At 55.2% G+C, this 69,522-nt stretch overlaps 2 protein-coding genes across 4 annotated transcripts; one reads left to right on the forward strand and one right to left on the reverse strand.

Annotated features, from left to right (window-relative positions):
• The first annotated feature begins 14,877 nt into the window (after positions 1-14,877).
• Positions 14,878-24,540, forward strand: CSNK1G2 (casein kinase 1 gamma 2). Of its 3 annotated transcripts, none has more exons than XM_065874782.1 (11): positions 14,878-15,061; positions 21,712-21,752; positions 21,897-21,966; positions 22,046-22,194; positions 22,293-22,527; positions 22,593-22,678; positions 22,757-22,841; positions 22,943-23,091; positions 23,253-23,336; positions 23,421-23,527; positions 23,647-24,540. In XM_065874782.1, exons 1-11 carry the CDS (start codon positions 14,878-14,880, stop codon positions 23,699-23,701), a joined length of 1,245 nt encoding a protein of 414 aa, XP_065730854.1. In that variant the 3' UTR covers positions 23,702-24,540. The 3 variants fall into 3 exon arrangements, with proteins under 3 accessions (XP_065730854.1, XP_065730853.1, XP_065730852.1); XM_065874781.1 differs by having other exon boundaries at positions 23,253-23,312; positions 23,382-23,527; positions 23,647-23,701; XM_065874780.1 differs by having other exon boundaries at positions 23,253-23,527; positions 23,647-23,701.
• A 13,567-nt stretch (positions 24,541-38,107) lies between these two features.
• Positions 38,108-59,560, reverse strand: BTBD2 (BTB domain containing 2). Its single transcript, XM_065874454.1, has 9 exons — positions 59,157-59,560; positions 47,812-47,931; positions 43,978-44,134; positions 42,804-42,909; positions 42,522-42,719; positions 39,297-39,489; positions 39,068-39,155; positions 38,610-38,756; positions 38,108-38,269 (listed from the first exon to the last, which is right to left on the reverse strand). The coding sequence occupies exons 1-9, from the start codon at positions 59,549-59,551 to the stop codon at positions 38,108-38,110; spliced, it is 1,566 nt and encodes a 521-aa protein (XP_065730526.1). The 5' UTR covers positions 59,552-59,560.
• Positions 59,561-69,522: the final 9,962 nt, after the last annotated feature.

Genomic DNA, 69,522 nt, shown 5'->3' on the forward strand with positions numbered 1-69,522 from the left:
AATGGGGGCCTTGCTGTCGTGATCTAGGCAGTGGGGTGTGCTCGGGAGAGCTCTGGCCGTCGGGTCAGGAATCTTTCCGCCGTGGAGGAAGGGTCCGCCAGGCCCAAGGCCTGGTAGGTGCGGAAGGCCCTACCTCGGGCAGCTCCGTGTCTGCCCATCCCCGTCTGGGAGCTTTGGGGGGCCTGTGCTGGGCGATGGCCCAAGTGCCCATCCTACAGATGAGGAGGTGAGGCCTGAGTGACCTCCAGTAGGAAGACCTATGCTCCCTGGGCTCCTCTGGCCCACAGGGGCTGCGAGTACCCATCTCCTCTCCTGGCCTCAGCCCCTCCCTCCTGCCCTATCTTCCACAGGAGCTTCTGGTCCAGGCTGAGCCCACGCCGCCTTTGTAGTGCGGGGCTCCATGCAGAGGGTCGGTGGGACTCTCCAGGAGAGTGGCTGGTAGCAGCACTTCCTTCTCCGAACCCCATGCGTCCCCTGGTACCCGGCACGGTCCACGGCCCGCCCTGCTGTCACGCAGCCCTTCCTGTAAGCCCTTTCAGTGAGCGGCAGAAGCCAGGTTGCTCGGGACAGACCTTAAATTCCAGAGGGCGAGCCCCTCCCCTCACCGCGGAGACCCAGCCTGCAGAGCCCGTGCAGAGTGCGTGCGGGGCGCCAGGAGGTCCCAGCAAGTGCAGATGTCGCAGTGCCTGAGCACCCCTGGTGCGGGACTGCTCTCCCCCGGTGCCCCCGCCAGCAGCCCGTCCTTTGGAGAACGGAGAGCTGCCCACCGCCCTCCCGCTGCTCGGAGCCTCTCCTGCCAGTGGCGGGCAGGGGCACCCATGTGCTGGATCTGGTCCCGGGTCATCCTGGGTCATGGTAGGATCGCTATTTAAAGGTAGAAATAGGGGCTTCTCTGGTGGTGCAGTGGTTGAGAGTCCGCCTGCCGATGCAGGGGACACAGGTTTGTGCCCCGGTCCGGGAAGATCCCATATGCCATGGAGCGGCTGGGCCCGTGAGCCATGGCCTCTGAGCCTGCGTGTCCGGAGCCTGTGCTCCGCAACGGGAGAGACCACAGCAGTGAGAGACCCGCATACCGCCAAAAAACAAAGGTAGAAATAGATATACGGTATGTATCACAACTTCATGTCAGTCTGTGATGCACCTCAGTCTTAAAAAGTTGTTCTTGGGGACTTCCCTGGTGGCGCAGTGGTTAAGAATCCACCTGCCAATGCAGGGGACACGGGTTCGAGTCCTGGTCCGGGAAGATCCCACATGCCGCAGAGCAACTGAGCCCGTGCTCTAGAGCCCGCGTGCCACAACTACTGAAGTGCGTGTGCCACAACTACTGAAGCCCGTGAGCCTAGAGCCCGTGCTCTGCAACAAAGAGGAGCTACCGCAACGAGAAACCCGCGCACCACAACGAAGGCCTAATGCAGCCAAAAGTGGAACTTCCGCCCTCTTGAATGAGGGGACAGCCCTGCCTGGTGTTGGGGGCCAGGCCGCTCCCCCGCCAGCCCCCTGCAGGACGTAGGGTTGCAGGGCAACGTTGCTCATTGTGGGGCCTTGGTGAGTGTTTGCGGTGCCCCCTCGCGGCCGCGCCCGTCATGGGGGGCTCTGCTCGCTGTGGTTCCAGGGCTTGGCTGGTAGGCACGTGGCAGAGCTCTGCTGGGCGCCCAGTGGGTGACCCAGCCGGGACCACGGGGCAGCTGGCTGGGGAGTAGGCTGAGATTAAGAATCCCAGGCAGAGAAATCCAGAAAGACCAGGGGCTTTCGTGGGGGGACGGTGGGGTGGTGAGGGCTGAGGTTGGGGGAGGTGCTTGGGGACATGTGCAGGCTCCCTTCCTCGTTGCTTCTAGAACAGGCCTTGGGTGTCATTTCAGGGGGCCACGTTGGGAGACAGGTGTCTTTACAGAAACTTGACCATGCTGTGTGCCAGGCCGCACCGTCTCGGGGCTCACCCACATGGACGGGCTGGCCTTGAAGCCAGCCGCTCGCGTAGCTTAACCCGAGCGGGCCGGGAAGGCCCAGGTCAGTGTCGATAGCTCCCAGGACCCCTCGTGCCACCCTGTGTGCCTGTCGCCCCACCAGTGCCCCACCTCCACCTTTGCTCTCACGCTTGCACGGGGGCGGTTTGGGGAGCTCCCGCCCTGGCCTGGGCCCTCCCTCGGACTGCCGGCCCTCAGTCATGAGCTGCTTGTTTCCTGAAGCTGCAGCCATGGGTCTAGCGGGAACCTGCATGAGGGACTCTTTCTAGAACCAGGTCTCTCCCCTTGGCACTGTGGGCGTTGGGGCCGGGTCATTCTCTAGGGCAGCCCCGTTGTGACAGCCGCAAACATCCCAGGCGCTGTGCGGTGTTAGGGCGGCAGGGTCAGCCCGACGAGCGCCCCAGCTGGGTGTTTCCTGCACCCCACAGCCTGCCGTGAGGGCCCGGTGGGTGCCCATTTCAGGTCCTCCCTGAGTGCGTCTCTGGGCCTCCACAGGCCCACCTTTGCCCCCAGGAACTGGAAGTCTGTGGAAGCAGGTGGGGAGGGGACCGGCAGAGGGGAGGCCCGGAGGGATGCGGCTCATGTGGCCTGGACGTGGTGGCCGGCCAAGGTCCCCCCATGGGGCAGTGTCTGCCCCCTCACCTCGGGCCGCCCTGCTGCTCGTTCGAGGGTGACCCTCATCCTCCCTCCTGGTTTCGCCCCTGGCCTCCAGGCTGCTGCCTGGGGAGTTGGAGCTTCCTCTGTGGCCAGATGAAGGGGGCAGAGCCAATCAGGAGACCGTCTCCCCTGGACGCTCCACTGCCTTCCCTCCAAAGCTGGGGCTCCAGCCCGGCCAGTCCCCATGCACCCCTGGGTAGTGCCCCTCACCCAGGCAGGCTGCAGGGCGCGCCCGGCGCCTCTCACACCCCAGCCTAGGCTTCCCCGTCTGAAATGGTCATGACAGTACCCAGCTTGCGGGCGGTGCAGAGTATTTTGGAGGCCCAGGTATCTATCAGGGTCCCCAGCCCTGGTCCGCAAGACAGACAGGACGTAAGCCATGTGGATGGTGGACAGTGTGCTGGTACCTGGTTGAAAAGTAGAAAGCAACAGGTGACGCTCCATTTATGTCATTTAATTTTGTTTTCTGAGGTATGATCATTGAAACGTTAATTGGTATGAGAAGTTACTGTTGAGGCGGTTTATGTCCTTCCTATTTGGGTATATATCCATACTCGTGGCTCATCACCATTTGGAAGCTAAGTTTTCATCGGAAACGCTTGATTTTAACAAATACACGGACTTGAGTAGAAAACATCAGTGCCTTTGGCAATGTGAATCCTGGCAGAGGCTGTCTGCGCTGCTGTCAGTCATGGCCACGTGTAGCTGATAACAGTGCTGGGCGCCCAGTGAAATTTTAGTTTCAGACAAACCACCGAAAATTGCTTAGTATAAATAGGCCTCAAATAGCGCATTGGACATACTTACAGAAGTTATTAGCTGCTTATCTAAATTTCCGTGTCAGCTGGGCGCCCTGTGTTTTTATCTGTGTCTGGCTACCCCGGGTTGGTGGCAGCCTTCCATCTGGGGCTCGGGGCTGTGTTGGCCTCAGTGGGTTGGGGCCGGTGGCCGGCCTTGAGGTGTGGAGGGGGACCTTTGCAATGAGGAGATGGTGCTCCCAGGCGGCTGCAGGCCCCGCCCCGGCCTCCGCATCTGGGGGTGGGCTGGGCATCTGGTGACTGATGCAGCCTCTGGGCAGTGGAGGCTGCTCCAGCTCGCGGCCAATCTGGGGGACCAAAGTCAGGGTGCTGCTTGCTCGCTGAGCGGGGCCAGAGGCCAGCGGGGCAGTTCTGGGGCGAGAAGGGAGCTCCTGAGTGTGCCCAGGTGAGCGTGAGCCCGTCCTGGGCCATCGTGGGGACACCTCTGCACCCCTGGGGCCTTGTCCTGGGCTGCTGGGAAGGACCGAGGCCGTGAGTCAGCCCTTCCTCCTCTCCCCACCTTCTCGCCGGTGTCTGCGTTTCTTACTTCCTGTGGGCACGAACCCCTTGTCCTCTGAAGGATTTATTGCGTGTCTGTCACAGAAGCTGCTTCAACTGGTGGGAGGGGGAGGCGTGGCTCTGGCAGCTGCACGTGCGTCGGACTTTGATCTGCGCTGGACAAGCCCTGTTCTCTGGGCTGCCTGCCAAGCCTCACGCCCTGTGCCCCTCCAGACAGCTTTGTGGAGATGCCACACACGCCCCCGGTTTTAGCTGAGGTACGACTCCCAGACCATGAAGTTCGCTGGCGAGTACACCTTGGTGGTTTTAGTGTATTCGCAAGTTGTGCAGCCGTCACTAAAATCATTTCCAGAACATTCCATCACCCCCAAAAGAACCATGTCCCCATGAGCAGTCACTCCCCAGCCCATGACAGCTGCTCACCACTCTCTGTGTCTGTGGATCTGCCTGTTCTGAATGTTTCCCATCAATGGAATCACACCCTGTGTCTCCTGTGTCTGGCTTCTCTCACTGAACGTCGTGGTCTCACGGTCCATCCACGTGGTAGCGAGTGTCAGGGCTTCACCCCTTTTCGTGGCTGAGTGGTGTTCCGGTGTGTGGAGGGACCACTTTATTTACTCACTTCTCAGTTGATGGACATGTGGGTCATGTGTACCTCTTGGCCATCATGAGTCATGCTGCTGTGGATGTGCAGACACAGGTGTGCGTGGACGTGTTCTCAGTTGCCTCAGGTGGACACGGAGTAGGTCGAGTGGGGACTGCGTGTTTAACTTTTGAGGAACCACTGCTTGTTTTCCATGGCGGCTGCACCACCTTCTGCCCCACCCACCATGGGTGAGGGTCCCGTTTGTCCACATCCCCGCCAACTTCCTCTCCAGGTTCTGTGTCCTGGCCTCTCCCAGCATCTCTCCTGTCCTGGGTTGGGGTCTGTCCTTTGTGGTGGTGTCTGTCTCCTCAGAGCCTGGGAACCCTGGCCGGTTTTTGGAAGACCATTCTCCCACTGCCCTGCACTTTCCAGAATGCCAGCCCTTTGGAGCATGTGGGCGCTGGGGCTGGTCCTGCCCTTTGACATCACAGACAACGGGCTGGCCCGTGGACTTCGGTCCTGGCGCCCTCGGCTGCTCTCCTCTGAGCAGGCGTGTCCAGTGCCTGGAGTGACCGGCAGGCCCCACAGGGCCAGGTGGCCCCCCCAGTTGTGATACCACAAAACCACTGTCCTCTCGTTGGTGTTTTCAGTAGCAAAAGCCACACGCACATTGAGGAGAATGGCTGTTATGACAAAGCGCGGGAATGTCTTAAGAACTCGCTCAGAATCTAGGAGGTGGGCACCAGCCACGCGTTGGTGAAGTCCTTCCAGACCGCTGAACAACACGGGCGTGTTTGTAAGCGGGTCCAGTGACACGCTGTGGACGGACCCGTCGGGATTGGCTGCGGGTTTCCTCCGTGTGGGGGAGAGAGACCGTCTCAGGCTGCGCCACGGGAAACGAAGCCCTGTGGGCCTCAGGCAAGCTCCTGGTGCACCAGGTCCAGGTGGGGGTTGGGGAGGGAGGACTATGGAGGCTCCAGCCTGCATGCAGGAGCCCGGCCCATTGGGCAGGCGCTGGACCTCCTTCCCAGAGGCAGCTGCCTCGTGATGCCCCCGGCCCTGAGGGGAGGGCCCGGGTCTTTGTCCCTGACTCCTCACCTGGTTGGGGGCTGGCCGGACGGGTGGGCTGGTGGGTGTGGTTTTCTGGCGAGTTTGCAGGTGCTCTGGGGGCCCCTTAATGTCCTCCCTCGTGTGTCTCTCCGGCCCCTGCGTCTGCGTGTCACCCCCCCGCCCCGCAACCCCGCTTCCGTGCCCAGCCGGGGCTCCGCGTGAGGCTCCGTGCTGAGAACCCTCTTCCCCACCCTTTTTCCCCCCTGCTCCTGAGCTCAGGAAAGTTTGCACGTGCCGGCAGGGGCAGGGAAGGCACAGAGGAGCCCCTGGGCTGCAGTCTGGCTTCCTTGCTGTGGAAGCGCGGAGGCCGCTTCTGAGGGCCCTGACGTGTCTCTCCCAGCACCTGGCCTGGGAGCCCAGGTTTCCATCGTTTCCATCGGCGCACGTGTCCCTGCCCCACGCTCTGCCCCGCAGAGGCCTTCGCGTTACTTCCCTGCTCTGCCCCTTGTGCTCTCGGACCCCTTTCAGCAAGTAGCCGCCATGTTCCCCCCGGGACCTGCTGTGTCCCTGGGGAGCGCGTTGGGTGGATGGGCTGCCGTCGATGGCGGTGAGCGCCGTGATGCTCTTCGAGGGGCTGGGTGGGTGACATTGGAGTGAGGACTGGAGTGGGTGCTGGGTGGGTACTGGGGGAGCTGCTAGAGGATGCGGAGCACAGGCTCCGGATGCGCAGGCTCGGCGGCCATGGCTCACGGGCCCAGCCTCTCCGCGGCATGTGGGATCTTCCCGGACCGGGGCACGAGCCCGTGTCCCCTGCATCGGCAGGCGGACTCCCAACCACTGCGCCACCAGGGAAGCCACAAGGTTGTTTTTTAAATAGACTTTATTTTTTTAAAGTTATTTATTTTGGCTGCGTTGGGCCTTAGTTGTGGCACGCGGGATCTTTCCTTGCGGCGCGGGCTTCTCTCTTAGTTGTGGCGCATGGGCTCCAGAGTGTGTGGGCTCAGTAGGGATCGAACCCGCATCCCCTGCATCGGTAAGGCAGACTCTTACCCACTGGACCACCAGGGACGTCCCTAAACAGACTTTGTTTTAGAACAGTTTTAGATTCACAGAGAGGCTGTGAATCAGTTCAGAGGGTCCCCGTGTGCCCACGACCAGCCCCTCAGCACCTCCCGCAACCCAGCTGATGGGCCCGTGTTCATACGTCATCCTCAGCCAGAGTCCATGCTGCCCCACGTCCTCTCTACCCCACGTCTTCTCTGCCCCAGGCCCCCGGGCTCTGCTGGTGTCGCCCGCTCTCCTGGGGTGGGGGGCATGGCCGTCTCCCTGTCTCTGTCTCCTCTCCTCACAGGGCACCCGTCACAGCTTCAGGCCCACCCTCATTTGCAGATAAGGTCACAGTCCCAGACTCCAGGGGTGGGACGTGTCTTTGGGGGACACAGCTCAGCCCCCTCCTGGGACCGATATGGGGCTGCAGTGCAGGCACAACTGACCTGAGCACCCAGGACGAGGGGTCACGCAAGGCCTGTCATGTGGGCTGGGATGGTGCTGCCCTCTCCACGGGCGGCTAGCTCACTGCGAAGGTGTGGACAAGGCCTTGGCGGAGGGGCTGCAGGGAGAGGCCAGCCTCCGCGGTGATGGAAGGTTCCAGACCTGCTCTTCCAGGACAGTGTGCGGCAGCCCCGGCAGTGCTGAGCTCCTGGCACGTGCCTGGTGCCACCGAGTGCACTTCTGTGTGTTTGCCTTCTGTTAATGCGTGGCCCGTGTGCTGGGGCAGGACGGTCAGTTGTGCCCGTGTGGCCGGCCCGGCCCTGTCTCTGCGCCTCCAGTTGTCTTGTGTTCCACCTGGCATCGTGTGGGGTTTGGACGCCCGCCGTCCCCGTGATCGGACTCCTTCTGTGTCCCTTCCCGCCCTCCCCGATCCCCTCCTGTTCTCCTTTTGGCTCTCTGTCGGGAGACTTTTAAACGTGCCCAGACGTAGCAAGAACAGTGCAGTAAGCCCGTGGCCCGGGCCCACCCGTTCCCAGCATTGCGAACGATGCAGCACCTCAGCTCGTCCCAGGTGCTGTGTCCAGGGGTCACTGCCGAGCACTCCTCCGGTAGGTTCTCGAGTCGCCCCTGCGCAGAAGCGCCCGGTGACTTCTGGGCTGAGGCTCTGGGGTCTGTCGTGAGAACGTTTCAAGTCTGTGGAGAGGTTTGAAGGAAAGCGCTGTCAGTTCCCCAGTCCTCCTGGGCTCGCCTGTAACTTGGCTGCACCTGTGCGTCTCTGCCCACACCTGCTCTTCATGACCCCGAGCCTGCGGCTGCCCCCGAGCGTGAAGTCTGGCCCCCTTCCACACCTATCTCCAGGGGGCGCAGCGTCTGGGCAGCAGCCCTGCGCATCCTGTCGGGGCCGCGGGCCGGCTTGTGCCGCACACGGACTTTTCCTCGTGGCTGCTAAGAAGGTGATGCCGGGCTGTGGCCTCGGCGTGCGCCAGCATTGCTGGTGGCGGTTACCTGCAGCCTCCGCCAGGTGGGGTGCCCCTTCCTCTCCCGTCTACTCAGGGTTGTGTTCCATTGTCTGTAAATCAGTGTGTTGTGACCCATTTCTGCCTAATTCATTTAGGTGTCGACCTCGTCCCGGGGGCTGGTCACTGTTTTAGGACCGCTTCCTAGCTCTGTGCTGTAACTCCATGTTGCGGTGACCTCAAGCTTCTAGGCTGCGGCCCCAGGGCTGGCGCGTCTCCAGGGTCCGGGTCCCTCTTGGGGAGCAGTGCATAGGCACCAAGACCTGACGCTCGGGGTGCTCACGGCTGCTGGGGTGCCAACCCCGGCTCTGGGTGACCCTGGGGAGGAGGCCCTCCCTACACGTGTCACCAAGGCCCCGTGGGACGGAAACGGGCTCAGCCTGATGGAGGGACACGTGTGTCCGGAGGTGCCTCAAGGGGGCCGCAGCCACGATCTCACCAGAGTCCCGGCACTTCCCAGGCGGCACCCACCAGGGCCTGCCGTGTGCGGTGGAGCCAGGCAGCCTCCGAGGGGCCGCCCCCAGGAGGGAGGCTGCCCATCTCCGCCCCAGACTGGCCCTGCCTCTGGGCCAGGGCTGTGCCTGTGATGTCGGCCAGGGACTGTGACATCACTGGGTGGAGGCGCTCAGACAAGGGGGTTCCCGGGGCCTCCGCGAAGGGGACCTGGCCCGGGCCCTGACGAGATGGAGGACCCCCCAAAGAACACGGCAGGTAACTCACCTGAGCTGGAAGGCAGGCCAGGGGCCGCCTGGGGACTGGCCTGGGGGGCGAGGGGGGGTCGTCGGTGCTCGGCGGGGCCTGTGGAATTTAAGTTGGCCATGGGGGCCTGAGCAGAGCCCACACCCCTGGAGGGCCTTCCCTGCATGGGGGGAGAGTCCAGGTGCCCCTGGGAGGACCTGAGGGCCATGTTGGTTGGATCGAGACTGGCTTTGTTTTAGGGTTGGGTCAAGGACTGGGTACACCCCCCCCCATGATGAGTTTTAGCTTCGGCGCTTGCACCGGGGCTGGCATCACACACACCTGCCTCCCGGTCCCCCAGGTGTGCCGGGGGGCACCTGCGGACGCCCAGGCTCCTGGCAACGTTTGGCTCTGGTTTTAGCCCTGTGTCCACTCTCTGTTACCCCTGCTCCCCCCAGGTCAGTGGGGGACTCGCTCTTGCCATCCCCCCTCAGGCCCCAGGAGGGGACCCAGGATAACCATCCTGTGGATGGTGGGGCGACCCCTCCATGCGCGCTGCGGGTGGCCACTCTCGTTTGCGGGGTGAGCAGGGCTGGCGTCCTGTCCCTGGGAGGCTCAGGGTCTAGGACTCCTCCCCCGCCTCCCCGCGGTGGCCACACGCCTGCCTGTTGTCAGGAGGTGGATGGGGGGGCCGTAGGCCTGCCCTGCTGCTGTCGGCCCGGCTGGGTGAGCTGCGGTGGGGCCTCTGGCGTCGCGTGTGGGCTGCGGGCCAGGGTGGGGAGTACACACGCCAGAGTCTCTGATTTTGTCCTTGGCTCCCTGCCGGGAGCCCCGTGGACATCGGGGCGTGGGGGCCAACACGGTGCGCCTAGCACCGCAGCCCCTGTCGACACGGGCTGTGCCCTGGCTCTCGGCTCACACAGGGCTCCTTCCCTGCTGTGCCCGGTCATGCCCGTCTCTGCACGGCGCTTCCCGGACTCTTGGCCCACCGGCTGCCACAGGTGCTTGCGAACGTGCCTCTCCGCGCTGGCTGGAGGGCCCCCTGCTGGACAGTGTGACCGGGAGAACAGGCCTGCTGCTGGGGGTTGTGGCCGGGAACCCACTGCTGCCCGAGCCCTGGGCGCGGAGTAAGCGCTCACCTAACACAAGCCATCCTGGGAGGCGGCAGAGGAGAAGGGTCTGCCGAGGGGAGTGTCGCCGGACCCTGAGGCTTGCGTCCTGCAGGGTCTGGGAGCGAGGGCCTGGGAGTGAGCACCTGGGGGTAGGGGCGCTTCTGAACAAGCCCGAGGGGGCGTGTCTTGTGGCTTTGGGGCCGTCAGAGGTTCTGTGAGCTCGGAAGGGTTTGCACCTGGGGACGTGAGGCCAGGCGGAGGCGAAGGCCGTGCCTCTGTGGATCTTGGGCTGGGGCCGAGAGCACGTCCCGCCTGGCCTGAAAGCGGGGGTCGCGGCCCGGAAAGGAGGCCTGCTAGGGAGCCAGGTGCCGGCGGCCAGGCACGGGCTCCCAGGCGGGTGGGCTTGGAGTACAGAGGAGTGGGGCCCTGGGAGGGGTTCCTTGTGTGTGCTGTGGGGCTGGGCGGTGTTGGGGCGCCTCGCCCCATAAAAGCTGCTTGCACAAAGCGGGACCCAGACACGAATCCCTGCCCGCGGGGGTGCGTGGGTTGCGGCGGCGGGACGCGGGACGGCAAGGCGCCCGCCCCGCACTGGCGCAGACGCGCCCAGTCCTCCTGGCCTCGTCTGCGTGGAAACCACCCTCAGAGGTTCCTTAAGAACCTCCGCGCTCGTCCCCTCCCGCTTGTGTGTGCGTCCCCATGAGCTCACGGCCCCGTGGTGGCCTGCTGCTGGCGTCTGCCTGCCCTGCACCCTGGCTGCTTCTGCCGCTTGCAGGCGGGAGTGCCTGGCGGGAGCGCGCGGGGCATCCTGGGGGAGTGGAGCCGAGGAGCTGGGAGATCGCAGGGCTCAGCCTTTAATCTTTGAAATTCCCGTGGGTTTTACATCCACCTCTGGTGTGCCTGCGTGTGTGTGCACAGGCGTGTGGTGGTTTGTTTTTTTGTTGTTGTTTTTTTGATTTATTTTTGGCTGCATTGGGCTTTCTCTAGTTGCGGCGAGTGGGGGCTACTCTTCACTGTGGTGTGCAGGCTTCTCACTGCAGTGGCTTCTCTTGTTGCGGAGCAAGGGCTCCAGGTGTGTGGGCTTCAGTACTTGTGGCACGCAGGCTCAGTAGTTGTGTCTCGCAGGCTCTAGAGCACAGGCTCAGTAGTTGTGGCACAGGGGCTTATTTGCTCCACGGCATGTGGGATCTTCCCGGACCAGGGCTCGAACCTGTGCCCCCTGCATTGGCAGGAGGATTCTTAACCACCGCGCCACGAGGGAAGTCCCCAGGCATGTGTTTTTAATTTCTTTCTGACAGGAAAGAAAATCCGGCTGGAAACCACCCTTAAGTATCCATCAGCAGGGTGGCCTGTAGATTTTGGTGTTCCCTCTCTATGGAATCTGGGAGGACTTCAGCAGAATGACTGAGGGTAGCGTGTCCAGGCGTGTGGTCCGGGCACAAGGTGCCCAGGGTGTACAGGGCACGGGTTCGCTGCGTGTGTGCAGGTCTTGAAACAGCAGACGCAGGGGGCCGGGCACCAGGGGCAGTGGCCTCAGTTTTCTGCAGGAATCCCACGCCGGCTGGTTCCCATCTCAGGGAGTGTTTGCCTCCTGCCCGGTTCTGCTCCATCTGGCCTCCCGGCGGCTCCAGAAATGAGTCGTGTGCAGTCTCCTGTGTGGTCAGGCGTCTGGCCGCTCTGAGCCTGGCTCCACCTGGTCCCTGTGCACACCTCCCCCACTGCTGGGTGCCTTTTCCACAGGCACCCGTGAGATGAGCGCGTGTCCGGCGCTGGCACGGGCTCTGGGGGCAACGTGTGCCCGGAGGTGAAGCAGGACCCCCAGGCCCCGGGCAGCTGTCCTAAAGCTGGGCGGCGGCAGCAATGCCGGGGGATGCGGAGGGCGTGGGCGGGCGCGGGAGGGGGGCAGCTCCTCTGGCAATTAAAATAGGACTTCCACCTGACCCAGCAGTTGCAGCCTAGGAGGTCCGAGCCAGGAGACGGCACTCGCCTCCTGGGGGCTGCACACAAACGCCCCGGCCGTACCGTTCACCGCAGCCAGCCCAGGTGTCCTCCTGTGGGTGAGCGTGCCCTCCACACGTAGCAGCATCACTCCGCCACGGGGAGGACAGAAGCCCTGACACTCGTGGACGGACCCTGAGAACACGATGCTCAGTGAGAGAAGCCAGACACAGAAGGACCCACGGTGTCCGATTCCACTGATGGCAAACGTCCAGGACAGGCAGCTCCACAGACACAGGGAGTGGGTCCGTGGTTGTCAGGGGCTGGGGAGGGGGGGAGGAGGTGACTGCTGACGGGGACGGGGCTTCTTGTTGAGGTGATGGAATGTGCTGGAATTTGAGGTGATTGTAGCACAACTCTGCAAGCATAAGCTGTGGTTCAGTAAGAACCGTTGAACTGTCCACTTTATTTATTTTGGCCTTGCCGCGCGACATGTGGGATCTAGTTCCCTGACCAGGGATCGAACCTGGAGCCCCTGCACTGGGGAGCATGGAGTCTTAGCTACTGGACCAGCGGGGAGGTCCCACTATTTCCTTTGTTGTTAATGTAGTTATTTCCTTGTAAGTTTGTAACAGCTGTTCCCAGTTGACTCCCAAATTCCTGATGGTGAATGGCTGTCCACCCGCCCACCCCCCACAGGGAACTAACCGCTTACAGGTGGGGAGCGGCCTGGCCCGTGGCCTCGGAACCCCTGAGACGCTGAGGGTGTGGGGAGTGGCCTGCTCTGTTAAGGGCCCGGATTCTGGGCCACGCCCCTCCCTGCCTGCCTTTGGGCCTGCAGTGCCCCCGTGGCGTCCCCTTGGCTCAGATCCATCTCCTGCGAGTGCAGCCGGTGAAGGTGGAGACAGGCGGGTGGCCGCCCGAGCAGGGGCACCGCTTGGTCAGCGACCAGTGTGTCGTCCACAGGCGCGGACAGCGCTGCTCAGGTGGGGGCGCGCGGCCCCGGGCCGGCCCCTTGCTCGGGTGGCATGGCTGCGGTGCTGGGGTGTCGGCTGGTGGGAACCCCAGGCAGCGGTGGAGCTGGGCGCACGGTTCTTGTTGGGGTCGCATCGTCCACACACACCGTCCATGTGGTTGGGAAGCTGCCGGCCTTAAATGGTGAGGTTTGTCCTGAAGCCTGGGCCCCTGCCTGTCTGGGCATCTCCTGGGCTCCCAGGCTCTGGCCGCTCCGGCCCTGCACGCCCCCCCAGGCAGCGATGACCAGCATGGGTGCCGACACGGACTGGAGTGTGCACGCATGTGTGAGCATCCCCCCACCCTGGCCTGCCGGCTGCGGGCCTGCCTCTAGGCGCATGGCCAGAGGCCCCCTCATTTGGGCCCGTCCTCGGCCTGCGACTCTTGGCACCTGTGCCGTCGGTGACACACGGTTGCTGGCTGGCCCTTCCGTCCGTCAGGCCCTCGGTGGTAGGTGGGGGCGCTGGGGGCCATGTGGGAGGCCAGTTGGGGGCTCAGGCACCCACGGGGGTGGGAGGCGACCCCCTCATCGCACCCCCAGGGCACGGGCCTCAGTGCTGGTCCTGCCACAGCCCGCCGGGGGCTCCCCCGGGTGCCTTCATGGGTTGTGGATGAGCTACAGCTGGGCCGCCTACCTGGCGTCAGGGCCCTCACCTGGCCTCACCTCCCCCCACCCCTGCAGACATTCAGGGGGCGTGGCCTCCACCAGGTGTCAGCCCTTGAGTGCTTGGTGGGGAGGGGAGCACAGGTGTGAGCCTCGCAGTGGCCAATCTGGGCCCGAGGGGAGCTTGGGCAGGCAGAGGGCGTGGGGAGGTGTCATAGGAGCAGGTTAGTGTTTTCTTTCTAAAGCGATTCCTGTGGCTTTGGCGTGAGAATTGGCCAGAGGGGACAGGAGGAGGCGAGGGCCTGTACGAGGGCCTGTGACCCTCGTGAGAGGAGGGGGTGGCTTGAGAGGCTAGGCCAGCTGGCAGGGGAGAGCCCCGTCCGTCTGAGCTGCAGGGTGACTGGTCCACACGGGGGTGGGAGGAGGGAGAAACCGGCACCACAGACAGACCTTGGGAGTGTATCCCCACCCCCCAGCTCGGGTGGCCAGCCCCTCCCTGTAACCTGGAGGGCTATCGGGGTGCCCACCGTTCCCTCCACAGCCCCAGCTTTCTGCTGGAGAGGCCAGGCCGGACTCGCCTTGGGGGCGCGTGTCCAGCCAGCCCCGTCAGGCTCACAGCTCATCTGCCCGCACTTGGGGCCCTTGCAGCCCCTCCTGCCCTCTCACTGTCCCGCAGCAGCAGCCGGTCACCCACCTGTCCACAGGGTCACGGGCTCCTGGAACGAGGCCCAGGGACGTTGATGTCACCTGGATATTGGGCAGGGGTGGGGTGAGGGAGAGGCAGCTCGGAGGCCCCCCAGGTCTGTGGCAGAGGCCTGTCTCCTAGCCTCGGGCACTTTCTGCTCTGCACCTGTCCTCTTCTGAGGAGCAGTGCTGGGGCCTCTGTTGCTCAACTAGGCGTCTCCTCTCCCAGCACAGCCGTCCTCTAGCCTGGGGTGGGCTGGCAGGCGGCACATGGAATTCTCGGAGGCCCGAGCCTCCCTCCCCTCTGCCCCAGAAGGTCACAGGTTGCACGAGCCTCCCTCCCCTCTGCCCCTAGAAGGTCACAGGTCGCACCCGCATGTCAGAGATCTTTCCAGAACGCGGTCCCCCCACCACTTAACGCCCAGTCCCGGGTCCCCTGCCAGGCTGTGCTCTGGGCCCCGGGGCGCGTGGCGGGCGGGCGCATCGCGGCCTTCTAACCCGTGCCTCTGTTTCTCCTGCAGCCGAGAGCCACGAGATTTGAGCTCCCGGGACCCGTCAGCAGCATGTGTCCTCCCCCCATGCGTGACCCCGAGGCCACCGAGAAGAGCGCTGCGGCCGGGCCCTCGCGAGCGCCCGCGTCTCACTAGCAGGAGCCCGCCGGGCGCCATGGGGTGCTAGCCCTGAAGAGCCGCCGCGACCACAGGTCTCCGTGGAGCCGGGATTTGCACGGCAGCAGAGTCACCGTGGAGAGGCCAGGGTACCACAAACTTATGGATTTTGACAAGAAAGGAGGGAAAGGGGAGTCGGAGGAGGGCCGGAGAATGTCCAAGGCCGCCGGCCGGAGCAGCCACGGCGTCCGGAGCTCGGGGACCAGCTCGGGGGTCCTGATGGTGGGCCCCAACTTCCGAGTCGGGAAGAAGATAGGCTGTGGCAACTTCGGGGAGCTCCGGCTAGGTGAGCCCCGCTCGTTCACTTCTGGGTACGCGGGGGCGGGGGGGGGAACGTGAGGGCTGGGAACGCAGGTAAGCGCGTGTGGGTTTCTGTCCCCCGCCCCTGGAGGAGGCTCTGCAGAGGGCTGGACCCCAACAGCTGTGGGGCGGTTGTGCCGGGGGCCCCAGGCCCACAGAGCTCAGGAGGCTGGTGATGCGGAGCTGGGGGTCCAGGGGCATCTCCTGCACAGCACTTAGTGGTTGGAGCTTAGTGGTGGGCGACCCCCAGCCCCCGTCCAGTGGTCCGTGTCTGTCTGTCGGCTGGTGTTGCTGGTGTCTGACATGCCCAGCGGCCTGCGAGGCTGGGAGAGGCCTGTCCTGAGCCTGAACCTTGGCCGTGCCAGAGGCGCTGGGATGGGATCAGCAGCGGGCCCTCACTGCCCTGGGCTCTGGGTCTGAGCCAGTGGACTGCCAGCAGCGGGGGCCCAAACTGCTCATGGGAGGGGCGGAGGTGTGGGAGAGACAGGCCCCTCCCCCGGGTGCGGGGCCCCGCGTGGATCTGTGCTGCATGGTGGCCGACTCTTCAGCTTCCCCGACGGGGCTTCCGCGGCCCAACCCTGCTGCCCCATTAGCGTGTGCACGTATGTGTGCTCACACGCACACTGGCTGGCACACGCACACTCACGTCCCCCGGCCCAGGCCTGTCCTATAGCCTGGGGGTGCCCCTTGTGGCTTTGGGGACCCAGATGGCTGTCCTGGGTTCTGGCCTTGGCATTGGGAGCCACAGCCTAAACAGCACAGGTCTGGGTAAACAGATGGTGGAGCTTGCGTTGGGGACTACGGGGGTAGTGGCTTTTGGCTTAAAACGCTTTGAAGGATCAAGTAGGCGAAACCCGCGGTACAGGGGGCTCACTATGCTGGTTGTGCTGTGGGGTTTTATGTCAGGGGCTGGAGCAGCTGCAGATTTCGGTATCCTCTGGGGCTCCTGGAAGCATTCCCCTGGAGGCCGAGGGGCAACTGTGTTCTTTCCTGCCAGGCTCCTCCGGCTCAGTGCCTGTGCTTTTCTGGGCCTGCAGTCAGTCGCTGTTTGTTACTCTGTCCGTCTGTATGACTGCACCCCATTTTGTTCGTGCGTTCTCCTGCTCAGGGACCTTTGGCTGTGCCCAGATTTGGGGTGTTGTGAATAAAATTGCCCTGAGCACCTTTCTTCAAGTCTCGTGTATGAGTGTTTTCATCGAAGTGCTGGGTCACGTGTGCTTATGAGAAACCGCCAGGCTGGTTTCCAAAGCAGTCGTACCCCTTTGAACTCCCGCGGGCAGCGTGTGAAGGTTCTCAGTATCCCACATCCTCATCAGCACTTGGAGTTGTCGGGCTTTTCCACTTGGAGCGTGCTAGCGGGTGTGAAGTGGTGCCTCACTGTGGACTTTATTTGCATTTCCCTGATGACTACTGTTGACCACTGTTCTCCCGTATATAGTATGTCTTGTCTTGTGCCTGTTGCAAAGATTTTTTCATCTCTGGGTTCAGATGTTGATTCGGCCTTAATTTAGGTGTGTTTTTTTTTTTCTGTTTATCCTGCTTTGGGTTCATTGCGCTTCTAGGGTATGTATATTAACTCTCTTTTGTTAAATTTGGAAAAACTTTGCCATCATCACCTCAAATGTTCTTTCTGCCTCTGTTTAGTCTCCTCTCGTTCTCATACTCCAGTCACACATTAGGAGTGTTTGATGCTGTCCCACAGGTCCCTCAGGTTCCTCTCAAGTTTTTTTTCAGTCTTTTTTCTTTCTTCAGCCTGGATAGTTTTTACTGCCTTATTGTAAGTTCACCCTTCTTTTTCTTCTGCAGCGTCCAATATATTATTTGATACATCCACTGAATTTTTCATTTGATACATGGTATTTTTCACTTCCATTTGATTCCCTTATTTTTCTGTTGAGATTTCCCATCTGCCTGTTCATTTTGCCCATCTTTTCCTTAAAATCCTCGAACATACTTGCAATAGCTTTTTAAAAGTATATATTTATTTATTTTACTTATTTATTTTTGGCTGCATTGGGTCTTAGTTGTTGCGGTGCGTGGGATCTTTGTTGCAGTGCACGGGCTTCTCTCTAGTTGTGGCACCTGGGCTTCTCTCTAGTTGTGGCGTGCAGGCTCCAGAGCACATGGGCTCTGTAGTTGTGGTGCATGGGCTCTCTAGTTGAGGCATGTGGGATTAGTTGCCTCATGGCGTGTGGGATCTTAGTTCCCTGACCAGGGATCAAACCTGCATCCCCCGCATTGGAAGGCAGATTCTTAACCACTGGACCACCAGGGAAGTCCCAGCTTTTTTTAAATTGAGGTATAGTTGATTTACCATGTTGTATTAATTTCTGCTGTACAGCAAAGTGATTCAGTTATACATATATTCTTTATTAAATATTCTTTATCATATTGGTTTATCATAGGATACTGAATATAGTTCTCTGTGCGATAGAGTAGGACCTTGTATCTGCTGACGTGTTGCCTAACATCTGCTAACCCCAACCTCCCACTCCATCCCTCCCCCAACCCCTCGTCCTTGGCAACCACCAGTCTGTCCTGTATGTGATTCTGTTTCATAGATAGACTCCACATATAAGTGCTATCATATGGTGTTTGTCTTTGTCTTTCTGACTTGCTTCACTTAATATGGTAATCTCTAGGTCAATCCGTGTTGCCACAAATGGTATTATTTCATTGTTTTTTATGGCTGAGTAGTATTCCACTCTGTGTGTGTGTGTATGTGTACACATCTTTTTTCTCCAGTCCTCTGTTGATGGACATTTAGGTTGTTTCCACGTCTTGACTGTTGTAAATAGTGCTGCTATGAATACTGGGGTTCATGTATCTTTCTGGATTATAGATTTGTCTGGATATATGCCCAGGAGTGGGATTGCTGGATCACATGGTAGCTCCCTTTTTAGTTTTCTGAGGAGCCTCCATACTGTTCTCCACAGTGGCTGCAGCAATTTACATTCCCACCAGCAGTGTAGGAGCGTTCCCTTTTGCAGTAGCTATTTTAAATGCTGTGTCTGTGGTGCCTTTGGTGCTGTTTTTCCTTCTTGCAGTGCTGTTCCTTTTTTCACATGTCTAGGGATGTTTTATTGTCTGTTGGACAACGTGGGTGCCACACGTGAGGCCTGGATCATGCTTCATCCTGGCGACTCATCGTGACCCCACCAGGGACTGTTTCTCAGCTTTGATAGGGTGGGTGGCAAGCAGGCATTACTCAAGGGCTGGGGTCGCCCCCTCCCAGTGTGTGGGCTTTCTGGGTTCTCAGCCAAATGTCCGGGGAGTTCAGGGTGGCCTCCGTGCTCTGGGTGGTGGAGGCTCCAGCGTCTTCCTGCCCTGTGCAGCCCCGGCATCTCCCTTCTGCTCGTGGGCCCCCGGAGGCGTTCTCTGTCAGGCCTTGCAGACTCTCCCACTTTTCACACCTACTTCTGAGCTGGCTGTTGGTGAGGCTCAGAGCCTGGAGCACCCGAGGTCCCCAGGAAGCTGTAAATCCAGACTTCAGATGCCCGCATGCACGTGCGTGCACACACTCTCACCTTAAACTCATCTGGAGTCCAGGACTTTGGCTTCCCCACGTGCACAGTCAAAACAGGAGGTTTCTTGACCAAGACACAGAATAAGATGACCAATTACCAGAAAGGATCAGTTAGGCATCATCAAAGTTTTAAATTTCCAGAAATGTTGTTTAGAGCACGAGTAGGGGGGCTTCCCTGGTGGCGCAGTGGTTAAGAATCCTCCTGCCAATGCAGGGGACAGGGGTTCGATCCCTGGTCTGGGAAGATCCCACGTGCCGCGGAGCAACTCAGCTCACGCACCACAACTACTGAGCCCGCGTGCCACAACTACTGAAGCCCGCGCGTCTAGAACCCGAGCTCCGCCACAAGAGAAGCCACCGCAATGAGAAGCCTGTGCACTGCAACGAAGACCCAAAGCAGCCAAAAATAAGTAAAATTAAATTAAAAAAAAAAAAACACGAGTAGGCGAGCCACAGACCGGGAGGTGCTGTTTGCTGAGCACCATTGGACAAAGCGCTGTCACCCAGGACGCGGGAGAAGACAACAGCTTGGTCAGTAATAAAAAAACAGGTGCTGCGATTAAAACTGGGCCAGAGATCTGGAAGCAGACGGACAAGCGGCTGGGGGGCGTGGAGGGCACCTCGCCTTGTTGGCCCCGGACAGGACTTCTGCTCCGTGCGCAGCACAAGCCAGCACACCTGCCCGAGAAGTGACAGGAAGGCCCGTGCACAGCGTTCAGTAACGGACGCTGGAGACGGGCCAGGTGTGTCCGTGCTGCGACGGACGCGCCTGGACAGGAAGCCAGAGCGAGCCGCGTCATGCGTGTGCAGGGAACCCCAAGGAGCAGGGAGCATGTGGGGTGGTGTTCCGCCTCTTGGGAGGTGAGGTGGCGGTGACGCTGTCTGTCCTCGCGGGATTGGGGTGGCCCAGGACCACGCGTTTGCCAAAGCTCCTCAAATGCTGTGCGTTTCCCAGGTAAATGCCTCCTCCCAAGGGAAAAACAGGCACTAAGTACAAATCGAAGTTGATCTGCAGGCTGCAGTGTGTAGGGGGCAGGGTGCTGAGGTCTGCAACTTCCAGATGCCTCTGAAAATGAGATGAACAGGTGATGGCTGTGCAACAGAACAGAGCGGTCGCGGATTGTGTGACCCAGGCAGCCAGGGTGGGGGGCTCCCTGCGCCCAGCTCGTCCCGCTTTTCTGAATGTGTGAAACTTTCATCATAAAATGTGGAGGGGAAACACAAGAGGCATGCCTGTTATTTAACGAAAATGAGGAGGACTAGATGGGCGCTTTCTTTCTCTGCCACTGGGTGCCTTTTACTCGTAGTAACCGAAGGAGTGGAATCTGCAGGAGGGGCCCCTGCGGGCACCCCCTTTGCACAGTGGCAGTGTACAGAACAGAGAGGTAGAAAGCTGGGAGAGGAAGAAATACAGCTGTGACCTGTCTCGGACGGCTTGATTGCCCATGTGCGGAGGCCAGAGTAGCCTCTCAGTAAACAATTAGGAAGGAATGAGTTTGGTAAGGCTGCTGCATATGCCAACACAGATCGACTGTGTTTCTCTGTTGGAGCAACGACTGGAAAATAAAAATTTAAGAATAGTCCCGATCGTGTAAGAGCACCAAAACCCATCAGGTGCCTCCAGAACAAATCTCACAAAGGCCGCACACTCTCTATGCTGAGCAGTAAAAACATCGCTGAGAGAAGTTAACTCTGGAGACGTGGACGGCACGGTTCTCCGCAGACTTGGGGCCACCCCTGCAGCTGTCTGGGGACCAGCTGACTATAGACGGGGACGGACACCAAGGCCTTGGAGGAGCTGAGGCTGAGCTGAAGACTCCAGGCCAAGCACCACAGTGATGAGACAGCCGGGATGGGCAGGGACCCGGGGGACCGACTGACAGGCATGCGGGCCCCTGACTTGGGCTTGTGGGGTCGTACACACCGGTGTCTTGGCCACCCATGGGTGGGGCGGAACGGCCTGGTGCAGCTGTCTCCCAGACTGTCCCACTGCAGTGGGATGGAGAGGAAGCTGAGGCCTCTTCCCACACTGGATCCTCTCAGAAATAAGACGCAGCAGCACGGCACTTCAGGCGTGAGGTTGCCTGGAGGAGCAGCGCACCGTGGGGCTGAGTCGGAGCTCAGGACCTGGAAAGGCGGGACGGCAGCGGGAGGGGCAGAGGGTGGAGCGTGTGCACGGCGCTCACCGCTCACCGTGCATACAGATGGCCACCCAGGGGCTGGCCCACACCGTGCATGCAGACGGCCACCCAGGGGCTCAGCCACTGGTAGGAACTGTAGCAGGCGAACAGCTCGTGTTTTTGCAGTTTCGTGAGGTTGAGTGCCATGGCTTGTTCTCCGTGAGCACCTGGAGGTCCAGGTGGGCCAGCGATGGGCCGTGTGAGACGTCCTGCCCCAGGCATGTCTGTCTAAGCTGAGGACGCAGGTTACGCTCCCTCCTGATGGGCTCCTGGCTGGGGCCCCTGCTCCACAGCGAGGGGGTGGGGCTTGTCCACTGGATGTGTACAGCTCAAGGCTGGAGTTCCTGGCGTTGTGGAATGGGGGGCGCCTTCGGGGGTCCCTAGAGGCCGGAGCGGTGAGCACAGGTCAGGTGGCGGGGCGGGAGGGGGGGCTCACAGAGCCTCTGGGGACGGCGGGGGGAGGGTGTGTGGGAGGGGTGTGATGTCTCCTCCAGGTTCCCTGTGGCTGGAGCTGAAGAAAGGCCTTGGGGTCACCAGGACTCTTTGTTGTGTTTTCACTTTTTTAGATGGGAGAAGTTGGAGCGTGTTGGCGTGCTGGCGGGAAGGATCCCGCAGAGGACTTGGGAGCAGCCCCGAGTGGGCGGAGGCAGGGTTGGCCTCTGGGGCGGTGCTGGAGGAGAGGGCAGGACGGCAGGGAGGGGGCCCAGGAGATGAGGGTGCGGGGGCAGATGTGGGTTCCCACGGCTGGTGGGAGTACCTTGCGGGCCTGGGAGGGATGGGCCCATCCTTTTCCCTTCCAGGTCCGGGAGGGATGGGCCACGCTCAAGGAGGGCTGCCGCAGAACAGGAGGTGCCCCTTGGACGGGTGGGTCGTGAGCAGTCTCCCGTGTGCTGGGGGTCCTGCCGACCTGACGTGCCTCTCCTCCCACAGGAAAGAATCTCTATACAAATGAATACGTAGCTATCAAATTGGTGAGTCCGGGCCCCGCCCCCTTCCCCCAGTCCCCAGCCCGGGCAGGCCCCTCGCCGGCCCCCAGCAGAGGCTGTCCCCACGGGCCGGGAGGAGGGCAGGACCGCGCCCTGCGTGACATCCATGTGTCCCCTCGTCCCTCCCAGGAGCCCATCAAGTCCCGGGCGCCGCAGCTGCACCTGGAGTACCGCTTCTACAAGCAGCTCAGCGCCACAGGTACCCCGGGGCCGGGTGTGGGGAGCGCAGGGGGAGCCCGCCCGGGCGTCGCGTGAGTCTGTGTGTCCTCCACCCGCAGAGGGCGTCCCTCAGGTCTACTACTTCGGCCCGTGCGGGAAGTACAACGCCATGGTGCTGGAGCTGCTCGGACCCAGCCTGGAGGACCTGTTCGACTTGTGCGACCGCACGTTCACTCTCAAGACAGTGCTCATGATTGCCATCCAGCTGGTGCGGGCCGCGGGAGGGCGAGGGGGCCGGACGCTGTGGGGCGGCAGAGGGAAGGTGGGCAGGGCGGAGGGAGCCCGCTGAGGCCCGCCCGCCCGCAGATCACGCGCATGGAGTACGTGCACACCAAGAGCCTCATCTACCGCGACGTGAAGCCCGAGAACTTCCTGGTGGGGCGACCGGGCACCAAGCGGCAGCACGCCATCCACATCATCGACTTTGGCCTGGCCAAGGAGTACATCGACCCCGAGACCAAGAAGCACATCCCGTACCGCGAGCACAAGAGCCTGACGGGCACGGCGCGCTACATGAGCATCAACACGCACCTGGGCAAGGGTGAGCGGCGTGCGGGGTGGGCGGGGGGGCGCGAGGGCTGCGCTGACCTGCCATCCCCCCCGCAGAGCAGAGCCGCCGTGATGACCTGGAGGCGCTGGGCCACATGTTCATGTATTTCCTGCGCGGCAGCCTGCCCTGGCAGGGGCTCAAGGTGGGCGCGCCGGGGCCGGGGCGGGGCTGGGGGTCTCTTGTGGGTAGCGCCTCGGTGCCGACCGCGCTCTCCCTGCAGGCCGACACGCTCAAGGAGCGCTACCAGAAGATCGGGGACACTAAGCGGGCCACGCCCATCGAGGTGCTCTGTGAGAGCTTCCCAGGTGAGGGTCTGCCCCCCCCGTCCCCCGCACTCCCCGCCGACCCCCTGCCCAGTGCCGCCGCCCCGCTCCTCCACGCCCCCCAGCCCTGTCGCTGTCCGCAGAGGAGATGGCTACGTACCTGCGCTACGTGCGGCGCCTGGACTTCTTCGAGAAGCCGGACTACGACTACCTGCGCAAGCTCTTCACCGACCTCTTTGACCGCAGCGGCTTCGTGTTCGACTACGAGTACGACTGGGCCGGGAAGCCCCTGGTACGTGGGCGGAGGGGAGGCTGGTGCTGGAGGGGCCCCTGGCGCGTGGGGGCAGCTGGCAAGGACCCTGAAGCCCCTGTGCTCGGGGGCGGGGGTGGCTGGCACGTGATGTGGGGCGGGGGGTGGCTGCCGGGCCTCAGCCGCATCCTGCCCCCTTGCAGCCCACGCCCATCGGCACGGTCCACACCGACCTGCCCTCGCAGCCTCAGGTTCGGGAAAAAGCCCTGCTATACAGCAAAAACCAGGTGAGGGGCCGGCCGAGGACCCCAGCAGCGTGGGGGTGGGGAGAGCAGGGCCTACAGGACTCCCCTGCCCCTCTTGCCCCGCAGGCACTGAACTCCACCAACGGGGAGCTGAATGCCGATGACCCCACCGCTGGCCACTCCAACGCCCCCATCACGGCCCCCGCAGAGGTGGAGGTGGCCGACGACACCAAGTAAGGCCCCCGCGGTTGCTGGGGGCTGGGACTCCCTGGGCCCACCCCCTTGCGCCCGTTCCCCCATCCCCCTCTTCTCCAGCCTGCGCCGCCTCCCAGCCTGTGCCCGCCCCTTCCAGGTGCTGCTGTTTCTTCAAGAGGAGGAAGAGAAAATCTCTGCAGCGACACAAGTGACCCCGGGGCGGTGGCCTCTGAAGCCTCCCGCTGCAGCCCCTCGGGGCCCGCTTTTCCACGGCCGCGTGGCCACCGCTGGATGCAGACTGCAGGCCCGGCAGAGCTGCCAGCCCCCGCGTGGGGTCACTTCCTTCACGTAAGACTTTGGCCGAGATTTCTACACCTGTGTCTAGTCCTCCCCTCCGAGAGCATTAACTATTTAAAACAAGGAAGAGAGAAAACCACAGCGGCCGCCCTGCCTTGTGCCCCCGCGCGTCTGCTGAGTAAGTAGCGCGGCCGCCTCCGTCCAGCCCGCCGCTCGCCCGTTAGTGTCATAAAGTGCAGCTTGTCTCCCTCGATCCAAAGGCCGTTTTCTCGAGGGGGCGCTGCGGGGCGTTGCTGCCAGGGGTGAGCCCGCCCTGGGCCTCCCCAGACCAAAGGGGAAGGCGGGATGAGAGCGGCCCCCAACTGAAATGCTGCACCAAAGCCTGGGCCGGTGGGCGCAGCCCGCGGGGGGTCTGCACACCTGCTCGTGGAGCCGCCGGCCTGGAACTCGGGGTGGCCACCGCGTGGCCTGTGGGCTCCTTGTGTCGCTCTGCGCTGCCGGCCGAGCCGTGGAGACAAGCGCCTTAAAGCCCATCCGAGCCCCGCAGGTGCGTGTGGAGCCGGCAGCCCGTTGGTGCGGCCCCCGTGGTCCCCTGGGGCCCGCGTGCTGAGGGCAGAGCAACTGGGGGCACCCCGCGTGTGCGTCTAGGTCTTGCTTTACAAAAAGTGTACAGAAATGGCACTTCCGTTTCTCTGATGCTTCCTGGAAGCCATAGAACTTAGGGGCTTTTTTTAAAAAATAAAGGAAAATGAAACCAATTCTGAGCGTGGTGTCCAGTCTTTCCAAGGGGCTTGGCTGAGGCAAGCAGCAGCTCAGATAGCCAAATCCCTGGGAAGGGACAGGCTAGGAGGCAGGACAACTTGGGGAAGGAGCCGGGGAGTGGCAGCCCCCTTGCTCAGGAGAAATAAACGGTCGGAAACAAGGTAACGGAACTGAAGTGGATGTAAGAACCAGGTTTAGGACTTCCCTGGTGGCGCAGTGGTTAAGCATCCACTTGCCGGTGCAGGGGGACACAGGTTCGAGCCCTGGTCCCAGAAGGTCCCACATGCGGCGGAGCAACTAAGCCCAGGCGCCGCAGCTACCGAGCCTGTGCTCTAGAGCCCGCGAGCCACAACTGCGGAGCCCGCCTGCCACAACTACTGAAGCCCACGCGCCTAGAGCCCATGCTCCACAGCAAGAGAAGCCACCGCAATGAGAAGCCCACGCACCACAACAAAGACCCAACGCAGCCAAAAAAAAAAAAAAACCAGGTTTGGTCTACTTGAGGCTGGTGGAAAAAAGAGCCATTGAAGTAAATCACAGTGAGAACAGCAAACACGGGAGCTGAAGGACAGACTCCTTGCCATTGTCTGCACAAGTCCATCTGAAACCCTAACCCTAAGGCTTCCCTTCCAGGAGCAAAAAGGTACCAGCTGTATGTGAATGGTTAGGTCTTGAGTGAACCCGACAGCACAAAGTGGGAAGCCCTGTGACAGCGTCACAGTCACTGTGGACGCGGCTGAGGAAAAATGACTTTGGTGGCTATGGACTGATTGTTTATGTCCCCCAACATTCAGATGGTGCTGCCAGACCTGCAGTGGAGGACAGTGTTAGGAGGCATGGGGCCTTCATGATGGGACTAGGGTCCTGGTAAGGAGAGGAGGAGAGACCAGAGCTCTCTGTGCTGGATGAGGTTGCAGCGGGAAGGCGGCTGTCTGCAGGCCGGGACGCGGGCCCTCACCAGGAACCGGCCACACCAATCTCGGACTCCAGGACAGTGAGAAATGCCATGTGTGGTTTCAGCCTGTGTTCTGTTAGGGCAGCATCAGCTAAGAAAACACAACAGCAGCAGTTCTTGAAACAGCTTCACAAGGATCCAGGTAGTTGAAAACGATGGCAGCCCACCGTCTGTCCCAAACAACACAGAACCACTGGGAGGAATGCCTGCCGTGTGCAACATCCTGTCTACACTTACAAAGTAAGGAACACCGCCAAGTCCCCCGTGGGAGCCTGGCCTCCCTCCCACCCCTTTCTCTCTGCTGGGCCGTGTGGGAGCATTGGCAGGGGGCAGCCAGCGAGGTGGGCAGAAGCCAAAAGACAGAGGTTCACGGCACAACCTGCACATGTCCCTTGCCCCAGCCAGGAACCCCGGCGTCCCCAGGAGAGAGCATGAGGTCAGAGAAGGGCAAGACCGTCCCAACAGCGTCAGAAGATACGAAACCATCTTGGATCAGAAATTCAAAAACAAGGGACAGACGTGGACAAAAACCAGACTTGGAAATGGCTGATCCAATTCTGGAAGAAAATGAAAGAACAGATGATTTTAGAAACGAAGGATAAACTGTAAGGTGCCCGAGGCTCCAGGGGAGATCTGAGAAAAGGCCTGGGAAGCAGAACAAGACGGTGAAGAGTTGACGCAGTTGCTGACGCAGGAGATGGTGGCCGAGTGAGTGTCAGTCTCAGAGTCTGAAGGAGATCAGAGCGGGTATTTAAAGCTGTTGCTGGGAGTTCCCTGGTGGTCTAGTGGTTAGGGCTCCGTGCTTTCACTGCCGTGGCCAGAGTTCAATGCCTGGTTGGGGAACCGAGATCCCGCCAGCCACACCGCGCAGCCAAAAAATAAAAAATAAAGCTGCTGCTGAAGGGAACTTTCCAGGTAGAGCCTGGAATCTCCACCATGAATTAGAGATGGTTGCCCACAAGGCACATCCTCGCAAGGATGTGGGACGACCTTACGAGGACGTGCACGGGGACGGCCGTGATTGGGGCCTGCAGGCAGAGAGGTAGAATCATGCACCGAGGCCTGCCTGAGAACTTGGCAGCTCAGCCTTTTCAGAAGCTGGTGGAACGAGCCTGAGCTGAGGCTCCCACGTGCTGCCAGGGTGTCCCTCCAGCACCAAGGCCTGGAAAGGCCAGTGCTGCCTGCCCGGCCCGGGATGGAGGGGTAGAGGCCACCTCTGTGTTGTGGGGAAGTGGAAATGGCGCAACTGGGAGAGCAGGCGGAGAGGAGGCCAGGCCAGCCCTCTGGCGGTGCCGGAACCAGAGGGGTCAGCTCACGTGGCGGTTTTCGTTATAAACAGGGAAGGAACGCAGAAGAGAGGGGCACCTGTGTGATGTTGGCCTATTCCCACTTACCCCGACTTGTGCTATTTTTGCCATTTATTTTACTTCTGACATACGTTATAAGCCCGCAACTCCCTGTCATTATATACGGTCAAGTCTTTCAAATACATTTTTTTAATAAATTTATTTTAATTTTGGCTGCGTTGGGTCTTCGTTGCTGTGCGCGGGCTTTCTCTAGTTGTGGCTCGTGAGCCCTAGAGCACAGGCTCAGTAGTTGTGGCGCACGGGCTTAGTTGCTCCGTGGCACGTGGGATCTTCCCGGACCAGGGCTCGAACCTGTGTCCCCTGCATCGGCAGGCGGGTTCTTAACCACTAATTTATTGATTTTTGGCTGCGTTGGGTCATCGTTGCTGCACGCGGGCTTTCTCTAGTTGTCGTGAGCAGGGGCTACTCTTCGTTGCGGTGCGCGGGCTTCTCATTGATGTGGCTCCTCTTGTTGTGGAGCATGGGCTCTAGGCTCGTGGGCTTCAGTAGTTGTGGCGCGTGGGCTCAGTAGTTGCGGCTCGCGGGCTCTACAGCACAGGCTCAGTAGCTGTGGCACACGGGCTTAGTTGCTCCGTGGCATGTGGGGTCTTCCCCAACCAGGGTTCGAACCCGTGTCCCTTGCATTGGCAGGTGGATTCTTAACCACTGTGCCACCAGGGAAGCCCCTCAAATACATTTTTAAAAAGAGTTTTGTGGACTTCCCTGGTGGCGCAGTGGTTGACAGTCCGTCTGCCGATGCAGGGGACGCGGGTTCGTGCCCTGGTCCGGGAGGATCCCACATGCCGCGGAGCGGCTGGGCCCGTGAGCCATGGCCGCTGGGCCTGCGCCTCTGGAGCCTGTGCTCCGCAATGGGAGAGGCCACAACAGTGAGAGGACCGCGTACCGCAAAAAAAAAAAAAAAAAAAAAAAAGAGTTTTGTATGTTCACCCACATGGTCACGCTTCCCACTGCTCTTTGTTTCATCTGCTGACCCACCAGAGGTTCCATTTGAGATCCTTTCCTTTCGGTCTGAAGAGCTCCCTTTAATACGTCTTGTGGTGCGGGTTTACTGGCAACAAATTCTCCCAGCTTTTAGTGGCCTAAAAATATCTTTATTTCGCCTACATTAGCAGAAGGTATTTTCAGTGGGAATGGGATTCTGCGTTGGCAGGTGGTTTGGGTTTGACTTTCTTGCCTCAGCATTTTAGAGATGCTATTCCGTTGTTCCTGACGAGAGGTGAGCTGGCCCTGTTAACCCCTTCAAAGGAATGTGTCTTTTTTGTCCGGCTGCTTTTCTTTTTTAATTTATTTTTGGCTGCGTTGGGTGTTTGTTGCTGTGCGCGGGTTTTCTCTACTTGGGGTGAGTGGGGGCTACTCTGTTGCGGTGCGCGGGCTTCTCGTTGCAGTGACTTCTCTTGTTGTGGAGCACGGGCTCTAGGCGCACGGGTTTCAGTAGTTGTGGCGCACGGGCTCAGTTGCTCCGCGTCATGTGGGATCTTCCAGGACCAGGGCTCAAACCAGTGTCCCCTGCATTGGCAGGCGGATTCTTAACCACTGTGCCACCAGGGAAGCCCTGCTTTTTATATTTTGAAGTTATTTGACTCTGATGGGTGTTTTTGGTTGTTTTTTTAAAGTATAGTTGATTTACAATGTTGTGTTAGTTTCGGGTATATAGCAAAGTGATCAAATTTTATATATATATGTGTATATATATATGTGTGTGTGTGTGTTCTTTTTCAGATTGTTTTCCGTTATAGCTTGTTACAAGATATTGAATATAGTCTCAGGGCTATACGTAGGTTCTTGTTGCTTATTATATGTATAGTAGTGTGTTTCTGTTAATCCCAAACTCCTAATTTATCCCTTCCTCCCATCCTCTTTGGTAACTGTAAGTTTGTTTTCTGTGTCTTTGAGTCTCTTTCTGTTTTGTAAATGTGTTCGTTTGTATTATTTTTTATATTCCACATATAAGTGATATCATACGGTATTTGTCTTTGTCTGACTTATTTAGTATGATAATCTCTAGGTCCATCCATGTTGTGGCAAATGGCATTATTTCATTTTTATGGCTGAGGTAGTATTCCATGTATATAGGTACCACATCTTCTTTATCCATTCCTCTGTCGATGGACATTTAGGTTGCTTCCGTGTCTTGGCTATTGTAAACAGTGCTATGAATACTGGGGTGCATGTATCTTTTCAGATTAGAGTTTTGTCTGGATATATGCCCAGTAGTGGGATTGCAGGATCATATGGTAGCTCTATTTTTAGTTGTTTAAGGAACCTCCATACTGTTCTCCATAGTGGCTGCACCAATTTACATTCCCACTAACAGTGTAGGAGGGTTCCCTTTTCTTCACACCCTCTCCGGCATTTATTATTTGTAGACTTTTTAATGATGGCCATTCTGACTGGTGTGAGGTGATTCTTCATTGTAGTTTTGATTTGCGATATATGTATCTATACATATATATGTATATAAATAGATATATATGTATTTATACTGTATGCAGATAAGGAACGATCCTGAAGTGAATGATATTGTGATTATAATATGCCAGAAAAAATGTATATATCATATTTTCTATTCATCCATCAAGGGACACTTAGGTTGTTTCCATGTCTTGGCTATTGTGAATAATGCTGCAGTGAACATGGGGGGTGCATATGTCTCTTCAAGATACCTGATTTCATTTCCTTTGGATATATACCCAGAAGTGGGACTGCTGAATCATCTGGGAATTCTATTTTGAATTGTTTGAGGAACCATCATGCTGTTTTCCATTGTGGCTGTATCTATATTTCTGTATTTCTGTAGATTTCTGTAGTGAATCTGTTCTTTTTCTCGTTTTATTTTTAACCACCTAAAGTTATGGCCTGCCACAACAGTCTATATCCTAACCAGAAATTGAACCCCTTTTATTATCTCTTTCATGTCTGTAGGATCTGTAGCGGTGTTCCCCTTCTCTCTCTCTCTCTTTTTTTAATAAAGGGAACTTTATTTTTATTTATTATTTATTTATTCTTGTTTGCGTTGGGTCTTCGTTGCTGCGTGCAGGCTTTCTTTAGTTGCAGCGAGCGGGGGCCACTCTTCATTGCAGTATGTGGGCTTCTCATTGCTGTGGCTTCTCTTGTTGTGGAGCACGGGCTCTAGGGCATTTAGGCTTCAGTAGTTGCGGCACGAGGGCTCAGTAGTTGTGGCGCAGGGGCTTAGTTGCTCCGCAGCATGTGGGATCTTCCCGGACCAGGGCTTGAACCTGTGTCCCCTGCAGTGGCAGGTGGATTCTTAACCACTGCGCCACCAGGGAAGCCCCCGCTTCTCACGTTTGGTGTTAGTCATGTGTTTTCTCTTTAAAAACAAACAGAAACGTTTGCTATTGTTTTATCAAAGGACCAAAGGTTTGTTTGTATTTCATGTTTTTCGTGTTTTCTGCTTCAGTTTTGGCCTCATTATTTTGTTATTTCTCCTGTTTTGGGTTGAACTTGCCGTTAATTCTCTAGTGTCTTAAGATGAAACCTGAGACCATGGATTTTAAACCTCTCTTCTTGGGAATACCCTGGCGGTGCAGTGGTTAGGACTTGGCGCTTTCACTGCGGGGGCCCGGGTGAAATCCCTGGTCAGGGAACTAAGATCCTGCAAGCTGTGTGGTGCAGCCAAAAAATTAATGATAACAAATAAGCAAAATAAACCTTTCTTCTTTTCCAACCTACGCATAAAGTATAAGTGCTCCCCTCGATTCTGCTTTAGCAGGATCTTCAAATTTTGGTGTATTATAATCACCATCATTCAGTTCAGAGTAGTTCTTAATTTCCACCTGGTTTCTATTTTAGCCTATGTTTATGTCAAGGAGTTAATTACCAAACACTTGGGGATTTCTTGTTGTTATCCTACGATTGATTCTAGTTTGATTCCACTTTAGCCAGAGAACGTGCTCTGCAGGAGGTAAATTATGCTTAAACCTGCATCACGGTACATAATATTACCTATTGTGGTCATGGTTTCCTGTGCACTTGATAAGAACCTGTGTTCTGCAGTTGCTGGGAGTAGTGTTCTGTGTGTGTCCACTAGGCAAGTCTGCTGTTCATGTTGTTCCGATCTTAATGATCCTTCCTGATTTCTTCTGTCATTTATAGAGAGCTGTGTGAGGGTGTCCATCTCCAACTATGAATATAGTTTTGCCAGTTTTTGTTTTGTCCTGTCAGTTCTTTTTTTAATATATTTTTAAAATTATTTATTTATTTGGTTGCACTGGGTCTTAGTTGCAGCACATGGGATCTTTAGTTGTGGCGTGCAGGATCTAGTTCCCTGACCAGGGAGTGAACAAGGGCCCACTGCGTTGGGAGTGTGGAGTCTTTTTTTTTTTTAATTATTATTATTTTTTAAAATATTTTATTTATTTTTGGCTGCATTGGGTCTTCGTTGCATGGAGTCTTCTTCATTCTTCCTCTTCCCCTCCTCTGGGACTCCACTGACAAACGTCAGGCCCTTTGACTGTGTCCCACATCCCTTATGATCTGTTTCATTTTCCCATTCTTATTACTTTTTACTTTTCTTCACCTTGGACATTTCTTATTGCCCTGTCTTCTGTTGTGTCCAGTCTACTGTTGCTCCTAGCTGCCAATATTTTCATTACAGATACTGTATTTTTCAGTGCTAGACTGTCAAATATAGATATGTTCCAACTCTGTTGAATTTTGTTATTTTTTTTCTTATTTATTCATTTAATTTTTTTTTACATTGGAGTATAGTTAATTTACAATGTTGTGTTTTAGGTGTACAGCAAAGTGACTCAGTAATATATCTATTCTTTTCCCACTTCGGTTATTACAGACTATTGAGTAGAGTTCCTTGTGCTATACAGTAGGTCCTTGTTGGTTATCTATTTTATGTCTAGTAGTGTGTATATGTTAATCCCAACCTCCTAATTTATCCCACCCCCACCTTTCCCCTTTGGTAACCATAAGTTTGTTTTCTGTGAGTGTTTCTGTTTTGTAAATAAGTTCATTTGTATCATTTTTTAGATTCCACATATAAGTGATATCATATGATATTAGTCTTTTCTGTCTGACTTCACTTAGTATGAGAATCTCTCGGTCCATCCATGTTGCTGCAAACGGCATTATTTCATTTTTTTTATGGCTGAGTACTATTCCATTGTATGTATGTACTGCATCTTCTTTTTTTTCTCTTTTATTTATTTATTTATTTATTTATTTATTTATTTTTATATTTATTTTTGGCTGTGTTTGGTCTTCGTTTCTGTGTGAGGGCTTTCTCTAGTTGCGGCAAGTGGGGGCCACTCTTCATCGCGGTGCGCGGGCCTCTTCACTATCGCAGCCTCTCTTGTTGCGGAGCACAGGCTCCAGACACGCAGGCTCAGTAATTGTGGCTCACGGGCCTAGTTGCTCCGCGGCATATGGGATCCTCCCAGACCAGGGCTCGAACCCGTGTCCCCTGCATTAGCAGGCAGATTCTCAACCACTGCGCCACCAGGGAAGCCCCTGCATCTTCTTAAATATTCATCTGTCAGTGGGCATTTAGGTTGCTTCTGTGTCTTGCCTATTGTGAATAGTGCTGCTATGAACATTGGGGTGCATGTATCTTTTTGAATTATGCTTTTCTCTGCATATATGCCCAGGTGTGGGATTGCTGGATCACATGGTAGCTCTCTTTTTAGTTTTTTAAGGAACCTCCATACTGTTGTCCATAGTGGCTGCACCAATTTTCATTCCCACTAACAGTGTAGGAGGGTTCCCTTTTCTCCACACCCTCCCCAGCATTTATTGTTTGTAGACTTTTTTAAAAATTAATTAATTTTATTTTTGGCTGCGTTGGGTCTTCATTGCTGTGCGTGGGCTTTTTCTCTAGTTATGGTGAGCGGGGGCTACTCTTCAGTGCGGTGTGCAGGCTTCTTACTGCAGTGGCTTCTCTTGTCACGGAGCATGGGCTCTAGGCGTGCAGGCTTCACTAGTTGTGGCGCATGGGCTTCGTTGCTCCGTGGCCTGTGGGATCTTCCCGGACCAGGGTTCAAACCCGTATGCCCTGTATTGGCAGGCGGATTCTTAACCACTGTGCCACCAGGGAAGTCCCTGTTTGTAGACTTTTTGATGATGGCTGTTCTGACTGATGTGAGGTAATACCTTGTATTATAGTTTGTTTGTTTTTTTTTTTAGCTGTACGCGGGCCTCTCACTGTTGTGGCCTCTCCCGTTGCGGAGCACGGGCTCCGGACGTGCAGGCTCAGTGGCCATGGCTCATGGGCCCAGCCGCTTCACGGCATGTGGGATCTTCCCGGACCGGGGCAGGAACCCACGTCTCCTGCATCGGCAGGCGGACTCTCAACCGCTGCACCACCAGGGAAGCCCCTCGTATTATAGTTTTGATTTGCATTTCTCTAGCAGTTAGTGACGTTGAGCATCTTTTCATGTGCTTTTTGACCATCTGTATATCTTCTCTGAAGAAATGCCTATTTAGATCTTCTGCCCATTTTTCGATTGGGTTTTTTGGTTTTTTTGATATTGAGCTGCATGAGCTGTTTGTATATGTTGGAGATTAATCCCTTGTAGGTCGCATCGTTTGCAAATGTTTTTTTCCCATTTCTTAGGTTGTCTTTTTGTTTTGTTTATGGTTTCCTTTGCAGTTCAAAAGCTTTTAAGTTTAGTTAGGTCCCATTTGTTTATTTTTGGTTTTATTTTCATTACTCTAGGAGGTGAATCCAAAAAGACATGGCTGCAATTTATATGAGAGAGTGTTCTGCTTGTTGAAATTACTATTACATCTATTTTGTCCATTTTTCTACTGTCTTGAATATATGAACTCTCTGATAACTCCAATTTCTTTTATTGTTTTTTGAAGTATAGTTGATTTACCGTGTTCTGTTAGTTTCAGGTATACAGCAAAGTGATCCAGTTACCTATATATCTGTTCTTCTTCAGATTCTTTTCCATTATAGGTTATTACAGGATATTGAATATAGTTTCCTCTAAGTAAGTCCTTGTTGTTTATTTTAGACATAGTACTGTGCGTATGTTAATCCCATACTCCCAATTTATCTCCCCCCACCCCGACCCTTCCCCTTTGGTAACTCTTAAGTTTGTTTTCTATGTCTGTGAGTCTGTTTTGTACATGTGTTCATTTGTATTATTTTTTAGATTCCACATATAGTGGATATCATATATTTGTCTTTCTGATTTACTTTGTATGATAATCTCTAGGTCCATTGATGTTGCTGCAAATGGCATTATTTCATTCTTTTGTTATGGCTGAGTAGTATTCCATTGTATATATGTAGCATTTCTTTGTCCATTCATCTGTCAATGGACATTTAGGTTGGTTCCATGTCTTGGCTGTTGTCAGCTATTATGGTGCTGCTATTATAGTGCTGCTATGAGCATAGGGGTTACATGTACTTTTTTTTTTTGACGTGGACCATTTTTTTTATTGAATTTGTTACAGTATTGTTTCTGTTTTGTTTTGGTTTTTTGGCCTGAGGCATGTGGGATCCTAGCTCCCCAACCAGGGATTGAACCCATACCCCGTACACTGGAAGGCAAAGTCGTAACCACTGGACCACCAGGAAAGTCCCTGCATGTACCTTTTTGAATTATGCTTTTGTCCAAATATATGTCCAGGAGTAGGATTGCTGGATCATATGGTAGTTCTATTTTTAGTTTTTTAAGGAACCTCCATACTGTTCTCCCCAATGGCTGTACCAATTTACATTCCCATCAACAGTGCAGGAGGGTTCCCTTTTCTCCACATCCTCTCCAGCATTTACTGTTTGTAGACTTTTTGATGATGGCCATCCTGATTGGGTTGTGGGTTTTGTTTATTTTTCAGTATTTATTCATTTGGCTGCACCAGGTGTTAGTTGTGGCACGTGGGATCTTCGTTGCTGCGTGTGGGATCTTTTTTTTTTTTTTTAGTTGCAGCATGCAGGATCCTGTAGTTGTGGCATACAGAATTTAGTTCCCTGACCAAGGATCCAACTCAGACCCTCTGCCTTGGGAGTGCAGAGTCTTAACCACTGGACCACCAGGGAAGTCCCAGGTTGTTTTTTTGATATTGAGCCTGCATGAGCTGTTTGTGTATTTTGGAAATTAATCACTTGTAGGTCACATTGTTTACAAATATTTTCTCCCAGTCCATAGGTCGTCCTTTCATTTTGTTTATGGTTTCTTTTGCTGTGCTAAAGCTTTTAAGTTTAATTAGCTCCCATTTGTTTATTTTTGCTTTTGTTTCCATTACTCTAGGAGGTGGATCCAAAAAGATACTGCTGTGATTCATGTCAAAGAGTGTTCTGTGTATGTTTTCCTGTAGGGGTTTTATAGTATCTGGTCTTATATTTAGGTGTTTAATCCATTTTGAGTTTATTTTGTATATGATGTTAGAGAATGTTCTAATTTCATTCTTTTAGATTTAGCTCTCCAGTCTTCCCAACACCACTTAGTGAAGAGACTGTCTTTTCTCCACTGTATATCCTTGTCTCATAGACTGACAGTGAGCGCGTGGGTTTATTTCTGGGCTTTCTATGCTGTTCCAGTGCTCTATATGTGTGTTTCTGTGCCAGTACCATACTGTTTTGATGACTGTAGCTTTGTAATACAGTCTGAAGTCATGGAGTGTGTTCTGACTTCAGCTCTTTTTTTCTTTCTCAAGATTGTTCTGGCTATTTGGGATTGTGTTTCCATATGAATTAAAAATTTTTTTGTTCTAGTTCTGTGAAGAATGCCATTGGTAATTTGATAGAGATTGCATTGAATCTGTAGATTGCTTTGGGTAGTATGGTCAGTTTAATAATATTGATTCTTCCAATCTAGGAACATGGTATATCTTTCCATATGTTTGTGTCATCTTCAATTTCTTTCATCAGCATCTCATAGTTTTCTGCGTACAGGTCTTTTGCCTCCTTAGGTAGGTTTACTCTTAGGTATTTTACTTTTTTTGATGCAATGGTACATGGGTTTCCATAATTTTTCTTATATTTCATTGTTAGTGTATAGAAATGCAACAAATTTCTGTACATTAATTTTGTATCCTGTGACTTTACCAAATTCATTGGTGAACTCGAGTAGTTTTCTGGTAGCGTTTTGAGGATTTTTTATGTATAATATCATGTCATCTGAAAATAGTGACAAGTTTCCTTTTCCGATTTGGATCCCTTTTATTTCTTCTTCTGATTGCTGTAGCTAGGAATTCCAAAACTATGTTGAATAAAAGAATGGGAGTCCTTTTCTTGTTCCTGATCTTAGAGGAATTGCTTTTAGCTTTTCACCTGTAAGTATGATGTTAGCTGTAGGTTTGCCTAATATGGCCTTTATTATGCTGAGGTATGTGATAACTCCCATTCCTGAAGTACATGTGGATCGGTTTCCGTTTTCTCTCTTGCTTTGTAATTTTTGAGTTGCTGTAGGACATTGTCATGACAGCTGGTAGAGGCTCATACTGTCCGTCTTTCTCCAGAGGGTGAGTTGCACATTCCTTTTGGCAGGTCACTGTGACCCTACATAACTACACGTCTTGGGAGTGGGACGCAGATGTCTCGGGGGCTATTCTGACAACCCCACCATCTTGTTGCATCTCGTTGCCAGGCTTTGCTCCTACTCGTACCCACCTGCCATGGGTGCCCCAGCTGTGCCCTCCTCTGACACCATTTGTCATCCTGTCCTGAGGCGGCAGCCCTGAACTGCAGTGGCCTCCAGGACAGACTGCTCTGGGGGCTACAGTGGAAGGCCTGGCCCCCCAACCCCGTGGATCCCTCAGCTGGGGTCTGCCTGCAGTGTGGCTGGTCTCAGGGGGTGACACAGCCTGAGGGCCACAGTGGATCTCGGCAGCCAGCCCAGTCCTGGGTCTGGATCGTCCCTGCCTTGGAACAGTAAGATGCCACATCCTCCTTTGGGCCACCTCGGGTGTAAACTGTTACTTGTACCCAAGAGTCCTCACTGCACGGAAGGAGGGGTCAGGGGTGGGGTGTGAATGCAATGCAAGGGGACTCCCCTGGTGCAGAGCCAACAGGGCCGCTCTGGGGTGCAGCCCCAGGTCCAGAGGGCAGAGCTGACAAGATCCCTGCATGGCTCACTGCAGTGGGGGCCCTGCTGACATCCTCAGAAAGTGCCAGGAGGCTCCCAGGGCCGCACCAGGGCACAGCCCCACTGCGTGGCCATCACCTGCTGGTAGCTCTGCCCACGCTGCCCAGGGTCCCTGATCACTGCACAGCAGGGGCACAACGGGAGCCCCAGGGTTTTGTGCAGAGGACAGAGGGTCTGGGGAGGGTGTGGAGCCCCACGTGATTTGGACGCCCCAAAGGTGAGAAGTCTGTGTCAGGAGATGGCCCCTCCTGTGGGCCCCCTAGCCCAGCTGGCCCCTCTAACGGTGGGGAAACAGATGCAGTGAGAAGGGCCAGGTCTCCAGCTGCCAGGGGCCCATTCTGCTGGGAAGCAGCACGAGGGTCGGGGCGGTAAGTTTCTTTCCTTTATTTAAAAAAAAAAACATTTTGGGGTGTGGTGTGAGGACACACCTTCCATGGCTTCGGGGAGGACACAGGCTCCAGGTGGAAGCATGGGGGTGGGGAGGGGACAGTACCTGGGGGTCAGGGAGGGGCTGTGCCCTCCAGCACCTCTGTGCAGAGTGCTCGCTGGGGGCCGGGAGTGGGGCTACAGGATGTGCAGGTGGGCCAGCTGGATGCGGCCCCGTGTGTGGCCCGCAGCATCGCCCTTCGCAGGCAGACGGGGTCTGCCACCTGTGTCCACAGCTGCAGGGGCTGGGAGGGGCCGTCCAGGAGGGCTGGACAGGGATGGTCCTTCACTGGGCCCATGGGCTAGGCCTGGGGCTGGCAGGAAGCCGGCCGCAGGACCTCAGGAGGGCTTGAGCCCGCATCCTAGGGGTGGGTCAGGGTGGTCTGCGTGTCCCCCGTGAACAGAACAGAGGAACTCAGGACCCAGGCCCACTAGGGGCCCCGTACGTGGTCTCCTACCAGAGGAACGGGAATCCAAGATGCACTGCCACGTACAGCTGAAACAAACAGGAGGCAACACCCTACACGAACCCTATGGACGGGCAGCTGGTCAGGCAACCCTGCGCTGCAGGGGCAGCGGGCGGACCCTCGGCTCAGGGCAGGGTCAGGCCGGCCCTGCCCCCCAAGTCCTGAGAGGGGTTGTCTCCCACTGCCCTGCCCATCCGCCACCTCGGAACAGAGGAGCCCTCCTGGCGCCCGGGACCGAGGCAGGGGGAGCAGCGGGCGTGGCGTGGGGTGGGACAGCCTAGGTGTAGAAGATGACCTCAGGGATCTGCCCGTCCTCCACGGACGTGCCATTGTTGTTCCCGGCCGCGTAGCAGAAGGTGAAGCACGTCTTGGCCCCAGTCGTGGGCGACTCGTGGGTGACCTTGCGCAGGCCCTTGGTGCCGTAGTGGGAGTCCGGGCCCTGCGGGGTGGGGCCCGGCGGGTCAGGATGGACATGCTGCGTGTGGACAGGGCGCAGGATCCTGACCCAGTGCAGGCAGCAGGCCCTCCATGGCTGCGACGCAGGGTTGCGCGCTCCTAGCCCCACGTTGTCAGAGGTGGGCAATGGACTGGGAGGCAGGGTCCAAGTCGGGGTCCCAGGTATGGCTCAGGGGTCAGGTTCAGGGTCGGGGTCCCGGGTACAGCTCAGGGGTCAGGATCGGGGTCAGTGTCCCAGGTTCGGCTCAGGGACCAGGGCTGGGGTCTCAGTCCTGGGTGGGGTGGGGCGTCAGGGGCATGGCTAGGGTTGGGGTCGGGCACACCTTGAGCGTGGCGCAGGCCGTGTAGTTGACATTGGGCAGCACCTCCACCGGCTCCTTGAACATGACCCGGAAGGTGCTGGCGGAGCCGTCACAGCTGAAGCCTGTGTCGTTCTGGCCCAGGACCGTGTTGCTGTCTGTGTGGATGATCTGTGGGCCAGGAGCCAGGCACAGCTAACTCTGGTGCCCCGGCCCCTGTGCCCACCCGCGGGACCCCCAGAAGCCTGGAGCCCAGGGCTGAGCCCCACCTCCAGGCCCTGCAGCGGGGGGGTCCGACCCGTGACCTGCGCGAAGCAGGCCAGTGGCAGGAGTGAAGAGGCATCGTCCTGGGTCCCCCAGACTCCAGAACACTCGTGCCACCTTGGGGGAAACACAAGCAGAGCCTCGACTGAGAGGGACGCAGTGGGATGTGGAGGGGCAGGGCCTGGAGGCGAGCGGCAGGGCCTGGAGGCGAGCAGTACCTGGATGTTCACTTGGTAATCGGTGGGGCCGTGGATTGAGCCATAGAGCCCGAAGCCAACCACGAAGATGCGCTTGTTGACCGAGAACCTGAACCCGTCAGAGGAGGGAGATGCTGAGCTAGCTCGACCGTTCAGTGCCCGCCCCTCCCCACGGAGGACCCCAGCCCCCCAACCACCCCCCCCCCCCCCCCGCTGTGCTCGCCGCCCACACCGCCTGGCCCGCGCCTACCTGATGCGGTCGCTTGTGCCGCTGTAGCCCCAGCGGCTCTCCACCTGCTGGAAGCGGTTGACGCTGCACTCCTTCCCGCGGAGGCAGCAGCGTGGACGGTCAATGAAGTCCACGCGTGGCTTGGGGTTGACGGTGAAGTGCAGGAAGAGGCTGACCACCTCGCGGTCCACCAGGATGCCCGACTGTGCGGGCCCTGAGGGCACAGGGGCGGGTAGGGAAGGCTGGGCAGACCCCAAGCACGCAGAAGACACTGGAAAGCATGGCACCCAGCCTCTCAACTCCTCAGCATCTTTCTTCTGCAGAACATCACTGGTCCAACCACCCGCGTGGGGGGGATGGCCCTTCCGCCACGTTTGGGGAAGGACCCGAAGCAGACGTGGGGCCAACGCTCTGAGTTGCTGGCTAATCGGGCAAAATCCCCCTCACTGCCCCAGGCCTCCCCACCTCCACTGGGACCACCCCAGGGGACCACCGCTGTTCCACGGAGCACCCACTGCCCTGCCCGTCCACCCCGGGCACCTACACAGACGGGGGGGATGCCAGCCCCCAAGAGAGGCCCAGAGTTGGAGAGGAGTCTGGAGGTGGGGGCCTGGATGTAGCCATGAGCTGGTGACGGGGGGCAGCGCGTGGGGCGGACAGGCAGTGCGGAAGGATTGTATGTGCCCCTGCCCGCCACCTGCACCGGGACAGGGTGCCTGACACAGGCCTTACGGCACCACCCTCGCTTTACAAGAATCACTCATTCACCAGCTTTGAGCTCATTTCTGCGCAGGTCAGCCACAACCCGGCCCACTGCCCCAACAGCTCACAGGCACACAGGTCTGAGCAACAGGGCAAGAGATCTCCATGGATCACAAGAGCAAGTTAAGATACAAAAGTGAACACAGGGCTTCCCTGGGGGCGCACTGGTTAAGAATCGCTTGCCAATGCGGGGAACACGGGTTCGAGCCCTGGTCTGGGAAGATCCCACATGCCGCAGCAACTAAGCCCGTGCGCCACAACTACTGAGCCTGCGCTCTAGAGCCCGCGAGCCACAACTACTGAGCCCGCACACCTAGAGCTCGTGCTCCGCAACAAGAGAAGCCACCGCAGTGAGAAACCTGCGCCACAACCAAGAGTAGCCCCCGCTCGGCGCAACTAGAGAGAAAGGCCACACACAGCAACAAAGACCCAACACAGCCAAAAATAAATGAATGACTGAATAAATAAAAGTGAATACAGATAACCATTTTTTTTACATCTCTGCATAGAGAATACAGAAAGAAAAATACATCAGACCTCAGTTGTGACACACTGAGCCAGGGGTGTCTTTGGGGGAGTTTTTTTTCCAAACCTCTACATTCTTGTAATTTCAAGTGGAACATCAGAGGCAGGAGAATTCTCTACAACACACTGAGTGACAAAGAGCTGAAGCCTCGCAGGCCATGCTGCAGAGGAACAAGGCCAGAGGCCCAGCTCACAACCCCTGGACACACACACACTCATCCCAGGCACTTGCAAGCTGAGGGGTGGTGGGCTGTTCTGGCCTGGGGGCCCATCATGGGAGAGTGGCGAGGGGGCCAAGGGTGAGGGGATGGCGCTTCTAGGAGACCTGAGACCCCGGATGATTTGGCGGCCAGGTGGCCTATGAGGAGAGTGGTTTCGGGGGTGCAAACGGGGCTGGAGAGGGGCCCAGCAAGGCTCACGCGGATGTCTTAGGCCGGGACAGCTCAACACTATAGCTTGGGGCTCTCACCTGGGGCATCCTGCCCCCCAGGGGACACTGGGCAATGTTTGGGGACATCTGTGATCAAGACTAGGGGTGCTGGGACTTCCCTGGTGGCGCAGTGGTTAAGAATCCGCCTGCCCATGCAGGGGACACGGGTTTGAGCCCTGGTCCGGGAAGATCCCACATGCCGCGGAGCAACTAAGCCCGTGAGCCACAACTACTGAGCCTGCGCTCTAGAGCCCAAGAGCCACAACTACTGAGCCCGCAAGCCACAACTACTGAAGCCCACGCACGTAGAGCCCGTGCTCCACAACAAGAGAAGCCACCGCACTGAGAAGCCTGTGCCCATAAGGAAGAGGAGCCCCGCTCGCCGCAACTAGAGAAAGCCAGCGCGCAACAACGAAGACCCAACGCAGCCAAAAATAAACAAACATTAAAAAAATAAAGCCCTCATACTGTTAAAGAAAAATGACTAGAGGTGCTCCTGGCATCGAGGGGGTGGGACCAGGGAGGCTGCTCCACACCCCACAGTGCCCAGGATGGCCCCCCACAGAGTAGGACCCGGCCCCATGTCCGCAGTGCCCAGGCTGCCTCGGTCACCGCTGTACTGCCAAGGCCAGGTACCCAGGAGGTGCTAAGTTATCTGACAGATGAGTGACCCCCAGTGTGGAGACAGCCTCTCAGGCTTCGCCCCAGCACTGAGGGAACACCATGGACCGCCAGATAAAATGCAGGACACCCAGTCAAGTCTTGATTCCAGATCAAAGAGGGCTGATCTCTAGGATAAGCGTCTCCCAGCTGCTGCATGGGACACACTTACACTAAAAAAAATTGTTTGCTCTTGTTGCTAAATCTGGCAACCCTAAGCCTGGGTGGGAGCAGGGGCAGCACGGACCGGGGAGAGGCAGGACAGCGGCACACCCGCCACGGGGCTGCATCACGGAGCCCCGTCCAGAACCTTCCAGGCCAGTTTGGCTCCAGGACCGTGGTCGGCACCGGCCATGAGAATGACATGAAGGGGAGGCCCAGGCCCGGGGGAGGGGCCGCCAAGCTGGCCACCGCTGCCGCTGCTGCACATCCCTGAGACCCGAGTGTGCCCCCAGCGCGAGAGGCAGGGTCAGGGCCAACCCCACCTGGGCCCAAGCCCAGGCCCGGCAGCAGCGGCCCACAGTCCCAGACACTGCCCACCCTTTCATGGGGCTCGTCAAGGACGTGGGCACCAGAGCCCAGCTCCCAGGACCCGAGCCCCAGACGGGACCCTCAGGGGCCTGGTACATTCGGACACGTGCGTGTGGACACCCGAGACGTGGGGGTGGGAGAGGCTGGGACGCGGGAGGGTCAGCATCTGGGGGTCGTTCCATCTTCACCCACTCGAGCCAGTCCAGGCTCCCGCATGGACACGGCCAGCACCCGACCCGCTGTGGCCGGGCCGAGGGTCATGAGACCGAGTCACACGCAGCAGGGTCCCTGGGGTCACAGCCCTCCTGAGCGTTCCCTCGGCGCCCCGTGACCGTTACCTGCAGCAAACTCCTCGATGGTCATCAGCGGGAAGCGGATGAGGGCCAACGCCTTGCCCAGAACCTTCCGCTTGTTCTCAGGCGTCACCTGCAGCTGCTGCCGTTGACACTCCGCCTCAGACCAGCGGACGACAGCGCTGAACAAGCGCACCTCGCGGACGCCCAGGGTGTCCCGCTCCAGCACGGCCACCAGCGTGTCTGCAGGGGAGGGGCCGTCAGCGAGCGCCGGCCTCCATGGCCTCGGGGATGACCTCTGACCGGCTCGCGGCCCTGTGGCCTTACCCAGGTCGATGTCTGTGAAGCCCTCTGCAGTGATGGCGTCGGCCGTGTTCTTGTCGATGTTTTCCAGGCACAGGCTAGCGAGCTGCGGTTCGTCGAAGAGCCTCGCCTGCAGGGGAGAGAGCCTGTCAACACCCAGCCAGGTGGAACCTGGCTCCAGACGGCACGGATTTCAAGTCCCGGGCCGAGGGTCCAGAGGGATCTTCTTTCTTGAGGTTCACAGACTCTCAGTAACCACTGCCTGGGGCGGGGGTCAGGCCTACACCTCAAAAGCTGGGGCACCTAGAGGTTCAGGCTGGAGGCGGGCCCAGTCGCCCCCTGCAGCAGGCAGGAGCCCCGGGGAGACAGCTGAGAGGACCCGTGGGACGCGGCAGCGCTGTGCTGGCCGAGAACTCGCACGCGGGGCGGGGGCGGGGCCGGAGAGCCTGTGGGGCAGCTCGACGCTCACACCCTGTGCATCGGTCTCCGCCCAGGGCCCGGCTAGGAGGCGAGGACACCCCACGTGGCTGCAGCTCTCAGCAATAGCCGGGCGCGGCCGGCCCCCACCCGACCGTCCAGGCTCTGGCCCTTGAGAGCGACTCAGCAGACGGGGCCAAGGCCCAGGTGCCATCTCAGCGAGGGGTCTGCGGAGCCACGATGACACTCGGGCTCTGCCCCGTCCCGCCAGCTTCCCAGCCCCCACAGTGGTCCAGGACCGCCACAGACCGTCAGACCGGACAACCCCAAAGGGTCCCCCTCCAAGAAACCTAGTACGGAACGCCTTTCCCCCCACACCTGAGCTCTGCACAAGGACACCAAAACGCCAACGGGAATCCTTCAGTAAATGACTGTTGTGAGGCCGGCCTGCCAACAAGGTGCACTGCACGAGAGGCGACCAGGGAAACACCGCGGTGCCACCAGGGGCAGGGACAAGGGCAAGATGAACTGAGGGAGACACTCACCCGGGCGCAAGAGTTAAGCGGCGCCTAAACTCCGAAATTCCCCCATCCGTCCTCCCCTGCCCCGGCATCCTTACTGGCACCCACGCACCTGCATCCTTGCGCACACCCGGAGCACCTGCTCCCCAGCGGGTCCCGCGCCCTCGCCCCGCCGCCCTGCCCCCTCGCCCCGCCCCCTGTGGCCTCGCCCCGCACACCTGCACCCCTCCCCCCTTCCCCCCCCCTCCCCCGTCCCGCACCTGCGTCAGCAGCATGAACGCGTTGTCCGCCCGCAGGTTCTTCTTCAGGAACTCCACGCAGTGGGCCTCGAGCGCGGGCACCGCGTACTTCTTGGCGGTGTACAGCGTGGTCATGACCGTCTCAGGCCCGATCTGAACCTCGTCCGAGTAGAGAAACCTGGAGCAGGGTTGAGGGGGTGGAGCGGACGGCGGCATGAGGACAGCCGCCCAGCCCCCACCCACCGGCCTGGCCCGAGGAACCAACCGAATTAGCATCGGTCGCCCTTTGACCTGTGGATGTGACCCCGCAAAGGCAGTTACCCGGGAAAAGGAGTGTCCACAGGCAAACCCTGGAAACAAGTCTACACAGCAGGTAGGCCTCTGTCCGGCTCCGCCGTGGGCAGCACGGGATTTGCCCCGGGACGCGGAGAGGCTTCCGCACCCCCCCCCCCCCCCCCCGCGACCCAGCCACAGCCGGCTGCCATGCCCGACCACTAACGGGACCAGAAATGCCGGCCGGAATCACAGATACAGGACGTGTTGACCACCTGCCATCGGCCTGACTCTACATGTGGGTCAGAAGTCAGGGTCGATTACAAAACCACGGGGAGAGGGTGAGAAATCAGAACCCTGGTCCGTCTGGTGGGAGCGCCTCAGAGGCGGCCCTGGGCGCGCAGCTCACCCCTCTCCGTCCGGGAGAAATGACGCGTGTTCACAGCAGCGCGATCCACGCGAAACCACCCGAGTGTCCGTCCACGGGCACCATGGACACGGGATTGGGGGCGGGGTGGAGGAGCCCAACTGGGAGCCGCCCAAAGAGCAAGTTCCTGGAAGGGGCCCCCCTCTCCTGGGACTCACTCCCCTGAGAATGCACAGGAAGCCCTAACAGCAGCGGCCGGCGGGGTCAGGGACAGAACGACCACCCATGTCAGCAGTGCAGAGGGGGACCTGGTAACGGGACAGGCCAAGACACGTGCGGGGAGATGGGGGAGCCCTTCACATGCCAGTGGAGATAGTGTCCACCCTCTCGGGGGGGGGGGCAGCTTGGTTACCAAAACCCAAGCTGATACGGGGAGAGAGAGAGACAGGGAGAGAGATAGAGACAGAGAGACACAGGGATGGAGAGGGAGACGGAGAGAACAGCCTTCCACCCCACATCTCACCAAGCTTAGACTAAGGCAGGGTTTGGCTAACTGCAACCCGTCACCTGTTTGGGGTCTTGATTTTTTTTTATAGATATGACTTTTACATTTTTAAAAATTATGGTAAAATACATATAAAATTTACCATTTTAACCATTTTTATCAGTAGCATTAGGTACATTCATATTGCTGTGCAACCATCCCCACCATCCATCTCCAGAACTTTCTCATCTTCCCAAACTGAAACTCTGTCCCGACTCCCCCTCCCCCAGCCCCCGGCCCCACCATCTACTTCCTGTCTCTATGGATGTGACTCCTCTAGGACCTCCTGTGAGTAGGTTCACACTGTATTTGTCCTTTTTCATCTGGCTTATTTCAATAAGCATCACGTCCTCAAGGTCCATCCTTGTTGGAGCAAGCGTCAGAATATTTTTTTTTTAATTTTAATTAATTAATTTATTTATTTTTGGCTGCGTTGGGTCTCCATTACTGTGCATGGGGTTTCTCTAGTTGCGGCCAGCGGGGGCTATTCTTCGTTGCAGTGCACGGGCTTCTCATTGCAGTGGCTTCTCTTGTTGCAGAGCACGGGCTCTAGGTGCGCGGGCTTCAGTAGTTGTGGCATGCGGGCTCAGTAGTTGTGGCTCGTGGGCTCTAGAGCACAGGCTCAGTAGTTGTGGCGCACGGGCTTAGTTGCTCTGTGTGTCCCCGTGTCCCCTGCATTGGCAGGTGGATTCTTAACCACTGCACCACCAGGGAAGTTGCCAGAATCCTTTATGACATAAACGGGTGTTGAATTTCGTCAAAAGCTTTTTCTGCCATCTGTTGAGATGATCGTATGGTTTTTATTCTTCAACCTCTTGATGTGGTGTATCACGCTGATTGATTTGCAGATACTGAAAAATCCTTGCAGCCCTGGAATAAATCCCATTTGATCATGGTGTATGATCCTTTTAATGTGTTACTGAATTCCAGAATCCTTTTGAAGGCTGGGTAATATTCCAGTGTGTGGATGGATCACACCTCGTTCATCCCTCAACTGTTCATGGACACTTGGGGTGTTCCCACCTTTTGGCTGTTGTGAATCAAACTGCTGTGGACACGGGTGTGCAAATATCTCTTCGAGCCCCCACTGCTCCCTTCTTTGGGGGATGTACCCAGGAATGGGGTTGCTGGAGCACATAGCGATTCTCTGTTTAGCTTCTGAGGATCGTCCAGACTGCTTCCACAGTGGCCGCCTCATTTCACATTCCCACCAGAAGCACACAAGGGTCCCAATTTCTCCACCTCCTAGAGACAAGTCGTTTTGTTTGTTTGTTTTTTAATAATAGCCACCCTGGTGGGTGTGAAATGATATCTCCCCGTGCTTTTATCCCCTATTTTGTACATAAAGTTTCCTTGGCCCACAGCCCTGCCCACAGTTTACAAATCCTTCCAGGCTGCTTTTGCAATGTCGGCGGGGAGCTGTGGAGACAGAGCCCCTGCCCTCCCACCCACCCTGGGGCAGCCTGCGGCCCCTGGTCTGAGGGACCATCTGAAAAGTTGCCTAAAGACAGAGGAGTGAGATTATTCCACAAAGTGCTGTGATCAGCCCACAGGATTCAACACTGTTAGATGGAGCTGAAGGGAACCGGTTTACACCCTGCAGACACCAGAGGAAAAAAGGAGACGACGACGCAGTGGGTGGGGAGGGGCGCTGTGAGCACGTGATATAAATGGGACCCGATATGAATGGGAGCAACCAGCCACGGCCCCGCCCCCGTGGTGCTGAGAGACAGGTTCACTCCATTTTCTTCCTTATGCTTTCTTGTCTCTTCTTTTCTTCTCTCCCTCCCTTTTTCTTTCTCTCTCTCCCTTTTTTTCTGTGAGCCAATGCCATTTTTATAATCAGAAGGGGGAAAAAAAAATAAGCTCCACATCTGAAGAGCTGTCTTGACTGTTCGGGATAACCTTTCAAGCCACCCAGACCATTTACACCCAGGGTTTCCGGACGGGGGAAGACGGTGCTCCGCGGAGCAGGGAGGTGTATGGGAGTTCCACAGAGCTCACCGGCCTCCTCCTCGGTGGAGCTGCAATCTGTGGGCGGCACTCCCACCCCCAACATCCACTGTATTTGTTTTAAAGTCCTTGAGAAAAAATTTGAAACCCAGGAAGAAAAAATATAGGTGGAATTAAAAATTCTTGCCTCAGGCTATTTCTTCAAAAAACGCTTGAAAGGATGAAAACTTAGGGACCCACACACGCTGCAGCGTGGATGGACCTGGAACCGCGATGCCCAGTGAGAGCAGCAGACGCAGAAGGACACACAGGGTGTGATTCCACTGATGGAAACGTCCAGGACAGGCAGAGCCACAGGGACAGAGAGTGGGTTCCTGGCTGTCAGGGGCTGGGGGAGGGGGATGCCACTCCTTTGGGGGTGATGGAATGTTCTAGAGTTAGAGGTGATGGTTGCACACACTGTAAACATACTAAATGTTATTGAATCGTACACTTCACACGGGTGAGTTGTATGGTATGCAAATTACGTCCTGATATTAAAGATACGAAAATGAAAATGGGGGGGCGTCCAGAGCCCACCCCTCACTGAGGAGGTGAGTTCTAGAAATCTCCAGGTAGCTGGGGGCTCTGGAGGCAATGTCACCAGGGCTCTATTTTTTTTAAACATCAGGTGTGTCTGTCCCTCCCCCCGGGGCGTGAAGGACCTGGAAAGTCTTACTTGAGCAGTGCCAGGAAGGCAGCGGGCTCCACGTCCGGCAGCTCGATCTCGGTGGACGTGGTGGCCATTCCCCCGTTGAACATGGCGTCAAAGACGGCACTGCCCACGGCCAGCACAAACCTGGTGTGTCAGAGAAGACCCGGTTACCCTTCGCGAGGCCCACCGGTCCCCACCGCCCGAGCCCGGGGGGCTGTCGGGGCCCTGGGATGTGGAAGGCGAGTGTCCCCGCAGCAGTGACATCCCAGCCAGCACCTGCAGCAGATGCTGTGCCCAGAGCATCCTGCCCTGGATGCTTCCGTTAGGAGGGCCCTGAGGCCTGAGAAGGCAGCGCGTGTGGATCGGTGGCAACAGAGGCCGGAGAAGCAAAATCATCTCCCCAGGGGCTGAATGGCTTATGGCAGAGAGCTCATGCCCTCCCCACGCAACTCATTCACTCCCTCCCTCCATCATCCCCTCCCTCCGTCATCCCCTCCCTCCATCATCCCCTCCCTCCATCATCCCCTCCGTCATTCATTCACTCACGGACTCACCCAATCACTCATTCACTCAACCACTCCCTCCCTCCATCATCCCCTCCCTCCGTCTTTCACTCACTCACTCATTCCTTCACTCACTGATTGGCTCACCCACTGATTCATTCATTCATTCACTCCCTCATTCACTCGTCATTCACCCCATCCTTTCATTCATTCATTCAGTGACTCACTCAGCCACTCCCTGCCTCCCCCATTCACCCGCTCCTTCATCACTCCCTCCTCGCTCTACACACACGGCTCCCGTGCTGGCGCTGTGGGCACTGAGACCCCGGCCTTGTTGGAGGAAGGCAGCCACGGGTCCACGGCATGGACAGCCTGACAGTGGGGCAGGAAGGAGAACGCAGGGCAGTGAGGGCGCAGTCAGGAAAGGCTTGGCAGGGTCACCTGAATCGGGCAGAGTCCGTGGGGAAGGGCGTGGAGGCCAAGGGAGCATCCAGACTTGGGTGGCCATGGGGGCCCGCCCCACGACAGCCTACCCAGGGGCGGCCCTGCAGAGCCCCTGTCCTCTGGGTCTGCAAGGCCCCACGTCGCAGCCCCTCCCGGGGTCCCCACGGTGACACACACAGGGCTCTGAGAGGCCACCCCCTTGCGGAACCGCTGGAGTCGGCAGCCACAGCCCGATTCCCGGCCTCTGCCCAGTGCCCAGGGGACGTTCCCACCGCTCCCAGCGAGCCCCACCCGGGCAGCCCCCTACTCTCCGCAAAAAGAACCGCCTCCCCGCCTCCCACCCACTCCTCCGTCGTGGACTGGTGCTCCCGGCCCCACCAGGCCCTTGACTGGTCCCCAGTCTGGCCCGGCGCTCTACGGCACCCCAAAAGCCAGACCAGCGATGGGGGCCAGGTGGGAAACCGAGTGTGAGTGTGGTGGGGTGAACAGTGTCTCCAAAGGCATGTCCATCTGGAACGCCAGGATGGTACCCTGTTTGGAAACGGGGTCTTTGCAGATGCCATTTGTTAAGATGAGGCCACCCAAATCCGGGCTGGCCCTAATCCAATGGCTTATAGAAGGGAAATGTGGACCCAGACACACAGGGAGAGGCTACCTATTGCCGGAGGCAGAGCCTGGAGCCCCAGAAGCCGGAGGAGGCGGGAAGGACCCTCCCGGGAGCCTGCGGAGGGGGCGCGGCCCTGCAGTACCCTGACCTTGGGCTTCTGGATCCCGGAACTGAGAGAGGACAGATCTGTGCGGCTTTGCCCATCCAGCGGCGGTGCTTCGTTTCAGCCGCCCCAGGTCGCTCATGCCCTGTTCTGCCCCACCGCGTCCTCGAAGCCCCGCTCATTCACCACCACAGCTGGGCCCCTGGAGCCTCACTGCACTTCCCCACGCACTCTCCATAAATAAAGTGTCTTCCTGTTCCTCCTTTCTTTCTAGATTAAACAAAGCATCTTGATCTCCTGCGGGGAAAACTTTCCCCAACGATTCACTGGCGGGAAGTAAGAGGAGGCCCAACTGGGCCTGTGGGTCTGTGCAGAGCCCCGGAGGCCAGGCTGTATGCACCCTCAGTGCCCTCGGCGGACGTGGCGACAAACCCCAGGGCTGGCAAGGCCACTGGGTCGAAGGCGGTCTGAACACCTCCAAGGCTCCTCCACCCACAGCCTCACCCGCCAGCCCCTCGCTCGCCTCCCACCAGGAGTCTTCTACCCTCCCTTATCCATCCATCCTCAAAAACATGACGGTGAACACGGCAAATCAAAGCCACCATGAGACACCACCTCACCCCCACTAGGAAACGCCAGCTAGGATAGAAAATCCGGACAATGACCAGAGTTGCTGCAGATGTGGAGAGATCAGAGCCCTCGTGCAGGGCGGGTGGGGACATAAAGGGTGCAGCAGCGCTGGACGACAGGCCAGTGGTTCATCGGAGGGTTCAATGTGGAGGTACCTTCTGACCTGGCAATTCCACTCCTAAGTTGCGTACCCGAGAGAAACGAACACACACGTCCACATAAAACCTGTGCACAAGTGCTCACAGAGACACGATTCCTATAGACAGCCGAAGGTGGAGGCAACCCAGTATCAATGGACAGATGCCGGATGAACACAACATGGTCCCTCCATACATACAAGGAGTATTAGTTACCTTAAGAAGAAGGGAATTCCGACACACGTTACAGAGTGGATGGACCTTGGGGACGTGATGCTCAGTGGGACAAGCCAGACACAGAAGGACACACACTGTCTGATTCCACGCACAGGAGGTCCCTGGGGGAGTCAGATCCACAGAGACGGGAAGTAGATGGTGGGGCCAGGGGCTGGGGGAGGGGCAGTCAGCGCTTCATGGGGACAGAGCTTCAGTTTGGGGAGATGGGAAAGTTACGGAGGCGGATGGTGGGGATCATTGCAAACAATGCGAATGTGTTTAATGCCACTGAACTGTGCGCTTAAAAAGGTAAAGAGGGTGAACTTTATGTATGTGTATTTTACCACAATTTAAAAATTTAAAAAAAAAGAATGACGTACTACCCTGAAGGGGCAGGGAAGAAAAGACCAGCTAAGTAGCTTTGGGAAACAGGTTAAAGGCCAAAAGAACTGCATACAAATACTGTGCTTTACTTAGTGAAAGTATTTTTCACAGGAGAGGGTTAGCAGCTCTGAAACTACTCTACATATCTAGGTTTGTGCTACCAAGTAGACGTGTGCAGAATGAGAGCCAGGGTCCTCATCGTGGGAGAAAACAGTTATAGATAAGGGGGGGGCTGGAATAAATTCTGGAGGGCTGAACCGAAATCAGAGCGATCAAGGTGATCTCGTGGCTTTTAGACAGGTAGCTGGATGGTGGGTGGATGGATGGACAGACGGGTGGAGAGACACAAACAGAGATATGTGTGTGTTGGTACATTTCCTCGCTCTACCTGCTAAAAAGGTCTCTAAACAACAACACCCCAGCAGCAGCGGGCACACCCAGCACCCAAGTCTTGGTTTCTAAATACCGTTTTCCACTAAAACGAACCAGAGCTCCTTGGAGAAATGGCTGACTGCAGGGCTGGGGCAGGGGAAGGACAAGACGAGCTTGGAGTATCTTGTGGCGCCAGAAAGTAAAAACACGCTCCAACATGACAGGGAAATGTTGAACGGACACAGGAGCCAAATCTGGGACGATACGAACAACAAAATAATGTTCGTGTCGGATGATGACCCCTAGGATAAAATCAATATCCATGAGTCCATGATGAAATAAATATATAACTGAAGGAATGGATGAGTAAGGGAGAAGGGACAGCTCTTCCTTTTAGAACCTCAGTTAACAAAGGCAGAGGGAGTTATGGAAATAGGAAATCACCATATGGCAGATGCTAGAGTAAATAACTCTTTCCAGCAGGAACCACCATACACCAGCGGGCAAAGCAGGAGGGGGAAATGGGATGTCTGTACAGTCCCAAAGTATCCCTCGGGAAGGGTGATTTACAAGGAGACGGTGGTGACATCCAGTGGAGAAATCTACCCCATGACCAAGGCCCACGTCACCAGAGATGGGACAGATGGATGTCACGGGCTCAGAAGTTTTACATTCAAACACACAAAGGGAATGAAAGGAGAAAGATGGGGAAAGACATACCTTGCATTCGGAAACCACCAGAGAGCTGGAGTGGCTACACAGATATCAGACAAGAGAGACGTGAAAAAAAAAAAAAAAAAAAAAAAAAGACAGCCGTGAAGATGAGGAATATTACTGAACAATGGACGTTTCATGTGAACAGAGGGTCAGTACATGGGGACAGGTAACAGTACAGATGAATACACAACAGAGTCCCAAACTACACGAAGCAGAAACTGACTGTTAAAGGAGAAAGAGGCAATCCAACAATTATCGTTGGAGGTTCTGACGCCTCACTCTCCACAACTGACAGAACGGCCAGACAAAATCGGCAAGAATACAGAAGACTGAACAGTGCTGCCAAGCGACCTTTACGGAACCCTCAGCCCAACGACGGCAGAATGCACGCTCTTGGGTGCAATGGTACATTCTCCAGGACAGACCACATGCAAGGCCGAACAAAGATACTCAGAGGCACTGAAAGCGGTCAAAGCATGTTCTCCAAAGAGAGGAATTAAACTCCGCACCAACAACAGAAAGACCTCTGAGAAATCCCCAAATATTTGGAAATGAAACAACACTTCTAAGTAACCCATGGGTCAGAGAAGGAACACAAGGGAAATTAGAAAAGATCTTAACTGGAACAAAAATGCAAACACGGCGCACCAAAATGTAAGGGATGCAGCTAAAACAGTGCTTAGAAGTCAACATTATATATGTATTAAATAAAGATCTAAAATCAGCAAGGTGAGCTTCCAGTAATTCCCTGGTGGTTCAGTGGTTAGGACTTGGCACTTTCACTGCCGGGGCCTGGGTTCAATCCCTGGTCGAGGAACTAAGATCTCGCAAGCCACGTGTGGCGCGGCCAAAAAATAATTAATTCATTCAAAAAATTAAATCAGCAAGGTAAGCTTCCATCTCAAGAATCTAGAAAATGAAGAGCAAATCGAGCCCAAAGAATGAAGAAAATAATAAAAGTGAGAGGAGGAATTAATGAAACTGGGAATGGGAAAATAGAGACAATACAGTGAAAGCTAAAGGTCACTCTTTGGGGGTGGGGGGCGGGGAAATCAACAATTGCTAGAACTTTAGCTAGACTGACCAAGAGGAAAAAAACACACGTTACCAAAATCAGGAATGAAAAAGGGAACATTACTACAGACCCTATAGGTGATAAAAGAACTTTGAAACAACTTTATGCCAACAACTTAAGACAACTTAAAGGAAATGGACGACTTCCTGGAAAGACACAAGCTGCCAACACTCACTGGTGAAGAGAAAATCTAAACAAACACATAACAAGTAAGTGAACTAGTCATTAATAATCTTCCGGAAATCTTCCCTGGTGGCACAGTGGTTAAGAAACTGCCTGCCAATGCAGGAAACACGGGTTCGAGCCCTGGTCCGGGAAGATCCCACATGCCGCGGAGCAGCTAAGCCCGTGCGCCACAACTACTGAGCCCGCGTGTCACAACTACTGCAGCCCACGTGCCTAGAGCCTGTGCCCTGCAACAAAGAGAAGCCACCACAAGAAGCCCACGCACTGCAACGAAGAGCAGCCCCACCTCGCCGCAACTAGAGAAAGCCTGTGCACAGCAACAAAGACCCAACGCAGCCAATTAAAAAAAAAAAAAAAAAAATCTTCCCACTGGGACTTCCCTGGTGGTGCAGTGGATAGGACTCCGCGCTCCCAATGCAGGGGGACCGGGTTCAATCCCTGATCAGGGAACTAGATCCCACATGCATGCCACAACTAAGAGTTCGCATGCCACAACTAAGGAGCCCACCTGCCGCAACTGAGGAGCCCTCAAGCCGCAACTAAGGAGCCCGCCTGCTGCAACGAAGACCTGGTGAGACCAAATAAATAAATAAATATTTTAAAAAATCTTCCCACACAGAAAAGCCCATTCCCAGAAGAAATAATACCAACCCTATGCAAACTCTTCCAGAAAGGAGAGGGGGAGGGAATATTTCCCAACTCACCTATGAGGCCAAAGACACTCTGGAACCCTCGGGCACCAGTGGGGGGTGGGGAATGGGGCGGCCACTTTGGAAACCAGTTTGGCAGTTTCTTAAAATGTCACATTACCCTGTAATTCCAACATGCGATCCCTAGGTATTCACCCAAGAGAAAAGGGGCCGTTCTTCCACAGGCATATTTCCACACGAATGTGGAATGTTCATGGCAGTATGATTCCTCGTAATGAAAAGCTGGAAATAACCCATATAACCCGTATGCCCATCGACTGGTGAGTGGACAAAGCATGGTCCATCCATGCAATGGAATTCAGCAGTAACGTGAATTACTTTAGCAATACAAAGAAATGAACTGCCGATACAACGGTGTGGATGGACCTTATAAACAGCACACGCAGTGAAAGAAGCCAGACCAAAGCCTACACATTCTATCATTCTAATTCTATGAAATTTCTACAAATAGCAAAACTAGAGAGAAAGAAGGAGGTCAGTGATTGCCCAGGGATCAGGGTGGGAGTAGGGACTGAGGGTAAGTGGGGAAAGGGGCTTCTGGGGGTGACAAAAGTGCTCCCAAACTGGGCTATGGCAGTTGTCACACAAATGCATAATTTTCTACATGGCCAATTGTCAGATCAAACAAACCAAAATCCATTAAAAGCACTCGATAACATCCCATGCCCACACTTCATGGAAACTCTTAGTGAACAAGGGATGGAAAGAAACTTGTTACTGTATGAAAAAGGATTTGTCAGAAACCAGTATCAACGATCACACTGAACTGTGAAAAACACCTCTGTTACGGAACAATGCCCTGGTGGTCAGAAATGCGATCAGAACAGAACAAATGAGGCAGAAATATGAGAGAGAATGAGAAATTAATTGCCCATAACATGACTGTCTCACTTAAAACTCTAAATTCAGGGCTTATTTAAATCTAAATTAAAATTAAGGTAAATAAAAGATTCAGTTTGGGAATTCCCTGGTAGCCCAGTGGTTAGGACTCTTCGCCTTCACTGCCGAGGGCGCAGGTTCAATCCCTGGTTGGGGAACTAAGATCCCACAAGCCAGGCAGTGTGTCCGAAAAAACAAAACAAAAAAGAAGGATTCAGTTCCTCAGTTGCAAGAGCCACGATTCAAGGGCTCAGCAGCCACAAGTGATTAGTGGCTAGGACTGGAGAGCACAGATCTAGAACAATCCCAACATCACAGAAAAGTCTACTGGACAGCGCCAGACCACAGGATCAGTGGAGCAATTATTAATGCTAAGAAGGGTTCAGAAAGAAATCGTTCAAATAGATAAAAATAAAGGCGCAAAAAAATCTACAGCTTCCCAGCAAGAACCAACTAGAAAAAGTACAATGGAGAAATTACTCACAACAGAGAAAAAACAGAAACTAATCAGAAACTTAGCAATATACGTGCAAGACCTATTTGAATAAACTACAAAACTTTCCTAAGGTTTCACAAAAATGCCCTGGATAAACACCTTCCCAGATATATTTTGTCTTCTAAACTGTCAGCTCTCCCAACCCGTATCTTTGCAAAGACCAATCCCTCCAGGCAATTCCTTTAGCATTTGATAAATGGATTCTAAAGATCGTAAGGAACCACTGAGGCAGAGGCTGGTCAACTACAGCCCTGGGGCTCAATCTGGCCCACCGCTTGTTTCTGTAAATAAAGTTTTATTGGCACACAGCCACACCCATTCATTTCTCTCTTAATGCATTTGTGTTGCTATGCCAGAATTAAGCAGCTGGGACAGAGACCGTGTGGCCTGCTGACACTATATACTATCTGGCTCTTTACAAAACTTTGCTGGTGCAAATTTACCTGAAGGTAAGTCCCACAGGGAAAGAGATGTCTTCTGTCAGCACTGTTTCAATGACTGTTGGCTGCAGGGAGGGACAGATGGATGGGTGATTGATTCTGGAAGAGTTAAGTGTGTGAGACGAGCTGAAAAAAGTCTTGACAAGGAGTAAAACTGGGAAGAACAGCCACGCAGTTCTCAAAACCCACTATAAAGCCACAGTCATCAAAAAACGTGTTATTGGGCTAAGCACACACAGATCGATGAAGGAGAAGGGGCCCCAGACACAGACTGCTCCACTTCTGGGACTTCTCTGCACTGCTAGGTTTTCCGTGATAGATGAGTAAAGGTATTTTAGGTATTAATGTGGGACCATCCAACTTGTGCACAGTGCTACCCTGAAGATGCTCGGTATTTCCTCAGAGGGAGCCCCGCGAGCGCAAGCGTAGACGCTGGACTCACAGGTTTCCCGAGCACCTGCCGTGCCAGGCATTTTCCTGGGCCTAGCAGGAGGCAGAGAAGCAAAACCCTGTGGCGGTCCAGTGGCGGGGACTCCGCGCTTCCACTGCCGGGTGCCGGGGTTCAATCCCTGGTTGGGGAACTAAGATCCCACAAGCTGTGACTCAGCCAAAAAAAAAAAAAAAAAAATCCTGCTCACAGGAAGCCAACGACGGCAGTCGGCAGTCGCAGAGAAAGTTAGGAGGAGAAAGCTGTCAAAACGCCATGCAGGGCGAGGGGGCGGGGCTAAGGCGACTGGGGGCGTGGGGCAGGGGGAGGCTCCGAATGAGGTACGAACTCGTCCGGGGCTGCCATCACTCATGCCAGGCCCTCCTGTGTCCCACGCCCCGGGTCACCCTGTAGCCAGAATTCACAGCCCCAGCCTGAGACCTCCCCAAGCCTGGGTCCTGGGAAATGGTGGGTCCAGACCCCATGGCCTTCCTCAAACTTAGCAAGAGCCCCTCCCCGGCTCGGCCCTGCTCCCCAGTCACCAGCTCAGGAAGCTCTCCGCCCCAGGCCCGCATCCAGGATCCCACGTGGCTTTCACTTGTGTCCTCAGGCTCCTCCCAGGACTGGCTGTCGTCCTGCAGCATGGCCCCAAGCTGGGTTTATCTGGTATTTTCTCCGATAGGACCAGGTGTACTGGTTTCCTGGGGCTGCTCTAACAAATTACTGCAAATTGGGTGACTTGAAAGAACAGGAATTTCCTCTCTCACGTTCTGGAGGCCGCACGTCCAAGGTCAGTGTGTCCCAGGGCTGTGCTGCCCCCGGAGGGCCCCGGGGAGGGTCCCCCTCTTCCCTCTTCCAGCTTCTGGGGTCCCAGGTGTCCTGGGCTTGCGGCCGTGTGTCCTTCCAGTCTCTGCCTCTGTTGTCACATGGCCGTCTTCTCTCGGTCTCTCCTCTGTCTCTCATAAGGATACTTGTTGGATTTACGGGCCGTTCAGATAATCCAGGATGATCTCTTCTTGAAACTCTTAATCACATCTACAAAGACCCTTTTTCCAAATAAGGTCCCGTTCACAGGTTCTGGGTGTCAGGATGTGGACACACCTTGTTGGGGGCCACCATTCAACCCACTACACTGGGGTTAAGGGTTTAGGGTGGAGCACACTGAGGTGAGGTGCCCTTCTCATTGTTTCCTTCTAGGGGGACCCTGACACCCCCAGGACATCACCCTGAGGTCGACCTTGACCACCTGGCTGAGGTGGCATCTGCCGGGTTCCCCCAAGGTGGGATTTCAATCTACTCTTTGCAAGCGAGTCCCCAAATCCAGCCCACCTGGGACAGAGGCGGGAGTTAGGTCCAGCCCGGGAGCATGGCGCACGGTATTAGGAATTTTCCCCACTCCTGTCTGTGTTCCATCAGTGAGGCTGCGAGGTGTTTCCTTTATGCGTTGGGTCACGTCCCCACCTACATTTTAAGCCAGCCTGTATGGAGGATGAGCCCCGGGCCACTGTGATAAGGACCTGGTTGGGTCACAGGGTCCACCCTCCCTGTGGCCCTGGGAAGGAGGTGTCTGAGTGGTCAGTCCCAGGTCCTGGGGAGTGGGGAGGTGGGGGGGAACCGAGGCTCAGCAGAGCCCAGGGTCACTCACGGTACAGTCATCTACCTGATCGCTACAGGTAAAATGTCAACAATGCGTATGAAATAACAACCCAAAGGCTGAAAAGACAAAGAACCAGAACCTTCGATCTGGGAGGTCCACACAGCAGGAATGTGAGACAAGAAAGGCATGACGGAGGCTGGGGGCTCACAGGTGACACATCAACTGGCCCTCTACTCACAGCTTGCGGGAGAGGTGGGAGGGCCACAACACACACAAACACAGGGCACGGAGGTACTGGGGACCGCATCACGGGCCTGGAAGCTTCCTTGGACAGGAACCTAGACCCAGTTGAATATAAATAACCAAAAAAAAGCCAGAAAGAGGAATCTCGAAGGCACAAGTTAGATAAAGGCCACGCGTCAGAAAGGTGGGGAGGACCCTCACAGCAGGCTGGAGGACACTTCAGGCAGAGTGGTGAGAACCCCTGCAGCCCCCCTCCCCCAGACAGAACCCTCCCCAGCACCCCCCAGCCAGCAGGGGCAGAGGAACCAGCAGTGGGCAGGACGCTGTCTGACATCACTCCCACCCTACCCAGGAGTCTGGGTGCTGCACCCTGGAGACTGGCAGAGGGATGGGGCCTGGACCAACACCCCCCCGCCTTTCGAAAGGAGGCCTGTGGGATGGGGCGTCGCAGAGCTGGGTGATCGCAGAGCTGGGAGTCACTGGGGGTCCTTGGGTTCACAAGGTGGGAGTCTGGTGGGGCTCTGGGGGTCTCAGCCCCAGAAGGATGGGGCACTTGGGGGAGGAGGTCACTGGGGCAGGAAGGAGGAAATGGAGGGAGATGGTAGTGTCTGGGGGTCCTAGGGCTGGCCAGGCTGGGGGTTGCAGGGTCTGGAGAGCCTGGCAGGGGCTGAGAGGTCACAGGGATGCTGGGGGTGGAAGAGGTCACTGGGTCTGGGAGATCCTGGCCAAGGTGGCAGGGTCAGGGGTCACAGAGCCAGGAGACGCTGATGAGATTGGAGGGGCAGGGGTCGCAGGACCAGAATACGGCCAGTATCTGGAAGTACGAGTGGAAGGGGGCCTGGCAGGGTCACAGGGCCTAGGGGTGCTAGGGCCCGGGGATGGTGGTTACTGGGAACAGCAGAGTCCCAGGGATGGTGGGTGTCCCGGGGTGAGGGCAGGTCCCCGAGACCAGCAGGGGTTCCAAGAATAACCGGTTGGGTCCTGGGACAACGGGGTCCTGAGGGTGGTGGGGTCCCGGGAACGGCAGGGGTTCCAAGAAGGGCGGGTCCTGGGGGATGACTAGGTCCCCGGGGGTGGCGGGTATCCCCGGCGAGGGGGAGGGGTGGCGGGATCTCAGGGATGGCTGAGTCCCGGGGGCTGGCGGGGTCTGGGCCCGGGGATGCTGGGTCCCCGGGGGCGGCGGGTCCCGGGACGGCGGCCCACCTGTGCGCCGGGATGCGCTGCGCGCCGAGCCCCTTGCCCACCAGGAAGTGCACGTCGCAGAGCACCTCGTTGTTGAAGAGGAAGGCGAAGCGCTCCTTCACCGTGGGCTTGGTGGCCTGCCAGTTGTAGACGGGCTCGCGCAGCAGCGCCCCCGCCCCCGGCTCCTCGGCCGCCCGCTCCCCGCCCGCAGCGGCCTGCGCGCCCGGCCCCGGCCCCGACACCGACACCGGCGGGGGCGGCCCGGGGGCGGCGGGGGCCGGGGCGACGGCGGCAGCGGCGGCGGCTGCGTTGCCGGGGGCCGGGGCGGCGTTGGCGCTGGGCCCGGGGCCGCCCCCCGCGCCCGGGCCGACCCCCGGCGGGCACGACGCGCGCCCGCCGCTCCCACCCGCCGCCATCTTGTCGGTGCGGCGCCCGGCCGGGCGGGGGCGGGGCGGGGCGGGCGGGGGGAGGGCCTGGGAGGGGGAGGGGAGGGAGGAGAAAGGAGGGGGCAGAGGAGGGGAAGAGGGGGAGAGGGGAGGAGGAGGGAGGGGGAGGGGCAGGGGGAGAGAAGGGAGGGGGAGGAGGTGGGGGACTTGGAGAGCAGGGAGGAGAAGGGAGGGCGCCGGGGAGGGGCTAGGAGGAGGGAGGGGGCGGGGCAGGGGCACGCGGGGGCAACGGACCTCGTACCTCCGACCGTGGGCCTGGACATGGGAACCCAAGTGCTAGATCTCGTACTTCACACCCGGGACCCGGACCCCGGACTCTATATCCTTTACTTCAGACCCGGACTCCCAGATCCTGGACCTCAGACCCTGACCCCCAGATTCTAGATCTTTAACCTCAGACCCCGGACCCCCGGATTCTAGATCCTTCACCTCAGACCCCGACCCCAGACCGTGGACCCCATACGCTGGAACCCAGATACAAGAGCCCAGACCCCCTACTTCAGACACTAGACCCCAGACCCAGAAATTGCGACCCCACACCTCAAGACCCTGACCTCGAATTCAGGATCACCAGCCCCAAATCCTAGATCCTCCATCCCAGCAGCCCCAGACCTGGGACCCCAGTGCCTATATCCCAGACCTCAGGCCTCAGAACTCAGGCACTGGATCCCAAACTCCAGACCTCAGATGCCAGACCTGGGGCTCCAGAACTCAGATCCCCGGCCCCAGACCCTAAATCAGACCCCAGCTCCAGTCCCTGAAACCCAGATCCCAATCTCAGACCCAGGACCCCCAATCCCAAAGCCAGACCCAACTCCCAGACCTGGGATCCCAAATCCCAGACCTGGGATCCCAGACCCTACCCCCAGTCGGTCTGCCTGCCCAGTGGACGGGACACCACTGAGTGTGTGGCAGGGGAAGCTGAGGCCCGGGCAGGCTGCCACTGAATGCAGGGAGGATGCTTTGTGCCTCTCAGACTCAACAGATATATGGAGCCCTCCTCTGGGCCAGGTCTCGGCTGCCCAGCGCCAGCAGAGCTGGAACCCTTAAATGGCTAACTGCACCCACAGTGTCAGAGTGACAGAATGCCTTGAAGATGAGCCACAGGGAGCTAGGAGGGCATAAAATGGGGTCCCTTGAGCAACCTGGGGGTTGCAACCTGGAGATGCAGCCTAGGGTATGTAACGGGGGTACAAGTTCAGGGGGGCAGGGGGCAGCCCGGAGGGCTTCCTGAAGGAAGGGATGCTGACCAGTGACTTAGAGTCAGGAAGATGAATAGGGGTTGGGTAACCTCTTTAAAGTCCCAGAAGTCAGGGGCTGGGTAGAGAGGGAGGGGTGAGGGGCCCTCCGCCGGCCCCCACCTGAGCATGGGACTTGAGTAACACCTGTGATAATTTAGCATCTAATAAGTGGCTGGGAGACCCCCAGGGGTCTTGGACCCGGTCCATCCCATGGAGAAGGGATTTCTGCGTGTGGGCTGTGGCCCATGGACACCCAGGAGAGCCACAGGCAAGACATTCTGCCTCAGCGTCCAGTCTCTGCCAGAATCCTGGCCAATTCTTACCTCCAAAGCAGACCTTGAAGCGACTCCCTTTTCCTGGGTCCCCACAGAGGCCGGCTTCACAGGCGTTCAGCCCCTGCACTTGATTGAATGCTCTGCTGTCACCATTGTGAAATTCATAATAATTTTTCGACAAGGGGCCGCGTGTTTTCATTTTGCACTGCGGCCCAGGTCCCACTTCTCCTCCACTGCCGTCTAGAACTGCCCAGCCCTCTCTCTGACGACCCCCAGCCCCAGCTACCTAACCTTCCTTACTCTTTTTAGACTCTAGGCTCCTCCCAACTTAAGCCAGGTCTCTGGGAGCCAATGCGTAAAGCCCTACCAGTACTTCCCTCAATTGAAAGCCAAACCCTCTCACCTGGGGACAACATTTACCCCCAGGGCCGAGGACCCAGCTGCACAGATTTTACCAGCCCTCTTAGCTTAATGTCTTTCAGCCCCACCTCATAGGATGTACTCCCATCCTCAGCCTTGGGTTCTAGATTTTACAAAATCTCACTTGCCATCCTCTGCTCTTTGGGGTGAGAAATTTCCCAAAGACCAAACCATACAACGTTATAACCATGGAAAAAGACATCCTGAACCCGGAGATAGTAGTGTTTTTGTTTTTGTTTTTTAATATTTGCTTCTCTTTTCAAGAAAGTACTTAAAAAAAATTTTTTTTTTTACACTTTCTCTCTCTTTTTTTTTTTTTTTTTTTGGCCTCACCACATGGCATGAGGGATCCCTGACCAGGGGTCGAACCTGTGCCCCCTGCAGTAGAAGCACAGAGTCTTAACCACTGGACTGCCAGGGAAGTCCCTGGAGATAAATTTTTTTCAAAGATTTTTCTTTTTCACTCTAAAAGTAAAATATAAAAAATAAAGGCAGGAACTTGGAAATGTCAGGAAAAGAACATGAATATCACCTATCATATTACTCTCCAAAAATAACCAATGTTAATACTGTATTTATTATCTTTTTTATTGTTTAAGAGGAGAATCTTTTTATATGGTTGGGATCACCCTGAATATATATCATTTGGTAAGAAGATGTCAGGCTTTTTATGTAGGGATGCTAAAAAATGGTTCACCCAAATAAGATCGGGCTATGGATATAGAACTATTATATAGCTTGATAAAGAAAATCCTATTTCTTGTCTTTTGAGGATAATTATGAATACACGGCATTCAGACTTGAGCAGTTTCATGAATTGGTCATTAACTAATCATTATTGACATGGGATACCTTTAAGTGGGCTCCGCTGTACCTTCAACACACCCAGAACTTAGGCATCCCTTCTTTCTGGCAACAAGATCTACTAGGCCCATACTGCATCTTACCTGCCCTGAAACATAAAGCCAGCTATTCTCCAAAGAGCCCTTATTCCTTGGGGTGGGGAAAAGTACCCATGACTGCATTTTGGATATTGGGACCCCTCTCTAATTACTGCACACAAATTTGTGGTGGAAAACTGATTAAAAGCTACTTCAGTGGTCAGGTAGAAATAATAAATTTCAAAGATTGGAAGATCCTGTTGCTCTAATTTAGTTCTAACAATGCTGCAGAACACCTGGGCTCAGCAACTTCGGCCTGCCTGCGGGCCAGACCCTGCCCACCACCTGTGGTTGTAAATAAAGCTTTATTGGTACACAGCCACACCCACTCATTTACACATTATGTACAGCTGCTTCTCGGCTTACATGGATTTGAGTAGTTGCCACAGAGACATTATGGCCAGCAAAGCCGAAAATATTTACTCTCTGGCCCTCTACAGAAAACATTTGCAGATTCCTGCTCTATAAATGCCTCACCCAAATTATAATTTTACTCTTTTATCGTTTTGTGAACAGTTAGTCTCCAAATATCCTATTATAACTAGTGTGATTTCTTGTTTTATCTGGCAATATAAAATATAAATCCAGGCCATGACAGTAAGATCAACGATACCTAAAATAACTGCAGGTTGGAAATTAAGATCTAAGATCACAGAAGCTATCAGGATGAGTGTGAATGACTCACTCACTGATTGGTTAAGGGACCAGGCATATGACCAGTCCTGGCCAATGAGATCAGAGGAAAAGCCTGCAGGGGTGGGTATGCCCCTAGCATCCCGAGCCTGGAGGCTGCCCTAGCTTGCAGCTATTTGTTCTGTGAACTGATAAAATGTCTTTATGGAGTTAAGCAAGCAGAGTTGTGTTCTCTGTTACTCATGGCTACAGGCGTGTAACTGCTGCAACTGGCCCTGGTGGCCACCTCTGAACACCTCCCGCTAATGACAGACAGGGAAGTGACTTTGTTCTTGCATCTGTTTTGATAATCCCTGATAATAACTGTGTGGTTATTTACAGGTATCCTACAGTATCCTGGGGAGACTGGTTCCAGGACTGTTGCACATACTAAAATCCGAGGCTGCTTAAGTCCCTCATATAAAATCGCATAGTATTTGCATACAACCTATGCACAAATGATACATATATTATTTCTAGATTATGTATAATACTTGATACAATGTTTTGTTTTGTTTTGTATCTCTGTTCCCCTACCAGGGATTCAACCTGGGCCATGGCAAACATGTTGTAGATCTTAATAGAAGTTCAAGTTGCACAGATGTGTGCATCTCTCAAAACTCAGCAAAGGGGGACTTCCCTGGCAGTCCAGTGGTTAAGACTTCGCCTTCCAGCGCAGGGGGTGCAGGTTCGAGCCCTGGTTGGGGAGATAAGATCCCACATGCCTCGAGGCCAAAAAACCAAAACATAAAACAGAAGCAACATCTTAACAAATTCAATAAAGACTTAAAAAAAAAAACTCAGCAAAAGCATATTTAAGACTTATGCAAGTCATTGTCCATTTTACTTCAAAAGAAAAAATATAAACAAATATTGGACTCTTGTTAGTCATATGCTAATGATATGCACACCAAACTGTTCAAGGAGTAGTGGGCTGATGTCTGCAACTGTGAAATGCATCAAAAATGAGATGAAGTAAAAAAACAACAACAACGAGAAACAAGATGAAGTGATGTATAAACAAAGGGATGGGGAGATGACAGATTTAGTAAAATGGGAATGGTAGAAGTGATGTGTTAGGAATGCGGGTGTTCACTGTAAACTTATTTAAACTTTGATACACATTTGAAATTTTTCACAAATGTTGGGAAAAAACTCGAATTCTGTTTTTTTTTTCCATTTGGCGGGTTAGGGGGCATTTCCTCTGTTGATCTCATCTGGGCTGATTTATGAGACCACAGACACCTGGAGGGTTCAGTCTGCCGCAAGGTCCAAGATGGCTCCACTGGCATATTGGGCAATTGGTGCTGGTTGTTGGCTGGGAGGCCTCAGTTCTGCATGGAGTCTCTCAATCTCCAAAAAGCTACACTGGCTTCCTTACATCATGGTGGTTGAACTTCCACACCTCACTTCTGCCGAATTCTATAGGTCAAAGCAAGTCACGTGGCCATGCGCCGATTTTAAATGGGCGGAGAAACTGACTCCCCCTCTGGCTAGGAGTTCCATTGCAAAGGGGCATGCATATTGGGATGGGGGGAATTTGCGGTCATTGTACAATACACCCAAGTCCTTTGGTCCAGTTGTTTAAGTTCATGTTTAGTCAGAAGGTGTTCTATCGGGACTTCCCTGGCAGTCCAGTGGTTAAGACTCCATACTTCCAATGCAGGGGGAGCGGGTTCGATCCCTGGTTGGGGAACTAAGATTCTACATGCCACAAGGCACAGCCAAAAATAAAAAAGGTATCCTGACTCCTGACACTTCTTACTTGGTAGCTTACAGCCATCAGGTCTTCCTTGATAACGGCATTTGGCTATTGGAGGGTCAGGGAGGTCAGCTCTAAGTAGTTTGCTTTATGAGACAGAAGGAAAACAATATAAGCCATTCAATGTCTGAAGGCTTCATGAAGAGACCCTATGACCACCCACCTGCAATGCAATGAAAATTGTACATGGGTATTTTTTTTTTTTTTTGGCTGCATCATGCCGCTTGCAGAAACTTCCCCAACCAGGGATCAAACCCACACCCCCTGAAGTGGAAGCACCAAGTCCTAACCAATGCACCGCCAGGGAAGTCCCTGTACATGGGTAAGTTAAGACTCAAACGCACACTGCCTGCTCTGGCCCCACCTGACAGCATCACACTCATTCTGAAGTTGGAGGGCTTCTGGTGAAGCAGATGAAATCTCCAAGACTTTTCAGCTCTTCATGAAATGATTGATTCAGGCGAAGATTACCCACGGTGTTGAGACACTTAGGGTCTTTTTTTTTTTTTTTTTTTAGCAGTGCTACATGGCTTGCAGGATTTTAGTTCCCCAACCAGGGATCGAACCTGGGCCCCCTGAAGTGGAAGCACAGAGTCCTAACAACTGGACCGCCAGGCGAGTCCCCCTTTGGTTCATTGTTGATGGAGAACTAAGCCATTGTATATGTGGGATTCTCATCACACACAATACTGTCTCAGATAGCTATTGAGACTTCTCAAACAGCTATCCAGTAGTCAGTAAGAAAGGGGATGAAGGATTGACAAATGGGTAGATTAGGAGCCCAAGACAGACCGTATCCACATCCAGAGGGTTGATTTATGATAGAGGTGGTAATGCAGAGCAGTGCAGAAAGGACAATCTCTTCAATAAATATGCTGCGACAACTGGATATCACTATGGAAAATACACAAAATGTGACCCCTACCTCACACCAAACACAAAGCCCATCTGGGGAGGACTGCAGACCTAATGTGAAAGATGAAACAATAACATTTTAGAAGGTGATACAAAATAATACTTTTATAACCTTGCGGTAAGGATTTTTTTTTTTTTTGCCTTGCTGCAAGGCTTGTGGTATCTTTAGTTCCCCGACAAGGGATCGGACCCAGGCCCTCAGCAGGGAGAGCACCGAGTCCTAACCACTGGACTACCAAGGAATTCCCAAGGATTGATTTCTGAAACAGGTCACATAACAATAAAGGAAAAGAATGAAACATTGGGTTACATTAACATTAAGAACTGTTCAGGGACTTCCCTGGTGGTCCAGTGGTTATGAGGCAGGAGATAGATGGGCCCCAGTCTGAGCAGCTGGAGTTTCTCCCCTGTGGACAGAGAGGAGGCTGGGCCCTGCCCAGATAAGAGATAAAAGAGCACGTATTCCTCATTCTCGAAGTCAAGGAGACCTTCCTGACTACACATGTGCAGAAAGGCTCCTTGGAGGTCAAAAGAGAGGGGGCGTCACCCCATAGTAAGTGATGTCAACTACCCACAGGCCTCTTCGCTAGAATCCATCTTGGCTGAGAGATGCACAGGCCCACAGGGAAGGACCCTGAGGTATACCAAATACGGACTCAGAACCAGGTAAAGCAAGATGATTGGCCAAAGGAAACCTGGAAGAAATGCCCCATATAAGTGATTAAAACTACCATGAGGGCGCAACTCTCTCTTTGAGCCCAGCCATGTGTCTATCCACACGTACTGTTTTTCCTCCTAATAAACACTTTACTTGTTTCACTACTTTCCATGTCTCTCTGTGGGAATTAATTTCTGTAAAGCCGAAGGGCCAGGGCCTTGTCACTGGCCACTGGTCCAGTGGCTAGGATTCAGCGCTCTCACTGCTGCGACCTGACTTCCATTTCTGGCTGGGAACTGAAATCCTGCTACAAGCCACTGCAGGCCGAGGCCACCTGAGATCAGTTAGGGCTGTGTGCTTCCAATGCAGGGGACGCAGTGTGTGGGGAAAAAAAAAAAAAAAAAAACTATTTAAAAGACACCCTAGGAATCATTGAGAGAAAATCAGGCAGCCAAGTTGAAAACTGGGCTATACCTAACTAAATGATTCACATAAGGGGAAATCCAAATGGCCAGTGAATCATGAAAAGATGTTCAACCTTATTAGTAAATAGAGAAATGGAAATTAAAACTGCAGTAAGGGAATTCCCTGGCAGTCCAGTGGTTAGGACTCTGCACTTCCACTGCAGGGGGCATGGGTTTGATCACTGGTAGGGGAACTAAGATCCCCACAAGCCATGTGGCATGGCCATAAATAAGTAAATAAATAAACATAAAGGGGAACTAAGATCCCCACAAGCCATGCGGCATGGCCACAAATAAGTAAATAATATACATAAAAATCAAAACTACAATGAGATAACACTACAGACCCAACTGGTTGGGAAATAAAAATTCAGGTGTGCTGGTAAGTTTTGGCAAAGATGCAAGGCAATGGGAACTATCGCATCCTTGTGGTGGGTGGCAGTATAAATCAGTACAACTTCGGGAAAGAGTTTACCATTATCCGTGAGTCTGCAGATTCACAAACACTACACCCTGGCAATACCACTCCTAGGTATATACTCTAGTGAAACACACAGATGTATATAGCCAGACATATCCATAGCCACAATTTTTTTTTGGGGGGGGGGTAAAAGCCCAAGCCTGAAAATAACTCAAGTCAAATAAATAATTTGATGATATATTCACACAATGGAATACATATAGTCATGAAAGTGAATGCACTCAGCTACATGGGATAACCTGGATGAATATCTGGAACAGTAGTTCACCAACTGGTAGGGTTTTTATTAAAGCAAAGGTAGAGAATTCAGAAAGCTTTAGCCATTTCAACATCAATGCAAAAAATGCAAATCTTTGCAGGAAGTAAAATTGGTGGTGCTTGATCCCCAAGTTCCATTTTTTTTTTTTTTTTTTTTTTTTTTTATGCGTTACGCGGGCCTCTCACTGTCGTGGCCTCTCCCGTTGCGGAGGACAGGCTCCGGACGCGCAGGCTCAGCGGCCATGGCTCACGGGCCCAGCCGCTCCGCGGCACGTGGGATCCTCCCAGACCGGGGCACGAACCCGTGTCCCCTGCATCGGCAGGCGGACTCTCAACCACTGCGCCACCAGGGAAGCCCCCATTTTTTTTTTTGTAATAAATTTATTTTTGGCTGCCTTGGGTTTTTGTTGCTGCATGCGGGCTTTCTCTAGTTGTGGCGAGCAGGGGCTACTCTTTGTTGCGGTGTGCGGGCTTCTCATTGTGGTGGCTTCTCTTGTTGCGGAGCACAGGCTCTAGGCATGCGGGCTTCAGTAGTTGTGGCTCACAGGCTCTAGAGCACAGGCTCAGTAGCGCAGGGAAGCCCCCCAAGGTTCCATCTTGTTGTAACTGCCCTATTGCTAAAAAGATGAATCAAAACTTAAAATCCTGGACTTCCCTGGTGACACAGTGGTTAAGAATCCGCCTGCCAATGCAGGGGACATGGGTTTGATCCCTGGTCCGGGAAGATCCCACATGCCGCGGAGCAACTAAGCCCATGTGCCACAGCTACTGAGCCTGAGCTCTAGAGCCCACGAGCCACAACTGCTGAAGCCCGCCCGCCTAGAGCCCGTGCTCCGCAACAAGAGAAGCCACTGCAATGAGAAGCCTGCGCACCGCAACAAAGAGTAGCCCCCACTACTCTAGATACCCAACTAGAGAAAGCCCGCTTGCAGCAACAAAGACCCAACGCAGCCAAAAATCAATTTAATTAATTAATTAAAAATCAAACAAAAAGAACCACCAAAATTCTGAGACACATTTCTTTTAGCAACACGTAAGGAAATATTCTGAAGTGTGAGAAATAAATGTTCAATTTTAATATGCCATATTCTTTATGTTAAACTGAAAGCCTTTTAATAAAAGCCTCTAGATTTGAAACCATTTTAAATTTGTAAATATAAACTTTTAAAACATCACCTTTGGATGGAGAAAGGGAATGCCATCCTCCCCTCTTTGAAATGTCAGAGCCTAGAAAAGGTCAAGCTCATGATTTTGATCAGAACATCTCCCTTCCTGCTGGCAAGATGATCTTTTCTAGGGATTTCCCTGGTGGTCCAGTGGTTAAGAACCTGTCATCCAATGCAGCGGATGCAGGTGCCCTTGTCGGGGAAGTAAGATCCCACATGCTGCAGGGCAACTAGACCCACACGCCACAACTAGAGAGAAGCCCACAACGAAAAACGAAGACCCAGCGCAGGCAAAAAAAAAAAAAAAAAAAAAAAAAAAAAAAAAAAAGATGATCTTTTCTAAACAAATCAGGATGAAATGCAAAAACTGGTGAATTGACCATAACGCTGTTTCAAATCACTATTTTTAGGACCCATAGGTGGTCAAGGTGGTTAAATTACTTTTGAGGAATAAGTTACAAGATCTTTAGTTATTTTGTACACATTTCACCCTTCCATGTCTGCGGGGAAGAGACCAACACATCTATCCATAAAGGTGTTTATATTTCAAGTAAAAAAAATGTCTTAAGGGACTTCCTTGGCGGTGCAGTGGTTAAGACTTTGCCTTCCAATGCAGGGGGTGTGGGTTCAATCCCTGGTTAGGGAGCTAAGATCCCACAGGCCTCCTGGCCAAAAAACCAAAACACAA

This window comes from Phocoena phocoena, chromosome 3 (genome assembly GCF_963924675.1).
Source record: "Phocoena phocoena chromosome 3, mPhoPho1.1, whole genome shotgun sequence".
Taxonomy (NCBI): domain Eukaryota; kingdom Metazoa; phylum Chordata; class Mammalia; order Artiodactyla; family Phocoenidae; genus Phocoena; species Phocoena phocoena.

What these genes read in the sequence shown, in the direction of transcription:
- CSNK1G2 (XM_065874780.1), top strand. Translation starts at nt 14,878, where the DNA reads ATGGATTTTGACAAGAAAGGAGGGAAAGGGGAGTCGGAGGAGGGCCGG. An exon ending in AATACGTAGCTATCAAATTG is followed by an intron (nt 21,753 to 21,896) that starts GTGAGTCCGGGC and finishes CGTCCCTCCCAG; the next exon opens with GAGCCCATCAAGTCCCGGGC. An exon ending in GCTCTGTGAGAGCTTCCCAG is followed by an intron (nt 22,842 to 22,942) that starts GTGAGGGTCTGC and finishes CGCTGTCCGCAG; the next exon opens with AGGAGATGGCTACGTACCTG.
- BTBD2 (XM_065874454.1), bottom strand. Translation starts at nt 59,551, where the DNA reads ATGGCGGCGGGTGGGAGCGGCGGGCGCGCGTCGTGCCCGCCGGGGGTC. An exon ending in CTTCACAGACATCGACCTGG is followed by an intron (nt 42,720 to 42,803) that starts GTAAGGCCACAG and finishes CCTCCCCTGCAG; the next exon opens with ACACGCTGGTGGCCGTGCTG. An exon ending in ATTACCAAGTGAACATCCAG is followed by an intron (nt 38,757 to 39,067) that starts GTACTGCTCGCC and finishes CCTGGCCCACAG; the next exon opens with ATCATCCACACAGACAGCAA.